Here is a 72,089-nt window from a genome sequence, read left to right on the forward strand (position 1 = left end):
TTTATGATGTTTTAACGTCGGGAGCCTTCTGACACAGGAGAGACTGCCCCTCCCCAGGCTAGCTAATTCCTAGAAATAGTAACCTACTGGACGGTAGGCATGCCTTTCTTATGCAAACCAGCCAGTACAGAACCCTAGCCCCCAATCACTTTCTTTGTGGGCTCTCACAGGGCTCTTACACTCTGGGCTACTATTCCCCTGCCCTAATCACCCCAAGGACAGATACCAAACCACTAGGGACAAGCCCTGTGCCTCAGTGCCCACTGAAAATACACAAACTAGCTAATCCTAACACTATCGAACCTGCCTTGCCTTGCCTTTCCCTTGGAAACCGCAATAAAGGTGAAAACTTCTATAACACTAAGCAAAGGGATAATAAGGAACATTATTGGTGTGGTGTTGACAACGTGAATGACATGTTTAGACATTTCTTTTGCGAGACTGGTGGTTCCCAATTCTTTGCTTTCAGCAGATTAGAAGAATGATCTAAATGACTTGTCAGATAGAGGATCATTAAAAATACTTTTGGAGGGTGTCATAAGACATTCAAGGAACAGACTGCTATTTCTACACAAATGTCCTCTATTACTATTTGTTTAGGGTCACAAACACAGACTGACACAAGGCCAGGAATTCATTTTGTTTCCTGCAGGAGGCCTGATTACTTAGGACTCATTCTGAAAGCTACTTCATTAGGAAACTAGAACTGCTACATTACTTCCCACTAAAGCAATAGTCGCGAAGATAACGAAGCTTCAGGGTGAGGAGTTCCACTTTGCTGTAAGCTGCAGAAAGCTGGAAAGAGCATCATTCCCACCCTATCAAGAAGAAAAAGCCAAATAAACTACACAATCATTAGCTTACTTGAGCCTGTCAGAGAGCTGAAGTCATTGTAGGGCAACCAAGTAGACTGAATTCCAAGGAGGGTCAAGCCTCTCCAGGGAAAGACTGGAGGCATGGACTTTTGACACAACACAGGAAGAAGGAGCACTAGCCACCTGTGCAAGTGGGTTAAAAGAAGTTACCTAACATTTTTAATGAATTGCTAAAGATCAAGTGTGGGCTAGTTTGACAGCATAAAACCCCTGAGAGTGCCAGACACAAAGGGAGTTCACAGTCATTTGCAAGCTCTTATCCACGGACCTCTACTAGGTGCCCACAGGAAAGGTTGGGAGCAGGATAGGAGATCAGAGAGAACCCCCCTGAGTGGTGCAAGCTTGCTGGAGAGGATAAGTCATTGCTGCAGAAAAATCATGAATCTTCAACCCTTGCCCATACCGTTCTTTCATATGAATCAAAAACATTAAGCAAACTTTACCACCAACAGGTCACAGCTAAACACACATTGTTGTCATGGGAAAGGCAGAAGGAAAGAACCCTCTCCCATTAGATGAGATGTAGGAAAGAGCCCAGGGCTTGTTATCCTTTGCCAATAACATTAGAAATCTCCTACCACTGAGGAGGTGGAGGAAGGAAACACGCTCCTGCGCACAATCAATCACAAATACAGGCAGAGTTTGGCTGCTACATGGAGGAGAGACAAGAATGCTGAGAAGACCCAATCCCAGAAGCCTAGGCACATAGGGACTGCTTAAGACTGAGCTTGGGACTGAGGTCAGCAAGATGGCAAAGTAGGAGACCCCAGACTCCATTCCCCCACAGAAGCAACAGTTAGACAGCTATCCATGAAATAAAATAGTTCTGGGAGAACTCAGGAGTCCACTTAAGGAGCTGCAGCAACATGGGGGAGCAAAAAACCAGAGAATAACCACACAGAAAGGGTAGGAAGAACAGTTTCATTTTGCCTGCATCATCCCATCCCCCAGACCAGTACTCCTCAGGGTCAAGAGGGAACTCCCCAGCCAGAGAGTTCCCCTCGTAGGGAAAAGAAGAGCAGGTTGAGTGACCAGCTCCCCCAGTCCTAAAAGGCGTGAAGGACCTGATTCAGTTTCACCCCACCCAGATCACTGGGAAGACTGGCAGAGTGAGATGTCTGGAGACATATAGGAATAAAGAAGGGCAGGGGCTAGTAGTATCAGCCACGTGGCAGGAGCAACCACGGAACCCAGTGGCCTGCTCTGCAGAGGACCCCAGCGGCCTTCTCCACTGAGGACCTCAACAGGCCCCCAGAGACCCTCCATAGCTTCCACCACTGAGGACCCTGAAGTGTTAGCTGTTGTTAACATTCAAAAATCAGTTGCACTTTCTATACACTAACAACAAGCTATCTGTAATAGAAAACAATCCCATTTACAATAGCACCAAAAAGAACAAAACACTTAGCAATAAAATGAACCAAGGAGGTGAAAGATCTGTACACTGAAAACTATAAAACATTGATGAAAGAAATTGAGGAAGACACAAATAGATGGAAATACATCCTATGCTCATAGATTGAAAGAATAATATTGTTTAAATGTCCATTCTACGCAAAGAAATCTACACATTCAATGCAATCCCTATCAAAATTCCAACGGCATTTTTCACAGAAATACAAAACAATGCTAAAATTTGTATGGAAGCACAAGATTCCAAATAGCTAAAGCAATCTTGAGCAAGAAGAACAAAACTGGAGGCATCAAACTTTCTGATTACAAATTATATTACAAAGCTATAGTAATCAAAACAGTATGGCACTGACATAAAAACAGACATATAGCCCAATGCAACAGAATTGAGATCCCAGAAATAAACACATGTATGCATATAAGGGCAACTAATTTTCAACAAAGGTGCCAAGAATACACAATGGAGAAAGGATAGTCTCTTCAATATATAGTGTTGTGAAAAGTGGATATCCACATGAAAAAGAATGAAATTGGACCCTTATCTTGCACACCGTACACAAAAATCAACTCAAAATGGATTAAAGACTTAAACATAAGCCCTCAAACTATAAAATTTCTAGAAGAAAATATATGGGAAAAGCTCCTTGACAGTGGTCTTGGCAATGATTTTTTGCACTTGACAGCAAAAGCACAGGCAACAAAAGCAAAAATAAACAAGTGGGACTACATCAAACTGAAAAGTTTCTGCACAGCAAAGGAAACAATGAACAAAACAGAAAGGCACCCTGAAAAATGGGAGCAAATGTTGGCAAGCCATTTATCTGATAAGAGGTTAACATTCAAAATATATAAAGAATCCACAACTCAGCAAAAAACCACAAATAACCTAATTAAAAACTGGGCAAAGGACCAAAACAGACTGTTTTTTTTAAAGAAGACATACAAATGGCCCACAAGTACATGAAAAGGTGCTCACCTCATCAGGGAAATGCAAATCAAACCCACAATGAGATATCACCTCATACCTGTTAGAATGACTTTTATCAAAATGACTAGAGACAAGTTTTGGTGAGGATGTGGAGGAAAGGGAACCCTTATACACTGTTGGTGAGAACATAAATTGGTACAGCCATTGTGGAAAACAGAATGGAGGTTTCTCAAAAAATTAAAAATAGAACTACCATAAGATCCAGCAAATCCACGTCTGGACATATATTCACATGTAATGAAATCAGTACCTTGAATATCTGCACTTCCATGTTCGTTGCAGCATTATTCACATTATCCACAGCAGCCTAACTGGAAACAACCTAAGAGTCTACTGACAGATGAATGGATAAAGAAAATGCGATAGATATGTGAATATTATAAAGCCTTAAAAAAGAAGGAAATGCTGTCATTTGTGACAATATGGATGAACTTGGAAGACATTATGCAAAAAGACAAATACTGTATGATCTCACTTATATGTGGAATCTAAAAAAAATTGAACTCATTTTTGGTAAAATCTTATATGTGGAATCTAAAAAAATAATTGAACTCATTCTACTCTGGTAACACAGAGTAGAATGGTGGTTACCACAGGCTTGGGGTTTGGGGGAAGAGGGGAGATATCAATCAAAGGGTACAAACTTTCAGTTATAAGATGAATAAGTTCTGGAGACCTAATGTACAGCATGGTGACTATAGTTATAAATAATGTGTTATATACCGTAATTTGCTAAGAGAGTAAATCTCTAGGGTTCTCACCACAAAAAAAGGTAAGTGTGAGCTGATTGATATGTAAATTAGCTTGATTTTGCTAATCATTTCACAATGTATACATATATCAAAACATCATGTTGTACACCTTAAATATATACAATTTTTATTTGTCCATCATACCTCAATACAGCTGGAAAAAAACATCTGAGCCTGGACCAAGAGAATGGAGAAAAACCCCGCCCGCTACCATCAGGCTAGCAGACACCACAGGAAAAGCAACACAAGTTTACTACTGGGGGAGGTGTGACAGTGAGGAAACAGACCCTGTCTCTGGTGCAGGCATACAGGGATGGCTGAAAGCGGAAGATGGAGGGGGAACACTGAAAAAACAACAACAACAACAAACCAACCTGTGTTACCCAACCAAGCACTGTAAGAACAAAGTAACACTAGAGGAATTTGAAGCCTGCGGTGCACCAAAGATAATCACGTCGACAACAAAAGCAAAACCCAGCTCAATTCCTGATTAGATTTGACTCTAAACTAGAATATAAATAGACAATAATGGTGTTAGGAGGCAATTCTCTACGAGTTTCTCACGTCTGCCTCTTTTCTGCACTAGGCTATATTTTCCAGGACTTTTATTTTTAGTGAACTGTCTTAGAAGGGACAGATAGTTTCCTTCCAAGGCAGATGACAGATATTTTTTTTCTGTCCAGGATAATGAAGACCATGTCTCCCTCTGGGGCAAAGGTTACGCATGATTGCTAATAGTCCCATTACAAAAGATTGGAGTTTCTTAATCTCAGGATTCCTTATCTGTGATGCAAACCCACTGTGTGCACAGTTTTCACCTGGGCTACTCAGCATCACTTGTGTGTGAATTGGGGGAGGAAAATTCAAGGGGAAACAGCACAAACATAAAGCTCATGCTGCCTGCTGTTCTGTCAGGAATAAATTCCTTCTTCTCGGACCCAGAAGTCTCGTGTCTTCTCCAGCATCTATGAAACTATGGTAGGCTAACTTCTAACTTGCAAGTAGAGCAAAATCACACACCCTTCCTAGTTCTTGAAAGTTTTGATGACAACAATAGGATGTTGACAAAGACGTGGTTTTCTGAAAGAAGAAGGGGCAAGAGCTTTTGTCCTGGGTTAGAGGATATGAGAAGGCTCCCCAGGATCTGGTACTGAATGTTCTCATCCTGAGTGGTACATGAGGGTGATTAAAGGTTCCCAACTGTCCTACCTGTTAATGAATGTATAGACACGGAGTGGCAAGAGGCAGGGTTGAAACAAACTGCAATGAGTGGTTCTTTGCTTGATGCTCACTCTCCCCCATTGGAGAGGAGGAAAGGATGTTGTCACGATAACAGGGCAGCAAGCCCCGAAGCCCCATTCAAAAGGCAACATGGCTGTCACTGCTGAATCAAGGGGCCCCAAAGGTAAATTAGATAGTGTCAATACTAAGATATAAGAGCTTTGGGTGGAACAAGAGGAGAATTTCATTTAGCTGAGCTTGGCCCACCACAGGACAGCTGAAAATAAAAATAAATGCAAAGCCTTTCTTACTGGTGGGATGCTCCTCACTCTTCCATGTCACATGTTCGTCCCTCCCCATCTACCCTAATATCAGTGACTTTAATGAAAAGTCTGCTTGCACTGAGAAACTTTGGGGGAGGGAAGGGACTCAAACTTTGTTTTAACATAGTAAAATATACATACCATAAAATTTGCAATTTTAACCATTTTTCAGTGCATAATTCAGTGGCATTAAAAACGTTCACATTGCTGTGAAACCATCACCACTATCCATTTCCAGAACTTTTTTATCATCTCAAACTGAAACTCTGTACACATTAAACAGTAACTCCCCAATCACACCTCCCTCCAGCCCCTGGGAACCACTATTTTACTTTATCTATTAATTTTACTATTCTAGGTATCTTACATAAGTGGAATCATACATTATTTTTCCTTTTGTGTCTGGCTTATTTTCCTTAGCATAATATTTTCAAGGTTCATTCACGTTGTAACATGTATCAGAATTCCATTCCTTTTTAATGCAGAATATTATTCCACTGAATGTACATGCTGCATTTTGTTTATCCATTCATCCATAGATGGAAATTTGGTTATTTTCACTTTTTGGCTATCATGAATAATGCTGCTATGAAGATTTGTGTGCAAATATCTGTTCGAGTTTCTGATTTTAATACTTTTGAATATATATCTAAATGTGGAATTACTGGATCATCTCGTGCAATGTTTTTGAATTGCCATAATTTGTTCCATAGTGGATGCACCATTTTAAATTTCCATCAGCAATGCTCAAGGGTATCAATTTTTCCACATCCTCGCCAACACTTGTCATTTTCTGTTATTGTTATTTCAGGGGGATAATGGCCATCCCAATGACTGCAAAGTGGTTCATCATTGTGGTTTTGATTTGCCTTTCCCTAATGATTACTGATGTTGAGCATCTTTTCATGTGCTTATTGGACATCTATATATCTTCTTTGAAGAAAGTCTATTCAACTCCTTTGCCCATTTTTAAATTGGGTTCTTTGGGTTTTTTTGTGGTTGAGTTGTAGGAGCACTTTAAATAGTCAGAATATTGATCCCTTGTCACATATATGATTTGCAAATATTTTCCCCCATTCTGAGGGTTGCCTTTTCACTTTGTTGATAGTGTCTTTTGATGCACAAGTTTTTAATTATATAATCAAGTCCAATTTATATAATAAAGTCCAATTCTTTTGTTGTCCGTGCTTTTGGTGACATCTTCAAGAAAACATTGCCAAATCTAATGTCATGAAACTTTCCCTCTATGTTTTCTCCTAAGAGTTTTATAATTTTAGCTCTTACATTTAGGTCTTTGTTCCATTTTGAATTACTTTTTGTATGTGGTACAAGTCCATTTTCATTTTTTGCATGTGGATATCCAGTTTTCTTAGCACCATTTTGTGGAAAAGATTAACCTATCCCTACTAAATGGTATTGGCACCCTTGTCAAAAATCATTTGATCACATATGCAAAGGTTTCTTTGTGGGCTCTCTATTCTGTTCTATTGGTCTATTTGTCTGTCCTTATACCAGTACCACACTGTTTTAATTACTGTTGCTTTGCAGAAAGATTTAAAATCAGTATTTGTGAGTCCCTCAACTTTTTTGCTCTTTTACAAGATTGTTTTGGCTACTTGGGTCCCTTGAGATTCCTGAATTTTAGGATGGGATTTTTTTTCTGAAAAAAAGTTGTGGGCATTTTGATAAGGATTGCATCAAATCTGTAGATTCCTTTAAGTAGTATTGACATCTTATAAATGTTAATTCTTCCAATTCATGAATATGGGATGCTTTTCCATTTATTTGTGTCTTCTTTAATTTCTTTCAGAAATCTTTTGAAATTTTCAGTGTAAAAGTCTTTTACTTCTTTGGTTAATTTTTTCTTAAGTATTTTATCATATTGATGCTATTGCCAATGGAATTGTTTTCTTAATTTTGTTTTTGGATTGTTCATTGTCAGTGTATAGAAACAAAACTGATTTTTGCATGCTGATTTTGCATCCTGCTTCTTTGCTGCATTTGTATACTTGTTCCAACTGTTCTTTTTTAGAATCTTTAAAGTTTTCTACATATAAGATCATCTCATCTGTGAAGAGAGATATTTTATTTCTTCCTTTCCTTCCATCTGTATGCCCTTTACTTCTTTTTCTTGCCTAATTGTTCTGCTAAAGTTTCTGATACTATTCTTTTAAAATTTTTCTTTATTTTATTATTTTTATTGAGTATATTTAAAGTATACAACTGGATGATTGGATATACTTATACATTGTGAACTAATCATCACAATCAAGTTAATTAACATATCCCTCATGTCACATACTTACCTCTTTTTTTTTCTGGTGAGAAAACTTAGGCTCCATTCTCTTATGAAATTTCAACTATACAGTGCAGTATTGTTAGTTATATATATATATATATGTATATAAAACACACTTTTTTTTTTTTTTTTTTGCTTAGCAAGATTCACCCTGGGTGAACATCTGTGCCAATCTTCCTCAATTTCGTATATGGGTCGCTGCCACAGCATGGCTGCCAACAACTGGTATAGGTCCATGCCCAGGAACCAAACCTGGGTGGCCAAAGTGGAGCACACTGAACTTAACCACTAGGCTATGGGGCCGGCCCCTATACCACACTTTCTTTATCAATTCACCTGTTGACAATTAGGTTGTTTCCATATCTCAGCTATTGAGAATACTGCAATGAACACAGCAGTGCAGGTATCTCTTTGACATCCAAATTTTAGAAAATTTGGATAAATACCCAGACATGGGATGGTTGGATCATATGGGAGTTCTATTTATTTAGTCTTAGGGGAACCTCCATACCGCTTTCCATAATGGCTGTATCAATTTACATTCCCATCAACAATCCATTAGAGTTCCAGAGTGTATACAAACACACACACACACACACACACACACACAAACACACATGCAGTGGAATATTATTCAGCCTTAAAAAGAAGGAAATGCTGTCATTTGAGACAGCATGGATGAATCTATGGGACATTATACTAAGTGAAATAAGCCAGACTCAGAAAGACAAATACTACACAATATCACTTACCTATAAGTGGAATCTAAAAAAAGTCGAATAAAGGTGAACTCATAGAAGCAGGGAGTAGAATGGTGTTTACCAGGGGCTGGGAGGTCAGAAAAATTGGGAGATGTTGTTCAAAGGATAAAGTTTCAGTTACACGGGATGAAGAAGTTCTAGAGAGCTAATGTACAGCATGGTGACTATAGTTAATAATACCCTACTGTTCTTTGAAATTTGCTAAGAGAGTAGATCTTAAGTGTCCTACCACAAAAAGAAAGGTAACTATGTGAGGTGATGGAAATGTTAATTAGCTTGAGTGTAGTAATCATTAACCATTTCACAACATGTACATATATGAAAGCATAATAACTGTTATATACTCTTGGTGAATTGACCTGTTTATCATTATGTAACGACTTCTTTGACTCTTGTGACAGTTTTTGACTGAAGGTCTATTTTGTCTGATATAAGTACAGCTACTCCTGCTTTCTTTTGGTTAGCATTTGCATGAAATATCTTTTTCCATCCCTTCACTTTCAGCCTACGTGTCCTCTAAGCTAAAGTGAGTCATTTGTAGGCAGCATATATTTTGATCTTGTTTATTTTATCCATTAGCCACTTTATGTCTTTTGATGCAGATCTAGTCCATTTACATTTAAAAGAATTATTGATAGATAAAGACTTCCTATTGCCATTTTGTTAGTTGTTTTCTGACTGTTTTGTAGTTCCTTTCTTCTTCTCTTGCTGTCTTGCGTTGTGATTTGATGATTTTCTTTGCAGTGCTATGCTTTGATTCCTTTATCTTTATCTTTTTTGTATCTACTATAGATTTTTCTTTGTTCTTACCATAATGTTTATGTAAAATACCTTATAATTACAAGTCTATTTTAAGCTGATAACAACTTTGTTCATTTACAAAACTCTACAATTTTACTTCCCCCCACCCTCTTTTGCATTACTGATGTCACAGTTTACCTCTTTTTATATTGTGAGCCCATTAAAAAATTATTGTAGTTATACTTATATTTAATAATTTTGTCTTTTAACTTTTGTACTAAAGTTAAAAGTGATTTATATACAGCCATTACAGTGTTAGAGTGTTCTGAATTTGACTATGTGCTTACCTTTACCAACAAGTTTTATGCTTTCATATGTTATGATGTTGTTTATTAGTATCTTTCTGTTATAACTTAAAGAAGTCTCTTTAGCATTTCTCATAAGGCAGGTCCAGTGGTGAATAACTCCCTAAGCTTTTGTTTGTCTGGGGATGTCTCTACTTATCATTCATTTCTGAAGAACGGCTTTTATGAACAGAGTTGTCAGTTTTTTTCTTTCAGCACTTTGAATGTTTCACCCAATCTCTCCTGGCCTGCAAAATTTCTGCTGAGAAATCTCCTGATAGCTTTACGCTGTTCCCTTGTATGCAACAAGTGACTTTTCTCCTGCTGCTTTCAAACTTCTTTCTTTGTCTTTGACTTCATATTTTGATTATAATGTGTCCTGGTGCAATCTTGTATGGGATGATTTTGTTTAGGGACCTTTGAGCTTTGTGAACTTGAATGTCCATATCCCTCCAATCATTTGGAAAGCTTTCAGCCATTACTTCTACAAATAAGCTTCTTCCCCTTTCTCTCTCTCTCTTCTCCTTCTGGGACACCCATAATGCATATATTGGTTCATTTGATGGTATCTCAAAAATGCCATAGGCTTTCTTCGCTCTTTCTCATTCTTTTTTTTCTTTTTTCTCCTCTGACTTGATAATTTCAAGTGACCTGCCTTTGAGTGCATAAATTCTTTTCTCTGTCTGATAGAGTTTGCTCTTGAAGCTCTCAATTGTATTTTTCATTTCATTCATTGTATTCTTCAGCTCCAGAATTTCTGTTTTCGTCTTTTTTATGATTTTTATTTCTTTGTTGAACTTTCCATTTTCTTCAAGTGTTGTTTTCCTGATTTCATTGAGTTGTCTATCTATATTGACTTGTAGCTGGTTGAATGTCCTTAAATAATTATTTTGAATTTTTTGTCAGGCAATTCATGGACTCCATTTCGATGGGGTTGGTTACTGGAAAATTAGCTCATTTATTCTGTGGTGTCATCTTTCCTAGACTTTTCGTGTTTCTTGAAGTCTTGTGTTGCAGTCTTTACATAAGAGGAAGCAACCACCTCCTCCAGTATTTACTGACTTTCTTCAGGAGAGAAAGACCTTCACCAGTCACCCAGGATAGGAATTCTGGGGGGTCTCTGAGGCCTTTTCTACGGATGCACCCACTCCACTTGTCTTGTTCACTCTTGTGGGGGAGGTGTTATAATTGTATGCTTCTCTCAACTATGCAAAGCCCAGCCACTTGCTGAGAGCCTCCTGTTGATTTTCGTTAGGGCAGTGCCCTGAAGTGTTCAAGGTTATATGCCTTCTCCCAATCCAGCAGAGTCCAGCCTGTTCACTTTGAGTTCTAGTGCATGATCTGCAGAGATTTGAGTGCACCGTCTGCAGGGGTGCAGTGGGGCACTGGCCCTGGGGGGAAGTGGCACATGGAGTGCTGAGGATGCTTGTTGGCTAGTTGGGGGTTCTGTAGGTGATGTGTCCTATGAGGTTTGTGATTGGGCCTCTTGGAAGAGTCTGTGAGGGGGTTAGTAGAGACTGCAGCCCGTTGTCAAATTTGGTGCCCTGTTTGCTGTGAGCCCTTGCCCCTTTTCCCTGCTCCTTGCTCTCCCCAGACTATTCAACCGTGCTCATCCTCTCTATCTTCTGGGTGGGGCAAGAAAGAAGTGGACCTCTTGGGCTGTGTCTAGCACTGCTGGGGAAGGCAAGCACTCACTACACTCTCATTTTACCCCATGGAGACATTGCAGGCCGAGGGAGTCTCTCTCGGCACTGAGCTGTGCAGCCTTGGAAGAGGATTGACGTTTGTCAAGTGAAGCTGTTCTTACCCTTCTGAATGTGTCTATCTTAGAATTTTTTCCTCCAACAGGGTGCTGGGACTTCTCTGCTGCACACTGGAGCTCCCACAAATGTACTCTCATCCATGATTGATTGGCAAAGTAAGTGTTTGTTCAGGTGTATGAGGGCTGAAAACTCCTATTCTGCCAACTTCCTGACGTTAGACTCTAGAACTATTTTTTGAATGGCAAAAAGTAGTTTGAGTGAATAACAAGAGGCAGTCCAGGAAAAAGTTGATTCTCTACTAATCATATACGAATGTGTGAACCACAATTGTTTCCTTTTAATGTTCTGAACATGGAGGGGGTCATCAAAATGTACTGGAGAGTCATATCATCACAAATGACACAGCTCATGAATAAACACCCTATATGGAATCTCTACCTTCTCACATCTCTCTGTCCTCTGCCTGGAAGGAGTTTACATTGTGGATGTAATCTTCTATTTCCATGCCATGGTAGTCCCCAAAGAATGAACCTATTACCTAGAGCTGCTGAATTTTACATTGTGATGGGGGATGGGTGGGCATATTCAGCACTTTGTCAGTGAGCACTACCTGCAACTGTTCCTCTTTTTTCCCACTGCATACCACTGACAATAAAGTTACTTCTAGATAAGTTAATGTATTCCACAAAGGAACAAAGAAAACATGTTTTGAATGCAATTTCCATAACTATACAGCCCTATCTGATGACATCTCCTGTATACAGTTGCTAGGTAAGTCAGTTTTGCTTTCTGAAAGTAAATTCACATAGGACATCTAGTTCAGTTGTACATATTTGTGTTAGAACCAAAAGCATTTGAGTATTTACATTTAAGTTAACAGCATCACAACTATTCTGTTGCTCCCCTTTCCCACTTCTCTGTGTTAGATAAAGCCACTCCTCCTAAATCCACTAGCTCTGACCTCCAAAATGTCTACCACAAAATAAAAAAGATAAAAGAAGGAAAAGTTGTTTCCATTAAATCCTGCCAAATCACAGGCAAGAGAAATGGCTTATCATCCTGTCTTACCTAAATAAGCAGAGTGCCTGATAGATGCAATGCCTAAATTAGACCCCAGACACACAGATCTTTAATCACAGAGTTTTTTCTCTGCCCGTCCTCAATGTCGAGAGTGCTGACAGAGTCCCATTGATGGAACCAAATGTTTTCTGAAAGATCCTAAGAAACTCTTGATAATCATTTCAGAGAAAGAGTGATTGATTAGATTATTGAGTCTGATAGGATGAAAATCTGACTTAAAGAAGAATTATAATTAGAACCCCAGGATTTGTCTTTTTGGTAAAAAAGTTGATCCCCATCACCGTCAGTTGAGCATAGGTGTACTAGACAAAATTCTTCTGCATCTTACACTGTGAATCTGTTCATTTGTTTGTAATGTTAAGAACCAGGTTTCCTGTGACTGTATGTAGATACTTGAAAAATCCAACTTAAAGTTTCTTAATAGGCTCTATGGTAACTAAACATGTGCCTCGATTTTTGTATCCTGAAGTTATGTGTGTCCCACAAATAACTCTCCACAATTACAGGAGACACACTGACTTGCACAAATAGTGTCTTCTCTTACTATTCTTCACTCCAAACATTTTGACTTCCTTCAGTAGACCTAGAACCACAAACACAGTCTCTTGTCTTGACTAAATTCCTCACCTTTGACCGCGGTGGAAAATTTGGTCTGTTGCATTTTCTTCAGCTTATTTACGTAGCCATGGCACATTGCAGAGACCTACCAAAATAATCCCAACACACGTATAGCGTTGTTTGCCTAAGCCATCAAACCAGAAACAGCAGATGAAATTTTTTTTGGACATATAGACGAAGCTACAGTTTCCCACATTAATCAGCAAAAGACATGTTTGTGGAATTGCAATTTAAAAAAACTACAATATATATATTTTCCTTCCCCTTTATCTGTCCTTTTCTGGGGAGGCACAGACAGAATATAAATACAGCAAAATCTGATGAATTCAGATTCCACTCATTTGTAATTGTCGTAGTGTGGGCAAGGGAACAGGTATGATGTTTAAACTTTACCATAGTTCCCTTTTCAGTGTTTACTTAAAAGGGAATGTTTTCAACTAATGTCAAGCATTTTATACACTGCTCTTATATACACATATTCCACATATTAGTGATAGGTTTATATCTATGCATAAAACCTTAATTAGAGGTCGTCAAGTAGACTCAACTTTGACTGGGTCTAATTACTGATAGTACTTGAATTTACTTAAGTGACATTTCAGAGATCTCTCATGATCTCAACTTTTCAGTAACTGGGGCTGGTTTTCCAGGTTTTCTGAATTGGTAAGGCTGAACTAATACTACTCTCTGTCAAGGAACCTGGCGGGTGACCAGAACACAGAGTTGTAGCCAGACTGCCTATAGGCAACTCTTGGTTTGCCACCTACAATATCTGTGACCTCTTAAGCAAGTGATTTAATACCTCGTACTTCTATGTCCTCATTTGTAAGTTTCTGTAACATTACTCACTCTATAGAGTTGCCTCTCTTAAATGAGTCATCCTTTTAAAGTGCTTGGCCCACAGTAATCACTATACATTTTTTTTTTCAAATTAACAACTAAAACTCATTAGACTTGCTTTAATTTCCTTTAGGCTTGCATGGAATTTAAGTCAACCATGCTTACCTGTACCCACTGCTTAGGCTCTTAAAGTAGTGTCTACAGTACGCCCACAATTATGGTTTTTGGGAGGATGTATTTCATTGTTATGTATTAAATTTCATGTGTCATTAGGGAAAAATCACATAAAACTAGCACATTAAACAGGGATGGGATTAGGTAAAGCCCAGGCTTGTGCTGTAGAGGGTCACCTGGAGGCACCAACCTCACAGAGGAGAGCAGGCACGTGGGCAATCTCAGATCTCTGGGTCTCCTGAAGATATTTTCCTGAAACATGCAGATCAGGAGAATTCTACTGTCTTGGACCCTACTATCAGGAAGCTGACTCAGCCCTCCCAAGCACATGATCATTGTGGGTTCCTAAGGCTATGGGTCACGTGGATGCTGCCATCATGTGGACAATACTTATGTGGCAGTCCCACCTTTAGCTGTCATGTCAACACCATGGGCTCTTAAACTCAAAGGTCATGCAGTCTCTTTGGCCCTGTTGTCACTATGGTCATGTGGTAGATCCAGCTCTTCAAGTCACTAGAGCATCCTGAACTCCTAAACCCTGCCTGTCACATGGATCCTTCTCTCATGTGACCCTTACTGGCCACCAACATGTGGAAGCCTAAACCGTTGATGTCACACAGATGACCTACTGCTTAGGGTCATGTGGATGCTATGGCTATGTACACCCCCCATGGTACATGTGAAACTCAACTGTCTCTGCCACGTGAAGATCGTGGGCTACTAAACTCTGCAGATCCACATATAGGCAACAATGTGGCTCCTACCACACGTGGCAGACAAAGCCCTTGCAGTCACATGAGCATTGCAGCTACCGCTAGTGGTCACGTGGATCCTGTGGTCACATGCCAGGATATGATCACGCGAGAGTCAGCTGTCTGAGTCACGTGAAGACTGAGGGCTCCTGAGCCCTGAGGGTCACGGGGATCCCGAGGTCATGCGACCCCTTGTGGTCGTGTAGCTCCGCATAGCCTTCCGAGGAGTGGCCGCCATTAGGAGTGGAAGACTTTAGAACTGCGGTGCGCCCCCTGGCTCAGGTAGAACTTTGGTTAGACTCTGGCTCGCATCCCAACCTTTCCCCCAACTTTTATATCCTGCCGCGGTGAGCAGTAGTCAGGTAGGGGGGCCTGCAGCCGGGACTAGAAGTTTAGTCAGAGAATTGGGTTTTTGCGGGCAGCCAAGTGGCCTCGGGCCAAGGCCTGGGCAAAGGGCAGAGGGCCCGACAGGGGGTTGGGTGGAGGAAGGGGGAGAACTTCTGAATGTGACCTGACTTTCGTACGTCTGGCAGAGAAAGCCTGTGGGTGTGTGCGACCAGGAGCTGTTGTCGGTAGAAAGTGAAGTGGAGGAGGAGAACGTTCTGCCTCGGAGGGTGGGGGGGCGATGGAGGGGGCGGCCGGGGTTCGTGGGCTTGTATGGAATCTCTCAGCAGCTGGGCTCTGGAAGCCCGATGGGACCCCCTTCCCTGCCCCCACACCAGAGCCTTACCCTTGCTTATCACCCTGCCATATTCACTGTCCGTGTGGTGTGATGGCCTCCTCTGACCATGTTCTGATTAAGGACACCAGAGACCTCCTAGATGCCAATTTGTATAGAGGATTTCAAACCGGATCCTAATTTCTGCCACGTATTCGATTTTGTAAAGATTCTCTTTATTCCCTTGATGTATTTTTCCCTCACAAACGTTCTACATGTGCTCAAGCAAGAAGCAAAGCAGGGCCATCCCCTGTGGCCTAGTGGTGCAAGTTCAGCACTCACCACCTGGGCGTGGCGGCTTTGTTTCCTGGTAGCAGTACCGCACCACCACCTGTCAGTTGCCATGCTGTGGCTGCGGCTCACAGAGAGGAACCAGAAGGACTCACAACTAGGATAAACAACCATGCACTGCGGCTTTGGGGAGGAAAAAAAAAAAAAAGGAAGATTGGCAATGGATATTACCACAGGGCGAATCTTCCCCTGCAAAAAAAAAAAAGAAAGAAAGAAGCAAAGCAGAGCTAGAGGGAGATAGAAAGGGGAGGAGGAGGAAGGGGAGACGGAGGGAAGGAGGGAGGATAGGAGAGAGAATTTATTTTCGAGAATTTGATATTTCAGTAAAAGTGTCAAAGTAGCCATGCTGTGAAGATTCAGACTTACTTTCTTATACTTAATTTGAAGTTCACTACTTTTACAAAGTACATCTGGGAGCTGGGCAACAATCTCTTTTGCACTTAGGATCTCTGGTTTAAAGTAGTTCAACCAGACACTATTCGTTTCTGGTTTCCCCCCTGATTTCCTAACCATTGCTTCTTAGACTCCTTCTTGAAAACTCCCTCCTTTCCTTCACTGGGAAAATAACTGAATTTATTTAAGAAAATATTCGGTCAAGTCATAGGTGATACTCACGTTTGGTACATCATGAAAGCGGTATAGAATGAATAAAGGTGAGCAAATAGCAAGATTGTGCTTACATTGATGGGGGATTTAAGTACTGCTTGACAAGTGGTTCAAGAATATTGTCATTTTTGATAGTTTATATTACATGAGGCTTAAATAACACACTTTATTTTTCTCTCATTTCAGCATTTCCAAGTTTGTTCTTCAGAACACTAGGGCCAAGAAACAGCAACAACAAAAATGTACTCTACTTTAAAGAAGTATAGGACAAACAGGACTGAAGGTAAGTGAATTTCCACACAGTAGGAATTTTTTAGAGAATTTAATATGTAATACGAATCTCAAAGGGAGGGATAGTTTCCCCAACTTATATGGGAATGGAACATTTTTCCACAGAGCATCTAGTGTCCTTCATAAAATATTTTGGGAAACCCTGTCTAAACTAAATCCTCTACCACTTTAAAACCTTGTGCCTTTGTTTATACTGAGAGCATTAGAATGTGTGTTTATGATAATTGTAATCTACTCTTCTTTTCATTAAGAAATTACTTATTGCTCTTTCATTCATTTTCTTTTATCTCATTGGCCAGTCTGTCTCCTGCTTAAATCTTTTCAGTTTTTCATTCTTCAGAGATAACCCCAATTTCTAAGCATGTTTCTGATAGCATGGTGGCAAAAATAAGTGCATAAGTGTAAATCATTGGGAACTCTTATCTGTAGCAATAAATATAGTGCCTCCATCTAGAAAGCAAGATACAACTTATCTATCAGGATCAGCAGACACAATGCCTCTCATTTTATACAAATATTCCACACTTCTTCAAAACAGTTCTGTTATTATTATTTAATAATTATAGCTGCCATGTTTTGAGCCTCTATTATATGTCAAACACTGTGATAACCTCGTCATATAAGTTAACTCAGTTAATCTTCAGAAAAATCCTGAGAAGATTTATTTTAATTTACAGATGAGACATCTGAGTCAGGAGAGGCTGGGTTATGCCATGGTAATAGACAATCCCCAAATCTCAGTGGCTTATTCCTCACACCTATTCCATGTCCACAGCAGGTGCACGTGCATCACGGGGTGGTGGATGTTGGGGATCTGAGCAATTCTTATTGGAATGACTTGGAGATCCAAACTGAAAAAGCAGCCACCATCTAGAAAACTGTCTGTCACTATACCTGAGGGGAAGAGGGCCCTGGGGGGTCTCAAAGAAGCATCCATAGGTTCTGGCCCAGAAATAACACGTCACCACCAACCCATTAACCAGCACTTGTCACATACACGGCCCTCCTCAAACAAAGGGGGTCAAGTAAAAATTGCAGTTCTGCCAGGTGCCTGGAACAGGGGAGAAATGGAAACACTTGGCAAACAGCACCACCGACCACTGCGTGATGGAACTGAAACTCAGAGAGATTGAGTGCTTGCCTAAAATCACATAGGAAGTAAGTGACAGAGCCGAGATTTGAATCCAGATAAGTATGTTTTCAAAGTTGATGCTCTTGTTATGCTCCTTTCAACATTGCATGCTATTCTCTTAAATGACATTCATATATATTTATTATAGAGATTCCATTACTTCAACACTCCAGTTCCCTCTTTAATCATCTGATGTTCCAACAGTGGAACTGAATGAACGTGAAGGCATTGGCTAAAAGCAGCATCATTGCTAGCTGCAGGTGTCTTCCAAACAAATGAATGTACTGGACATTTGAGTGTCTGTTATATTCAAGAATAAAAATTAGAAAATAAAACCTGATGGTAGATGAAAGGACTGTTCATTGATCGTTTACTTAATAAAAAATAATCTCATGTTTTTCAACTATTGTCAAGGAAATATAATAAAAATAAGATCAGAGTGAAATTGATAACAGATATGACAGCTCAACAAAAATGCTAGGTGGTAGTACTTTAGAGAGACAGGATAATAAAGAGAAATCTCTGGCAACATGAGTAAAGAAAATTAGAGATAAGGCACAGATAAGCCACTTTGGGAAAGAAAAAGCTTATAGTTACAGCAAAGATTTAAGAGGTAAGATAATATTATGAAAAAGACATGCTGATAAATTTAAAATTTAGGTTAAATAGATAATATCCAGACAAAAATATAACTTTCCATACTGAATAAATAGAAAAATCTTAATGTTATTAAAAGTATTCTTGACAAGGAATACATGAGAAGGCAAAATTATTAGCCAATCTCAATTAGTTACATAAACACAAAAAAGTATAAATAAATTAACAGCAAACTAAATCCAGCAATGGCTAAAACAGGTAATACAGCATGACAAAGTTGTGTCCAAGCATGCAATGCTGGCTTAACATTAGGAGATCCATAATGGAATTTAACACAGAGGGGAATAAAGGAAGGAGGAAAGGACGATTATCACAAAATATCCAGTAAAAAAAGTTAAACAAAAAATCAAACAACCAATCAGGATTAAACAACAACAATAATAACTCTCAGCAATTAATGAAGGAAAGATATTTCTTTAAACTGAAAACAAGTATTAAAAAAGAACAAACTACACCAAACATCACACTTAATAGTGAAACATTAAAAGCATTCCCTTTAAAATCAGAAAAGAGACAAAGATGACTCATGCGACCACTTCCCTTCAGCATCATACTGCGTCTCCTAAGCAGTACAGTAACCCAAAATACATACATACATATATACTACATCAAGAAATAAGTATATACAAGTAAAAATAAACAAAGTGTCAATACGATGGTTAGCTTCATATAAATTCAAGAGAAGCTAAAGAAAATTAAAATTAAAAATAGAGTTTAATAAGTTTCTTGAGCGTAAGACCAATACACACAAAATAATTGTAACAACTAGGAAGTACATTTTTATTCTGAACATATCATTTACGATAGAAAAATGACAACATTCTGTGAAATAAACTGTGAATCGGCTCCCTTGACAACTATTCCAACATTCGTAAACACTCTTACATGCTTTCCTGTTCTATAGAGACTAGAATGCTTAAAACATGAAAGGAAACTAGGGTGTGTGTGCGCGCACGTGTGTGTGCGCGTGTATGTGCGTGACACACACGTTAACCAGAGCCCCTTGCAGCTAGGGTCCCAAGTGGGATCTTGGTTGTATCAAGCATAGGCACCAACCTGAGACTTGGAGATGTAACTGCATGATGTGGGAGCCACGTATGGCTCCATGAGGTGGTCAGCTATGTGTGATGGGAGAGGTCTCTGGGTTGTGTGGAGCAGCCGTAGCGGACGCCTAGGATTCAGTCTCTGTCGTTCATGTCAAGTAGCGGGCAGGCAGCGGTGGTGTTTCAGCTGTAACAGTCCCACAGTGAGAGTGAGCTTCCCCTGGGTGTGCAACATCCAACCCTGCTTTTCTGGCCCTCACAGAGTTTTTGTAAGCTGTGTAATATATTTTATTAACATATCTTATTTTTCTAAAATAACTAGAATGAATTCTGGCATAGGAAAGTGGAAACCTTGATTAAACCAAAATTGGTTGCAAGCATAGGGCCCTGAAGGAAATGGGGCTCTGGGATAGTTTGTGTGACCTGTATGGATCTGAAGATACTAAGGATCCAGTTGACTTGAGAGGATGAAATATTGGTATTCCGTGGCACACAATGGTGAAAGAGTTGTGAAAGTTATCACCCGTGGTCACTTGAATTGAAGTGTCTTTGAAGTCAGTGTGTCAGTGGACCAAGCAGCTGCTGTTAGGGATTCAGAGGACAGTCCACTCCCACGGTGTTGAGACACGTATTGGTGAGGAGGGCATCTTCACCTCTGAAGTGTTGTGATATGGCTGACTTGTGTAGGCCACAGATGAGATGGGAGCTCCTGCCATTGACATGGTCACCCTCAGTTCAGTGGGGAGGTTGGGATCCTGGAGTCACAGGCCAGGTAGAAGCACTTAACCTCCTGGGTCAAGGTGAGTGCTGTTTACCTTAATAGGCAGCAAAGATGGAAGGACAGTCACATTGGTTTGACCTCCAGTAACATTTGAAGGTGGCTAACTGATCAACAGATCCCTTGGATCTTGAAATATCTGAACATTCTCTAAAGTTGCATTTAATCAATGTAAAAATAAATAAAATATAAATGAATATTTATTTATAATAAAATATATGAACATAAAATATAAATAAAACTCTAGATCTGGTGACTTGAGCCATCTTGATGGCAAACGATTGTCCCTTACTCCGTTCCCGCTCCTGACCCATAACACCGTGAATGAATGGACTACTGAAGAAAGACCTTCCAATGAAGTCACAAGTAACTACAGTCAGTCTTCTCCCTGGGCTTAGCCCAAGGGATTTCCAGCCATTTACCACAGATACTGTGCACTTGGTTTAGGACACTTGCTCTAAGCCAGAGCTCAACAAACTTTTCCTGGAAAGGGCCAGATCATAAATATTTGAGGCTTTGCAGGCCTTTTGGTCTCTGATGGAGCTATTCATATCTGCCGTTGTAGAGCAAAAGCTGCCATAGACACAGCATGGGTACGTTCCAATAAAACTTGATGTATGGACAGGGACATGTGAATTTCAAATAATTTTCAGGTGTCAAGAAATAATATTCTTGTTTTGATATTTCTCAACCATTCAAATATGTAAAAACCATTCTTAGCTCAAAGTCAGCAAAATGAGGTGGCAGCCATTCCTAGGGTCTTCTGGTAAGCATCAACCAAAAGCTGATGCTTTTTGACAGAGTGGTTTTCAAACGTGGTTGCACACTGCAATCACATGAAGAGTTTAAAAATGTGGTTGCCTGGGTCTGCCTCCAATTCTGCTCTAATTGTTCTGAATGTAGACTGGTGCTAGTGATTTCTTCAATCTCGCCAAGTGGCTCTAATGTGTAAACAAGGTTGAGAACTACCTGAACAATTTAAATGGTGAGAGTGCGAGTATTTCACAATATTTAAAATCTTATAATTGTGGTTTTAGAATAATAATATTCTAATGTAAATACATATAATATTCCAATAACAATAAATATGTAGTCATGGCTGAAAGTATGAACTAAGAATTTCCATATAAGAAATCTAGTGAGTCTGCCCACCACTGAGGAACTGTTGGTTGCCGCTGGGCAAGTGCTTGTTTACTTGTCACCCCATTTTTTCCCTACCGTAGCAGGGATGCTGTTGCCATGCACTCAGTGGCATAGCAATGATGTAGGTAGAATTCCAAAATGACACAGGAAGTAGCCGTATGAACACTCATGATGTTGTAAAGGATACTCACGACTATTTCTTCGTGGGAGGATCAGCTAGTATATGGTGGAGCCTGAGGGGGAACGCAGGCAGCCTGGGTGACAGGCACTAGCTGCTTTATAATGCTCCTGTTATCGCCTTTGATTCCGGCAGAACAACTGTGAGACAGGGATTGTGTGGAGATGCAAACGCACAGTAAGTGGATATATGTCTGTGCGTGGATGTGGGGTCTCTGGTGCCCCTGTGGCTTTTTATCACATGCCCACTCTCCTGTGAGATTCCCAAAACAAGGCCATGCCTGAGATGGCTCGTGTCTGAATCACCTTGATGAGGGAGGGCCCTGGCCCTGTCCAGGCACCCGACTTAGTTGATCAGTCTGGGGATTTCTGTAGCCGTCAGCTGGCTCACTTGGACACTCCCCCTCAGCGACAGTATTTCTGAAGTAATGTTAGTTCTGGAAAATGACTCTGACTCTTCCTATACGCCATGTGTTGACCAGGTGCCCTTTCTCCTCCCTTTAATATTTGATTTTTTACTTTCATTGATGTACTGTCAGGAAAACGAGTTGGTTGCCTGGCATTCTCCAGTGGTCACCAATAAGAGTCCTCTTTGCTGTTTAGTATCTTTTTGAAGTCATGGCTTTTTAACATGGTGATGGGCTTCAAACCATTATTATATGGCTTTGAGCAGAGGAGTGAAATGATTTGACTCATGGTCTGCTGCCGGGTTGAAAACGGATGGTGAGAGAGCAAGGATGAAAGCAGAGGGACCAGTTGGAAGGTGATATAATCCAGGACATAGATGTCTTGGCTAGGGCGGTAGTAATGGAGGTGGGGAGAAGCAGCTAGATTCTGGATATCCTTTGAGAAAGGGGCCCAGAGCATTTCCTGATCAATTGGATGTGGAGTGTGAGAGAAAGAGAACACTCCAGGCTGCCTCCAAGTTCTGGGGACTGAGCAAGTGGCATTTCTGGGTCAAATGCTCGATTCATGTCGAATTTCACTTCCAGTGCCACACAGGGAAGGTCCCAAAGTTTGTGAGCAGCAGGATTGCCCTGATAGCCGGCCACACAGTGAAAACAATCACTTTCCAGAGGAGTTCATCTGAGGTCTGGTTATAATCACTACATCATGGAGTGATCAGCCATGAACGGACTTTTACTCATAACGGTGCCCTCAGACAACATGGAGTAATTAATGTACAAAATACACAACACACAAGGCTAGAGAACCTTAAATATTATAACCCAAAAGGAAGCTGGTTTCTTTTTTTTTAAACAGTTATTTTAATTTTATTTATTTATTTATTTTTCCCCCAAAGCCCCAGTAGACAGTTGTATGTCATAGCTGCACATCCTTCTAGTTGCTGTATGTGGGACGTGGCCTCAGCATGGCTGGAGAAGCGGTGTGTTGGTGCTGGCCGGGGATCCCGAACCCGGGCCCCCAGCAGCGGAGCATGTGCACTTAACCACTAAGCCATGGGGCCGGCCCTGGAAGCTGGTTTCTAACAGCCTAATTACATGAATAATCCTCTCTCCCCCAAAAGCACTAGGATTATTATCTGCTGGTACAGTTTCACTTGAATGTGGTAAAAATAAAACACCCTTAGTAAATCCACCCATGGGAGACAGAACTGAGACTATGTTATTTCTGTAGATGCCAAAAAACTCTTCCAAATCTCTCCATATGGTGAATTACAAATGTTGGTGGGGAGAGTTTTGGGGACTGGAGGGGGCGCAGTGAACAGCAACACAAATCCTAGGAGTGAATACAGGGTGAAATACAACCAAGTCACTCTGCAAGCATACCTGTGGCTACAGTATCCAATAAAGTAGACATCAGAACAAAGACAATTAATAAGAGACAAAGAGAGGCATTACATAATGATAAAAGGATCAATCCACCAGGGAGACATAATGGTCCTAAATGTGTATGCACCAGACAACAGAGCCTCAAAGTACACGAAGCAAAATCTGATGGAGCTGAAAGGAGAAATAGCCATGTCCATACTTATAGTTGGGCCTTCAACACCCTCCTCTGAGCAAGTGATAGAATTACTAGAGACAACACCAGCAAGGATATAAGAGGTCTGAACAACACAATAAACTAAGAGGATCTACACGACATAAATACAACACTGCCCCCAACAACAGCAAAGTCCAATTTTTTTTCAAGTGTCTATGTGACATTTACCAAGATAGACCCTCTCTTGGGCCATCAAACAAATCTCAACAAATTTAAAAAGAATTGAAACCACACAGAGTATGTTCTCTGACCATAACGGAATCAAATGAGAAACCAGTAATAGAAAGAAAAAAGAAGACTCCCTGAACACTCAGATAAGGTAGTTGATACATCATTCCAATTGGTCATTCAGACCCTTGTTGTAGAAGAGCTAAAGTTAGAAAGAGTTGTCTCCTGAGCTGAAAGGCATGTCAGTCTGAGCAAAAGGAAAGCTCACTCTGGATATTTCAAACAAAGTATTGTTGAGAACAAGGCTGGAGGCTGTTACATCAGTCCCACCTGACGTTAAAGCTTGTCCTACGCTGGCAAAGGAAGGACAGCTTGCTGATTGTTAGTGGAATCAGTTTGGTGGCTGTTTGGATCTGAGAAGTGGGAGAGAGGTTCCCTCCCAGGTACTGGTGTGGTTGTTAGAGAGGCCTGAGAGAAGGCAGGATTCACATGCTTTCCAGGTGTATGGCTGGTGTCCAGTCTAACCCATGGATGCACACACCCCTGTTCTTTGTAAATCCTGCTCCATTATTTAAGAAGTTCAACACCATTTCCCTCTCCCCCTCCTCCTGCTCCTTCTCCTCTAAGATTCCTTCCCTGAGAGTGCCATCTGTCAGATAATGCTGTCCTATCTGGACAGGCAGAGGAGTTTCCTTTCTGGGGTTTGTGGGATTGGTCCCTTAGGGAAGATTGGCACTTTGCTTGCCCTCCCATGGTGTTAGCCTAAGACGTAGTACATGGTAAGTGGACCACTGATGTGTCTTCAAACGTGTATTTTTGTTCCTCTTCTCAGAATACAATGATGGTGGTAGCTCACCTCAAGGAAGAAATAAAAATTGGAGTTCTTTCCGAGGTAATTTTGGCAAAAGGAACCCTCGTTATGAACATGGTGGATATGAGCCTTGGCCTTCACACCGCCGAGAGGATGATGGAAACGTGGTGATGAGGGATGTCCAGGAGGACCCCCAAGTAAGACAGTAAGTGAGCAGGCAGCCTGGTTTGCATGTAGCAGCCCCTGGGACTATGCAGCTCTTGCACTCTCCATGGTCTTTTTCTTCTCTCACTGGAAAACTGAAGAATACTGGAAGTGGAATAATGGTTGAGCAATCCTAATTGTAGTCCTGCTGTCAAAGAGGCAAAGGTGTATAGAAGACTTTCTTAGCATTTATGGCCACCCACTTTCTTTCCACTTCCCGCCCCCTGCAGCACTCCCTATACCATTCGACGCAAAAACAGAAGAGTGAAATGGTATAATGAAGACCATATCCATACGGCTGTGTGGAGAAACAGAAAACCTCTGGAGAGAGAAGTTGGGGGGAACACAAGAGATGGAACCCCAGGAAGCTGGTTCAAGATCACAGTGAGTGTCCTAATAAAAAAATGTATGGAATGTGCAGGAGAGAAAGATCAGGGCGGGTTGTGTTGGTCTCATGTAGAGATGCCAGGTACTTTACTGGGGACAGTTTGTAATCTGTCCTTTTGTTGTTATCTATCTATCTATCTATCTATCTATCTATCTATCTATCTATCTATCTATTTATTTATTTATTTTCTTTACTGTGAAACTTTTGTTGTACCTTGTTTTTTGTCAGTCACCATATAAATGTATCCCTTCACTCCTTGTGCCCACCCCTCAGCCCCCTGGCCTCTGGTAACCACCAAACAGTTCTCTCTGTCTGTGTGTTGGTTTATCTGTTGGTTTATCTTCCACTTATGAGTGAACTCATGTGGTGTTTGTCTTTCTCTTTCTGTCTTATTTCGCTTAACATAATTTCCGGGTCCATCCACGTTGTTGCAAATGGGATGATTTTGTCCTTTTTTATGGCTGAGTAGCATTCCACTGTGTATATATACTACATCTTGTTTATCCATTCATCAGTCAAGGGACACTTGTGTTGCTTCCATGTCTTGGCTATAGTGAATAATGCTGCAATGAACATAGGGGTGCATAAGCCTCTTTGGATTATTGATTTCAGGTTCGTTGGGTAGATACCCAGTAGTAGGATAGCTGGATCATAAGGTATTTCTATTTTTAATTTTTTGAGGAATCTCCATACTGTTTTCCATAGAGGCTGTGGCAGTTTGCATTCCCACCAGCAGTGAATTATGGTTCCTGTTTCTCCACAGCCTCTCCAGCATTTGTTGTTTTTTGTCTTGGTGATTATAGCTATTCTAGCGGGTGTAAGATGATATCTTAGTGTAGTTTTGATTTGCATTTCCCTGATGATTAGCAGAGTTGAACATCTTTTCATGTGCCTATTGGCCATCTGTATATCTTCTTTGGAGAAGTGTCTTTTCGTTTCCTTTGCCCATTTTTTGATTGAGTTGTTTTTTTGTTCAGTTGTGTGAGTTCTTTATATATTATGGAGATTAAACCCTTATCGGATATATGGTTTGCAGATATTTTTTCCCAGCTGGTGGGCTGCCTATTCATTTTGATCCTGTTTTGTTTGCCTTGTAGAGCTTTTAAGTCTGATGAAGTCCCAATTGTTTATTTTTTCTTTTGTTTCCCTTGTCTGAGTAGACATGGAATTCGAGAAGATCCCTTTATGACCGATGACAAATAGTGTACTGCCTAGATTTTCTTCCAGGACTTTTATAGTTTCAGGTCTCACCTTCAGGTCTTTGATCCATTTTGAGTTAATTTTTGTGTATGGTGAAAGAAGATGGTCTACTTTCATTCTTTTGCAAGTGGCTGTAGTTGATTTTTTCTAATAGTTTTCCAATGGATTCTTTAGGGTTTTCTATATATAAGATCATGTCATCTGCAAACAGCGAGAGTTTTACTTCTTTGTTGCCTATTTGTATTCCTTTTATTCCTCTTTCTTGCCTAATTGCTCTGGCCAAAACCTCCACTATTATGTTGAATAAGAGTGGCGACCCTTGTCTTGTTCCTGTTTTCAGAGGAATGGCTTTCAGTTTTTACCTGTTGAGGATGATGTTGGCTGTGGTTTGTCATATATGGCCTTTATCATGTTGAGGTACTTTCCTTCTATACCCATTTTTTGAGAGATTTTATCATACAGGGATGTTGTATCTTGTCAAATGCCTTCTCTGCGTCTACTGAGATGATCATGTAGTTTTTATTCCTCATTCTGTTAATGTGGTGTATCACATTGATTGATTTGTGGATGTTGAACCATCCCTGTGTCCCTGGTATAAATCCCACTTGATCATGGTGTATGATCTTTCTAATATATTTCTGTATTGGGTTTGCCGATATTTTGTTGAGGATTTTTGCATCTATGTTCTTCAGAGATATTGGTCTGTAGTCTTCCTTCTTAGTATTGTCTTTGTCTGGCTTTGGTATGAGGGTGATGTTGGCCTTCTAGTATGTGGTGGGAAGTATTCCATCTTCCTCCAATTTTTGGAATAATTTGAGAAGGATAGGAATTAAATTTTCTTTGAATGTTTGGTAAAATTCTCCAGAGAAGCCATCTGGTCCTGGACTTTTATTTTTTGGGAGGTTTTGATTACTGTTTCAATCTCTTTGCTTGTGATTGGTGTATTCCAGTTCTCTATTTAATCTTGACTCAGTTTTGGGAGGGTGTATGAGTCTAAGAATTTATCCATCTCTTCTAGATTGTCCAATTTGTTGGCATATAGTTTTTCATAGTATTCTCTTATAATCCTTTGTATTTCTGTGGTATCCATTGTAATTTCTCCTTTTTCATTTCTGATTTTGTTTATTTGAGCCTTCTCTTCTTGTTGGCGAGTCTGGCTAAGGGATGTCAGTTTTGTTTATCTTTTCAGAGAACTAGCTCTTTGTTTCACTGATCATTTCTACAGTTTGTTTTTGCTTGTTTGTTTCAATTTCATTTATTTCTGCTCTGATTTTTATTATTTCACTCTTTCTACTGACTTTGGGCTTTGTTTGTTCTTCTTTTTCTAAATCTGTTAGCCATAGTTTGAGGTTGCTTATTTGGGCTTTTTCTTGTTTGTTAAGGTGTGCCTGTATTGCTATGAGTTTCCCTCTTGGGACCACTTTTGCTGCATCCCCTATGAGTGGGTATGGTATATTTTCATTTTCATTTGTCTCCAGATATGTTTTGATTTCTCCTTTAATTTAATCAATGATCCATTGGTTGTTCAGTAACATGTTGTTTAGTCTCCACATATTTGTCACTTTCCTGCTTTTTTTCTTGTAGTTGATTTCTAGCTTCATGGTGCTATTGTCGGAAAAGATGCTTGTTATGATTTCAATCTTCTTAAATTTATAGATGTATGCTTTATTTCCCAACAGATGGTCTATTCTTGAGAATGTTCCATGTGTTCTTAAGGAATGTGTAATCTGCTGTGTTTGGATGGAGAGCTCTCTATATATCTATTAAGTCCATCTCGTCAAGTTTTTCATTCAAGTCCATTATTTCCTTATTGACTTTCTGTCTGGATGATCTATCCATTTATGTAAGTGGGGTGTTAAGATCCCCTACTATTATTGTGTTGTTGTTAACATCTCCTTTTAGGTTTGTTAATAGTTGCTTTATGTACTTGGGTGCTCCTGTGTTGGGTGCATATATATTTATAAGTGATATGTCTTCTTAGTGGAGTGTCCCTTGTATCATTATATTTTGCCCCTCTTTGTCTCTCATTACCTGTTTTATCTTGAAGTTAACTTTGTCTGATATAAGCATGGCAACAACTGCTTTCTTTTGTTTGCCATTAGCTTGGAGTATTGTCTTCCATCCTTTCACTCTGAGCCTGTGTGTGTCCTTAGAGCTGAGATGTTTCCTGGAGGCAGCATATTGTTGGGTTTGTTTTTTAATCCATCCCACCACTCTGTGTCTTTTGATTGGAGATTCAGTCCACTTGCATTTAGGGTAATTATTGATATAGAGGGCTTATCGTTGCTATTTTATCGTTCATTTTCCAGTTCTTTTGTATTTCTTTTGTTGTCCCGTGTGTTTCGGACTACCAATTCAGTTTTGTAGTTCTGTATGGAGATTCTCTTAGTTTTATCTTTATTTATCGTGTGTGACTCTGTTCTGGTTATTTGGTTAGTGTCACTATCAGGTGTTTATAAAAAATATCATGGATGTGATAGTCCATTTTTTGACTTCCTCTTATTCCTTCAGACTAAGTTGATTCGATCCCTTTCCACTTCCCCTTCTAAGTTATTGTTGTCACAACTTATTCCATCTTGTCTTGTGAGTTTGTGTTTAAAGTGATGAGATTATATTTATTTTTGGTGTTTTCCTTCCCTTGATCTTTGGTTTTATAATTAAGTGTTTGCTAATCTGTTCTTATAGAGAGCTGCAATTTTTCTGGTTTTGTCAACCTATTTTCTTCCTTGTTCAAAACTTTGTATCCCTTTTCTCTTTTTTTTCTCAGGCATGAGGGCCTTCTTGAGCACTTCTTGTAGTGGGTGTCTTGTAGCAATGAACTCCCTTAGCCTTTGTTTATCTGGAATAGTTATTATTTCTCCATCATATTTGAAGGATATTTTTGCTGGATAGAGTATTCTTGGTGAAGTTTTTGTCTTTCAGAATTTTGAATTTGTCATTCCACTCTCTCTTAACCTGTAAAGTTTCTGCCGAGAAATCAGTTGAGAGCCTGATAGGAATTCCTTTGTATGTTTTTTTTTTTTTGTCTAGCTGCCCTTAATATTGTTTCTTTGTCATTAGCTTTTGCAAGCTTTAGTACTATATGCCTTTGAGTGGGTCTTTTTGTGTTGATCTATTTAGGAGATCTGTTGATTTCATTCACTGGTATTTCCAGCTCCTTCCCCAGGTTTGGGAAGTTCTCAGCTATTATTTCTTTGAACAAGTTCTGTGCTCCTTTTTCCCTCTCTTCTCCCTCTGGAATACCTATAATCCTTATGCGGGATTTCCTAATTGAGTCGGATATTTCTTGGAGAGTTTCTTCATTTTTTTTTTTTTAGTCTTAGTTCTCTTTCTTCCTCCATCTGGAGCATATCTGCATTACTGTCGTCAATGTTGCTAATTCTTTCCTCCATATTGTCAGCTCTGATGCTTAAGGCTTCCAGATTTGTCTTTACCTCCTCTATTTTGTTTTTCATCTCTAAGTTTTCTAATTGGTTTTTCTTTATGGTTTTAATGTCTCTTGTGAAGAAATTCCTGATTTCATTGAATTGTCTATCTGTGTTTTCTTGTATTTCGTTGAGCTTTTTTATCATAGCTATTTTGAATTCTCTGTCATTAAGGTTATACATTTCTGTGCTTTCGGGGGTAATTTCTGGGTGCTTGTCATTTTCCTTTTGGTCTGGAGATTTAATGTATCTTTGCATAGCACCTGTTGGTGTTGGCTTATTTTTCCTCATAGTGAAAATATCTAGTCCAAGTTCCTCTTGCCACCGCTGGGTGGGGGTCAAGAGCTGTGTATTCTGTGCCCACCTCGATCCGCAGGTGCTCTGATCAGCCTGCAGCTGAGCTGAGGCGTGGCTGAGCTGAAGCCCACCTCAAGTGAAGCACAGCTGAGCGGAGGCTGCTGAGGCTGGAGTACAGGAACAGCTGGGGCTGGAGTATGGGAACAGTTGGAGCAGGAGCACGGGAAGAGCTGGGAGTGCAGTGTGACTAGGCCAAAGCAGCTGGGGCTCAGGTGTCGGTGGGCCGAGGAAGCCAGAGCTGAAGCACAGCTGAGCTTCAGCATAGCTGAGCAGAAGCAGCTGGAGCTGGAGCACGGGAACAGCTGGGGCTGGGGCGCAGCTGGGTGGACACAGCTGGAGCTGGAGTGCGGTTGGGTTGAAGCAGCTGTAGCTGAAGCATGGGTGGGCCAAAGAAGGAGGAGCTGTAGCTGGAGTGCCACTGGACTGAAGAAGCTGGAACTGGAGCACAGCTGGGCTGAAGTAGCTGGCGCCAAGTCAGCTGAGGCCTGAGTGCAGCTGAGCTGAAGCAACTAGGGCCAGGGGGCGGTCGAGCCGATGGCGCTGGGGGAGGACCACAGTCAAGTCAATGCAGCTGTGGGCCATGGCACGGTCGAGCCGATGCAGCTGGGGCTGTGGCACAGTCAATCAGGGGGCAGCTGGGGCCATGGCACAGTCAAGCTGGGGCAGCTGGGGCTTGGGCACGGTCGGACCTGGGCCACTAGTGCCGGGGTGCAGGTGTGCCACTGCCACTGTTGCAGGCACTCTGAGGGGGGCCACTGCCTCTGGTGGGGCCGGGGCTCTGGGTGTCGCTGCCGCTGGAGCTGGGCCATGGGTGCACTGCTGCTGCTGGTGGCAGGGCTCCAGGGGGCTGCTGCTGCTGGGGATAGGGCTCTGGGGAGCTGCCACCTGGTACCAGCATGTGGGCATGCCACCACTGCTGGTGGGGCCGAGGTGTTGGGGGGGCACTGCTGCTGGCACCTAGCATGGGTGCGCCCTGGCTGCTGATGCTCGGGCTCCAGGGAGCCACTACTGGGGGCAGGACGTGGGTGCACTTCCGACACTGGCACTGGGTCTGGGGCTGACCTGCAGTGCTGCTGAGCTAATGCTGTAGGGCCACTGTGCAGAAGCGCCTGGTTGGCACATGTAGGCAGGGGTGCTTACTTTCACCTCCCTGATCCCAGAGGTTTCTCGCTTCCCTGTTGTTCTCTGCTCTCCTGAAGGGCTAGTTTGTTGAAAGTACCCTCACAACAGTTCTGTTCCCTCCGGAGGGAGCCTCCCCATCAGCTGAGAGAGGTCTTGGAGAGCGCTGGTTTTCCCATGGAGGGCTGCCCCTCCCCCCGTTTCTGAGAGCCGCTTGGTCTCAATCTCAGCGTCATAGACCTTGGAGAAGGAAGGGAGCTCCTCTTAACTCCTTACACTTTCTCTGGTGATTCCAGCACCTCAGCCCTCAGGTATATGGCTGCATGGGTGCCTCAGACGTCCCTTGTGTTGTGTGAATAACTTCTGTTGGAATATGAATGTCCTTTCTGTTGTGTCTTAGAGGGGGAAAGTTCAATGGGGGAAGCTCACTCTGCCATGATGCTGATGTCACTCCCCTGTAACCTGTCCTTTTTCGTACAAGGAGTTAACATTCTTGTTCATCTAAGGGAAAATTCAGAGAAGCCATATAAAGGAAACAGGCTGACTGTAGGGCGAACAGAGGAGACTGCTTACAAGCAAAGACGGAAACTACGGCCAAGAAGATGGAGCAGCTCCACAATGGATGTCTCAGTTTGGCTCAAGCTGAGTGTGGAGGATGAGGTGTTGAGTCTCTGGATACCTTGCCTGAGGTGTAAGCAGGGTCTGCACTAGGTAGAATCTCCTGGAACTTTATAAAAGGAAGATCATGCCACCACCTTAAGTTGATTAGTTGGAGGAGAGCTTTGGATGGGGAGAAAAGGAATTTAGGAACCCATATTTGGCACAAAGATAAGAAATGATGTCAGTAGTCCCTTCTTTTCAAATACTTTAAAGCTCAATGGAAGGTTGGAAAAGAACACTGCTGGGTCTGTTCTCCAAGCTTAATTCCATGTTGTCTCTCTTCTCTCCCATCCCTTCTTTTCACCCTTAGATTCCCTATGGGAGAAAGTATGACAAGACATGGCTAATGGATTCAGTCCAGAGTCGTTGCAGTGTCCCTTTCACTCCAGTGGATGTAAGAGAAGATGGTGAAGGCAGAGAGTGGGCACAGGGTAGGGGGAGAGACCTGGCTCAGCAGGGGCCATTGGCCTCTGACACTGTTGCTATTGCTTTTAATCCCCTTAGTTCCACTACGTGGAAAATTGGGCTCGGTTCTTTGTCCAGGATGCTGGCGCTGCCTCTGCACTGATGGATATCAGCTACAAAATTTGTGATAACGAGAACCGAAAGGTGTCTATTGAGGGCATTACCTGTACCCAGTCTCAAGGGAGGAGGACAGTCCAGGGGCCGGTTGTCATCTTTGGAATTAGAGTTCCTGGTGCTTAATCCATCTCTCCTTCCTGCAGATATCTATCTTGGTCAGTCCCTCTGCTGAGCCCTACTCTGTGCGGTATAAGTTGGAGCCTGAAGAAATGGAGCAGCTAAAGGTAATGCAGACTGAAGGTACACTGTGTGCCCACAACTAGACCCACTTCTTCACCCAGCCCCCGATTTCCCTATCACCACTACAGCCTCAGAGTGGCTCTCTCCATCTCTCTCTGCAGCTGACCATGAGCAAACGATATGATGTCTCCCAGCAAGCTCTTGATCTCCAGAGGATTCGCTTTGACCCAGGTATTGCTGACAGCAGTAATTCTAGGGCAGGTGAGGGCAGAGAGATCTGCGTGGGAGGGAGATTTAGGGCTGGTAACGTGGGGAGGAGTTGGTGCTGGCAATGGACCCCACTCAGCCTTCTGATTCTCTCTTCTTGGCTTTCTGAAGACTTGGTGGACCGTGATATTGATATAATCCTGAATCGGAGAAACTGCATGGCTGCCACTCTGCAGATCATCGAGAAGAATTTCCCCAAGGTGAGGCCTTAGGCTTAGTGCTAATATTATGTAAGGGAGTGGAACGGATGGGCTGGAGGGCAGATTTGTCTCCCAGGCCCTAGATAGTAACCATCACTCTAACTCTTCATCCTCACAAGCTGTTGTCTTTGAACTTGTGCGACAACAAAGTGTACCGGCTGGATGGCCTGTCTGACATTATACAGAAGGCCCCCACGGTCAAGATCCTGAACCTCTCCAAAAATGAGGTGGGAAGAGGGAGCCAATCAAAGTTGGTTGAGAGTGGGTGGTGGTGCTCATCAGAGTGATGACAGGAGGCAGGTGAAGATACTTGTGGGGAGAGTCAGGGCTGGAGGTGCAGGGGCCTGGGTGTCTCTCTTTCCCTGAGACTCCTTTTCTCATTTCCTCCCCATATTTCTCAGCTGAAGTCAGCCAGGGAGTTGGACAAGATGAAAGGGCTGAAACTCGAAGAGCTGTGGCTGGAAGGGAACCCCTTGTGTGACACTTTTCAAGACCAGTCCACCTACATAAGGTCAGTGTGGACCCCTGTCATGCTTCCTGGGGACTTTCACCCATAGGAGCCTGAACGACCCCCGACAATGCCCCTCCTCAGGAGGAGGCAGCATTGGTCCTCTGGGAGGACCACAGGCCATCCCTTCTCTTTTCTGTGTCCCTCATCTGTGCTAGGAGGGCTACTTTCCTTCCTCTGACCAGCTCACCTCTTCAGGTGCTCTGGGGACTGTTTCTCGACTTTGCACCTAGCTTTCTCTAGCATGCTCTCCCAAGAGCGTGCTCCAGGCAGCAGGGCTCCCTCTACTCACGAGGACCAGGAGTGACCAGCCTTGAGCCAGATGCTGGTGCCCTAGACTGAGAAGGGTCCTCCAGACCAAGGTCTCATGCTGACACAGGCCTTCCTGCCTCTGAACCAGTATGGAATTTGCTTCCCCTGCCCTGAGAGGGGTCCTCTTTCCCTTGCTCCAAAGGGTCTCCCCTCCAATCCCAGGCTGCCATGGGGGTTTCACTGCCCCATGCCGAGGTCCAAGGCCCCAGCTGGCTTCTGTCGTGACGTCCGTTCCTCTGGCGCAATGCCAGGAGCTGCGTACTCCTTGGGAGAAACCTGAGTTCCCTGAGTCAAGGGGCCAGAAGTGGGCCACCGCGAGTGAGAGGGCTCCCTGATGCAGGAGTGGAGGGCAGAAGGCAGAGGTGGTTGAGGAGACAGAAGGACAGGCCTCTCAGGGGCAATGCTTCTCCCTCCATCCACACATCACATCATCCTGCCTGGTCCTTCAGAAGAGCCCTGGGTCACCCAAGATGGGTGTGATTCCTCAGACAAAGAATCGACTAAGACAGGCACAGGTGCACAGGGGCCATCAGGAGAGAAGGCAGTGATCATAAGAGGGGCCACAGACCTGCAACCCCATGCTGAGCTGGGGCCTGACCCTTGCCTCCTTCTGGGGAAGGTCTCCTACCCCTGGGGCTGCTCCCTTTCCCATTCCCAGCTCAGACTGAGTTCACACAAGTGACAAAGTGTTAACCAGTATCCAGTGGGCCCCCAGCCCAACAAGTGCATGTTTTCCATTTCTATCTTGAGTCCAGGGCCAGGCAGGGCAAATGAAAGAAAGGGCTGCAGCAGGGGAGACATTACCCCTTTCTTCTTTCTTCTTCCTTGACCTCAGCCACCATGGCAGAGCTTCTTTCCCTCTCCTTTACTTTCTCCCTCTCCTTATCTCTACTCCCCTGTGTCTTTCTCATCTCTCTCCTCCTACCTTCATTCCCTCTCTGTCCACATCCCCTCCTTTTCCTTCCCTGCCTCCTGAGCCCAGCCTCACTCACCTCCCTGCCCCAACATGTGGGGCCACTTATGGGTGCTGTCTTGGTCCTGGCAGAATGCTGTACCCTCAGTGAGGTAGTAGAGCCCAGGGCTCCCACCCCATTCCCACTTCTCTCTGGAGACTTCAGTGGGGACTTGGAGGAAAGAAGGGAGGCAAGGAGGAGAAAGAATCCCTGGAGCCTGGGCTCCAAATGCTATGTCATGCATGGGAAAGGAATCAGAGCACTCTAGGTGAGAGCTACGAAGGAGGAAGGAGAGGGATGCAGGGAGGGAGGGACAAAGGGGAGGGAGGAAGGGATTATGAATGTGAAGCTGTGGAGAGAGGTGAAGAGACTATACCTTTCAGGCAGTCCATATGGCAGATGCTCCTTGCTCAGCAGGGAAGTGGACCCAAAACCCTTAAAATCAGAGACTGAGGTGGGAAAAGGGGGCTTCTGGATGGGCAGAAGACACTGGGCTCTGTTTATGGTATCTGTGTTTTAACTCAAAGTAAGCATTGCAACCCCAAACTGTCAACCACTTCTTTCTATTTTTGGTTTTGGACAGTGCCATCAAGGAATATTTCCCTGACTTGTTACGCCTGGTAAGTGCCTGCATTCATCGTTGTCTCTTACTCACATTGATGACCTCCACACCTGCCCTAAAGCCCTTTAGGTCTCGCCTAGATTATACGTTTGCATCAGACCCTTATCCACTTTAGGGGACATGGACTCCTGAAAAAGACGTGAATATGCCCTCTGGAAAAATGTCCATACAAACAGACACACGTTGCATATAACAGTAGAAACTTCCAGGACCTCATGATGAAGACGCCCACTGTAGTCTTGCCCATGGAATTTCCAGGGCCCGTTCACACGTGACCTCTGACCCTCACCCTCTCCTGGGCCCATCCTTTTGCCTGATCACCCAGGGCCACCTCGCTGGTCTGCACTGCTGACTTCCTCTTCCCTTCTCCAGGATGGCCAGGAGTTATTCCAACCAATTGTGGTTGACATTGACACCCCCTACTTAATAAAGCCCTGCAAGGTGAGGAAGAAGGATCAAACAACATGTGAGGTATTACAAGGGAGGCTTTATCAGCCACATGGTCTCAAATGTCTTTTGATTCCAGGAAAGCTATAAAGGATGCGAGACCCTGAAGAATCTAGTCCTGCAATTCTTGCAGGAGTAAGTACTCCTGGGACCACGAGGAATGGGGAAGGCTGGGACAGGCTGGGCCACCCAAGCACAGGTCTGCTTGTGGGAATGTTCAAGTCTCATCTGAGGTCCAGACCACAGAGATAGACTGTCTTCATTGCTCCCCCACAGGTATTATTTGATCTATGACTCTGGAGACAGACAGGGTCTTGTCGGTGCTTACCACGACGAGGCCTGCTTCTCCCTGACCATTCCCTTCAACCCCGAGGATGCAGCCCCGTGAGTATCACAGCTCAGACTCTGCTCCTGGGCTCTCTGGCTCCCCAGCAGACACAGGCCAGCTCCTGGAAATACCCACACTGGACAGACCACTACCTCCTGTTCCCCTTTCTCTCCTAGAAGCAGCTTGTGCGAGTACTTCAAGGATAACAGGAATATAAAGAAGCTCAAGGACCCCTGTGAGTGTGTGATGGGGAAGACTGGCCAGGGAAAGGGGGCGTGGAGGGGTCAATCATAGGACACAGGGTGTGGCATCCCCTAACCTTCACTCTCCTCCCCCCACAGATCTGCGGGTTCAGCTGCTGAAACACACAAAAGATGACATCGTGCGCTCCCTCTGTGTGTTGCCCAAAACTCAGCATGACTTCAGCTCCTTCTCGGTGGAAACTTGGTTCCAGACGGTGAGCACCTGCTTCCTGCCTCAGGCAGGCCCAGAAAGCCGCAGGTGGGCAGGGGTTTAACTGGTGACTGAGCACCTGGGCTCTTCCCTTTCAGGAAAGGATGCTCTGCTTCTCTGTCAATGGGGTGTTCAAGGAAGGTGAGTGTGTGTGGAGTCCCCACCCCAGATGCCCCACTTCTCCCTCCCCCTGGCTGGGCTCCCTCTCAGAACTCTCCCAGCTTCCCTGATCTCTTCCCCTCTCTTCCTATTCCCTCTGTGTTCTTCAGTCCCCACTCTGCCTCCAAACCATCCTGGTCTGACCTGTGTCCATGCCTGTCTGCGCCTCACAGCTCAGGCATCAGGGACACAGGCTGTGGAGTTTGATGGCTCTCATCCCAGACCCTTGCTCTCAGAACTTAGGCCAATTACTTAACCTCTCATTTTCCTCATTTGCAAAATGGGGCTAATAATACCCACCACTTGGGTAGCTGTAAAAAATGAATCCAGTGAACTTGTAAAGTGGTTGTCACAGAGCCTGGCACGTAGTAGGGTCCCTGTCACTGGGAGCAGATTGTTTCTATTGTTGCCCTCCCCATTACCAACACCCTGATTCCCAGTGAACAACTGTCCAATTCAGCATGAGTGTCAAGTCAGACCCTGACTGGGCAACACTGTGTGAGCATGTAAAGCATGTGCGACTCTAAGGAGGTATTGTTGTTTGTTGTTTGGTTTTGATGTGGTAGGAGAGTCTCCGAGTTCTGTCCATGCCTTCACACGGACCTTCATCGCTATCCCTGCCAGCAATTCCAAGTGAGTACTGTGTTATGAGTGGGAACACCCATCCCAGCCTGGGCTCAGGGGTGTGGGAATGTGGTGGTGTAAACCTCAGGGTTTTCTCAAAACTGTGGAAAGCCAACAGGTAGATCAAAGGAGCAGTCTAGCCTAGTAGGTAAGATCATGGGGTCTGGAGTCAGAACACTGGGTTCTCTTCCTGGCCCCAGCACTCACTAGCTGTGTGACCTTGGTCAAGTCACATGACCTCTCTGTGACTCATTGTCTTCCTCTGAACATGGAGATTAGACTGTCCACTCCTTGGGCTGTTGTACAGGGTAAATACGAGTGTAAAATTGTCCCTGGGTTGCAGGTAAAGTACAAATCCAGTGAAGCTGGTAGACAATCTCTCCAAAGATGGGCTCTGTGAGAGGGGAAGAGGTACCAGCCAAGGAATCTGGGGGGCAGACACAGTATAGGGTTCTGGAAGGAATCTGGTTGCTGAGTGGCAGTGGGAGCAGGATCGTCGTTGGGGGTGTTGGGTTGTCCATCTGCAATATCTGGGGGCCCATTTTTCCTCCAGTCTATGCATCGTGAATGACCAGCTGTTTGTGAGGAACGCCACCCTCAACGAGCGTCAGAGTGGAGTCTTCATCCCAGTTCCCACACCCACCTCCAGCTCCGTGCCCTGCCTCTCCCAGGAGCATCAAGAAATGGTGAAGGCTTTCTCCACCCAGTCTGGGATGAACCTACAGTGGTCTCAGAAGTGAGTTCTGGGTGTGCATGGGGATAGGGGCGATTTGGGATAGCTGGGGAGTGAATCAGGGTAACTCGCAGGCAATTTGGAAAAATAGCTTTTTTGGATATTTTGCTTCCAAAAAAAATTGGGCCCATGAAATGATATCATACTATTATATATGTAAGGGATTCTAAAAATAGTACAATGCTCAATGACATTACTTTTATATGGAAAATCTGAAAGAATCCACCAAAAAACTGCTAGAACATTTAATAAGCAATTCAGCAAGGTTGCAGGATACAAGATCAACATACAAAACTCATTTGTATTTCTATGTACTTGCAATGAACGATCCAAAAGTTAAATTAAGAAAACAAGTCCATTTACAATAGCATCAAAATAACAAAGTACATAGAAACAAATGCAACAAAAGAAGCACAAATATTATACTCTGAAATCTGTAAAACACTGTTGGAAAAAATTAAAGAAGTCATAAATAAATGGAAACACTCCATTTTCATGGGTTAGAAGACTTAATATTGTTAAGACATCAGTACTACCCAAAGCAATCTACAGAATCATGCAATCCCTATCAAAATCCTTCCATGCACGAATTGACAAGGCTATCCTAAATGTCATATGGAAGTGCACCAAAACAATCTTGGGAGAGAAGAAGAAAGTTAGGGGACTCACACTTCCCGATTTCAAAACTTGCTACAAAGCTACAGTAATCAAGACTGTGTGGTATTGGCATATGGACAGTATATGCATCAATGGAATGGAATTGAGAGTTTGCAAATAAACCCTCACATTTATGGTCGATTGATTATCAACCAGAATGCTGAAAAACTCTGATGGAGAAAAAAGTAGCCTTTTCAATAAATGGTGCTGGGACAACTGGATATCTATATGCAAAACAATGAATTTTGACCCCTCACTCACACCCTATGCAAACATAGACTGAAAATGGATCAAAGATTTAAAGTAAGAGCTAAAACTATCAAATTCTTGGAAGAAAACATAGGTGTAAATCTTCATGAATTAGGCAACCATTTCTTATATATGACACCAAAAGCACGAGCAACCAAGGAAAAAAAAAGATAAATTGGACTTCATCAAAATTAAAACTTTTGTGCATCAATGGACACTATCAGAAAAGAAAATCCCATGAACAGAATGGGAGGAAATATTTGCAAATCACATATCTGGCTATATATGAAGAACCCGTGCAACTCAACAATAAAAAGACAAACAACCCAATTTAAAAAAATGGAGAAAGGATCTGAATAGACATTTCTCCAAAAAGATATACAAATGGCCAATGAGCACATGAAAAACTTCTTAACATCATTAGTCATTAAGGAAATAGAAATTAAAACCACAATGATTTACCACTTCACGCCCACTGGGATGGCTTTAATCGATAAAACGAATGAGAACAAGCGTTGGTGAGGATGTGGAGAAATTGGAATTCTCACGTATCACTGGTGGGAATATAAAATAGAGCAGTGGTTGGGGAAAACATTTTGGCAGTCCCTCAAAATGTTAAACACGGAGTTACCATAAATGACCTAGTAATCCCACACCTAAGTATCTACCAGGAGAAATTAATACATGTGTTCACTCTAAAACTTGTACAGGAATGTTCATAGCAGCATTATTTATAATGGCCACAAAGTGGTAACAACCCAAATGTCCTTTAGCTGATGAACAGATAAATAAATCTGGTACGGCCATATAGTAGAATACTATTCAGTCATAAAAAAGAATACAGTTCTGATATATGCCATGGCATGGATGAACCTTTAAATCATGCTGAGTGAAAGGAGTCAGTCACAAAAGGTCGCATATTGTATGATTCCATTTATATGAAATTTCCAAAATAGGCAAATCCACAGAGACCAAAGCAGATGAGTGGTTACCAGGTTCTGGGGTAAGGAGAAGAATAGTGAATGATCTCTAATGGTAAAGGAGTTTCTTTTTGAGGTGATAAAATTATTTTGGAATTAGATAATTGTGATGGTTGCACAATCTTGTGAATATACTAAAAAGCACTGAATTGTACACTTTAAAATGGTATGTGCATTATATCTCAATAAACAATGATTGGAAGCTTGTGTTTTTAAAATTTTCATTTGTCAATTTCTTGAGCATCTTTCTTTATCAATATATATTAAGCTCCCTTGTTCTTCTGAACAGCTCTATTATTCGGTTTTGCATTCGGGTGGGCATGAATGCTAGTGATAGACATTTTGGTTTTCACTAGGTCTTTCTTCGTCATTACACATAGTGTTCATTCTGGTACATGTGTCCCAGCAAATATGTGGCATAGATTTAATGGCGGCATTGCATGGTCAGCGTGTCTGTACTGTGGTACTAATGGAGATCACCTGTTCTCCCACTTCAGGTGCCTTCAGGACAATGAGTGGAACTACACCAGAGCTGGTCAGGTCTTCACTATGCTCAAGGTGAGGTCTGGGAATCAAGTGGATTCAAGAAGGCCATTTCTGGGCCTTCAGGAAGGCCGGGAAGGTGGAGGCAGGTGGCCTGGGAATGAAACTCAGGGAGCCAGCTCTTCTGACATCCTGATTCCTTCCCTCCAGACCGAGGGCAAGATCCCAGAGGAGGCCTTCAAAGAAATCCCCTAAAAGGAGCCGTTGGATGTCGTCTTTGTCTTCATCCCCATCATCTTTGTTTCTCTTTTCACCAGTCTAAGGCCATGCCCACGACTGGGGGTGGAGGCCTGGCTGACCAAGAACCCAAAGTTAACTCGTAGGCCAGGTAACATAAGGGTCAGTTGTTCTGTGTATTTTCCCCATTCATGATGGCTGTTTATTTTCGTAATAAAGAGTGACGTTGCACGTTGTATGTTGTGTGTCCTGGATCGCTCTTCCCCTGCCCCAACCATGAGCCAATGGGTCCAGGACTGAAAGGCCCTGGCCTCTCCTCCCGCCCTCCATTCACCCTGGCAGTCCCTAGCAGATACATCAGGCTTGGCTCTATAGGTAGTTTGTCAGTAAATCCTATGAGAAGGGATACGTGCTGCTTCCAGGGATTGGCCTCTGGAGACAGTGTGACTCAGCCTGATGCTCTACCTGGAGGCCCCCAGAAGCAGGCGTGTGACCTGGCACAAAGGGGCTTTGCAAGGGATGCCTACTGGCTGGTGAGGGCTGTGGAAGGAAGGAAGGTGAGGACTCACATATTTCACTTCTTATTCCCAGTCATTTGAATGTTTTCAAAGACCACACCGTGAACAATTTTATGATTTGCACAGCTCTCACCGTGCTTCCATCTGTCTTATCCATCCACTGTGCTGCCGCCTCCTCCTTTCTGAAGGTGCCTTGTGGGAGGGATCTCGCTTTAGTGCCTGAGAGGGAGGGTGAGCCAGCCTGTCTGCCCAGTGCCTTTCTCAGAGAGCTGACACCGGGTGCTCCATGTCCATGTGCTTTATTTTCACTTCCACACAAACCACAGTGGCACCTGATCTCACATTCTGGTTAGTCCTGTGGGACCTTTCTCATCGACTGTCAATTATTAGTTCAGAATTGCAGGCAAGAGTCAAAACGGACACCTGCATAATTTATTTTCCACACCTCTTTGATGTTTGCACTTCCGGTGACAAGCAGGCATGATTTTTGAAATTAAAACAATAGTAGTAGCAAATTTCAACTTACAATCCTATAAATGATGACATAGGTGAAGTACCACCTGCTTACAAATTATGTCTCTATCTTTGGGTCTCGTATATGTTATTTTCTACCACTTGCCACTTTTCCTTTCTTTATGTATATTTACATGAGGGATCCATATATTGGCATGTGCATGTCTTAAAAATATGAACTAAGGGATAATTGTCATAACGTAAGGAATAATCCCATGTTATTCCACGTAGTGTCTCAATGATCAAACACTTAGTCTCAGCCTTCTGCCTAGAGAACAGAGAGCACAGTGCACACCTCTCAGCTGCATTGTGAGGAATAAAGGCAGTCTCACATGTTAGCATACAGTCTCAGAGTCTGGCTCAACTCAGGCTCTCTGAGCTGTCTGAGTTCCCTCGTGGGCAGGGACCATGGAATCCATCACATGGCCCCTCTACTTCCTCTCTGTACATCATCAGGTTTCCACATCCTTGGACTCCTTCCCTAGCCAGCTCAGATGCCATGGTCTTCCAGTCCCTCATTCTCCTGCCATTTCCTCAATTCCCTTGGTCCCATGACCTGGGCAAATGCTAACCCTGCTGTCTTCCTCCTCATACACAGGTCTCTGTGCAAACTGTCCTGCAGGACAAGTTTTTGGAACTATAAATGCTGAGGCAAAATGTGTGCTTTGCAAGATTACTTCTGAAGTTGGGGGGCAACAGTTACTCTTATACACTGTATCTGACCATGTAAATTGGCATAGCCATTCTTTAGAATGATAGGCATAAATGCACACACACATACATGTACATGCATTTTTATATCAAGAGAATTATAATGCTGATAGCATTTTATATGCGTTCCATTTTAGCTGTCCAATTTATTGACATGAATTTGTTTATAATATTGTCCTTTAAGATTTTGTGGGATTTATAGTGGTGTGTTTTTTTTAAATTGAGGTGAAATTCACATACCGTAAAATTAACTATTTTGTGTGTGTGAGGAAGATTAGCCGTGAGCTCACATTCATTGCCAATCCTCCTCTTTTTGTTGAGGAAGATTGGCCCTGGGCTAACATCCATGCCAATCTTCCTCTACTTTATATGGGACACCGCCACAGCATGGCTTGACAAGCAGTGGGTCGGTCCGCGCCTGGGATCCAAACCTGTGAACCCCAGGCCGCCAAAGCGTAGCGTGCGAACTTAATCGCTATGGCACCGGCCGGCCCCCAAATTAACGATTTTATAGTGAGCAATATATTGGTGTTTGGTACATTTAAAATGTTGTGGAACGACCACCTCTATCCAGCTCCAAAACATTTTCATCACCTCAAAATAAAACCCCATACACTTTAAGCGGTTACTGCCATTTCCCCCTCTCCTGCCTCCCCTGGCAAACAATCTGCTTTCTCTGTCTATGTATTTGTCTCTTCTGGAAATTTCACATAAATGGAATCATACAGTATGTGAGATTTTGTGTCTGGCTTCTTTCCCTTAGCATAATGTTTTTGAAGTTCATCCACACTGAAGCATATATCAGTACTTCATTCCCTTTTCTGGATGAATCATATTCCAATGTATGTATGTACCACAATTTGTTTATCCATTCATCCCTTGATGACAACTCATGGACCTATGAGTTGTTTCAACCTTTAAAATATTGTGAATAATGCTGCTGTATTTGTGTACAAGAATGTGTTTGAGCACCTCTTTTCAATTCTTTTGAGTATACACCTAGTAGTGGAGTAGCTGGGTCATATGGTACTTCTGTCTTTAATTTTGTGAGGAACCACCAAACCATTCTCTGCAGCAGCAGAACCATTTTACATTCCCACCAGCAATGTACTGGAGTTCCAATTTCTCTACATCCTCACCAACACTTCTTATGTTCCTTTTAAAAAATTATAGCCATTGTAGTTGATGTGACGTGGCATCTCATTGTGGTTTTGATTTGCATTTACCTAACAATTAATGAATTTTCCTCCAAGCACAGCTTTTGCTGCATCCCACAAGTTTTGGTATTCTGTGTTTCTGTTTTCAATTGTCTAAAGGTATTTTAAATTTCCCTCATGATTTATTCTTTGACCAATAGGTTGTTTAACTGTGTGTTGTTCAGTTTTCACATATTCGTGCATTTTCTAGTTTTCCGTCTGTTATGAATTTCTAGCTTCATTCCATTGTGGTCAGAGAAGATACTTTGTATGATTTCAATCTTTTGAAATTTATTGAGAATGACTTTTGTGGCCTAACATATGGTTTTCATGGAGAATGTTCCATGTACCCTTGAGAAAAATGTGTATTCCAGTGTTGTTGGGTGAAGTGTTCTATACATGTCTATTGGTTACAGTAGATTTATAGTGTTGTTCAAATACTGTATTTCCCTATTGATCTGTCTAGATGTTTTATCCATTATTGAAAGTGGGATATTGAATTCATCAACTATCTTGTGAAACATCTATTTGTCCCTTCAACTCTGTCAGTGTGTGCTCCATATATATTGGGTCTCTGTTGTTTGGTGCATATATGTTTATAATTATTATATCTTCTTGATTAATTTATGCTTTTATCAATATCTAATGATCTTCTCTGTCTCTTGTAAAAATTTTTTACCTAGAGTCTATTTTGTCTGATTTTGGTACAGCCACCTCAGCTCTCTTGTTCTTACTATTTGGATGGAATACCTTTTTCCCTTCTTTCAATTTCAACCTATTTCTTTTTTGGGGGGGGATCTAAAGACAGTCACTTGTAGACAGCATATAGCAGTATAATTTTTTGAAATCCATTCTGCCAGTTTCTGTCTTTTAATTGGTAAGTTAACACCACTATGTTTAAAGTGATTACTGATAATGAAGGAATATTCTGCCCTTTTGCTATTCTTTTTTTATATTCCTTGTATCTTTTTTGTTCCTCAATTCCTACTAAAGTGGTTTATTTGTGGTTGATTGATTTTTTCTAGCCTATCATTTTGATTGACTTGTCACGTATGTGTGTGTGTGTGTGTAATTTACTTAGTGGTTACCATGGGTATTACATTAAACTTCCTAAATTTTAAACAATCTCTTTTGAATTGACACCAACTTAACTTCAATGGCATACCAAAGTCTGTTTCTGTATAGACACATGCCCCCCCCCCCTTATGTTGTTATTCCCACAGATTACTTCTTGATACTTTGTGTAACTCTTAACATAGATTTATAATTGTTGATTTATGGAATTCCTTTTCAATCATATAGGAAACAAAGCAGGGGTTACAAAGCCGAAATTCAATAATACTTGATTTTCTATTTACCTATGTAGTTACCTTTACTAAAGTTCTTTGTTTCTTCATATGGCTTCAAGTTACTGTCTAATGTCCTTTCATTTCAGTGTTAAGGACTCCCTTTAGTGTTACTTGTAGGATTGGGATACAAACAACAAACTCCATCAGCTTTTATTTATCTGGGAATGTCTTAATTTCTCCTTCATTTTTGAAGGATAGTGTGAAAATCAATAAAGGGAAACCTCATTTAAAATGGAGTTGGGAGGGGGCCAGCCTGGTGGCACAAGTGGTTAAGTGAGTGTGCTCTGCTGCGGCAGCCTGGGATTCACTGGTTCAGATCCTGGGCGCACACTGACGCACTGTTTGTCGAGCCATGCTGTGGCAGCATCCCATATAAAGTAGAGGAAGATGGGCACATATGTTAGCTCAGGGCCAATCTTCCTCAGCAAAAAGAGGAGGATTGGCCTCAGACATTAGCTCAGGGCTGATCTTCCTCACACACAAAAAAATAAAATAAAAAAAATAAAATGGAGTTGGGAAACCCTATAAGGGGAGCTCTCACACCCACACCTTCCACCAAAGCTTACTTTACAATTTTGGGCAGGAAGTGCAACTACTTTAGCAGTCCAGCAGGAAGAAGGAAGGTTTTCTCTTTGCCCAGCAACAGCCCAGCCAATGAGAAGTGCCTCACCTCAGCCAGTCAGAAGCCATTGCCACCTTGAACTCTTACTTTCCTCCAATGAATTTTCATTTAGAACAGGCCCTCCCAACTTCCCCCTTTTTTCTATAAAAGCAAGCTCGCCTCCTTTGCTTTCTGGGTTTGCCTATGGTCTGCTATAGCTTGCATTTACTGAATTGCAATTCCTCTAGCTATTCCCAAATACACTTATTTTGTTGGTAAGGTAAATGGCTATTTTATTTTAAAGTTGACATTAAATGGTGTCAGAAAGTGAGATCCAAGGAAGGTGACCCCCAAGTGATGGTGACTCCTGGAATCAAGCGAGGTACCCACATTGAGCCTCTTGTGCTCCTCACTTCCATGAGTCGCTGCCTACTTTTGGTTTGCTAAGTCTCCTCTCAGATTCCAAGCTCTGCTATCCTTGCGTTTTGAGCTCTCTGACTTTTTTCGGGATCATTAAAGGCTTTGTCCTTTCTGGTTCAAGGCTTTGTCTTTGGTATCAAAACTTCATCCTTGGTGAGTACTCAGTTATTTTCCTTTTAGAAGTGCACTGAAACTTTGGTAAGGTTCCTTTTGGAATGAAGCTAGCTAGGAATTTTCTTGTTCTTGGAAAAAATTGAGAAATGGGATCCCAGTAATCTAAATGCTATAAGGGCAGCCCTCCTTCAGGGATCCTGGTGGCTTTATGTTTAAAAACTATGGTCCCTCCTCATGAGCATTTTTTAACTAAATGGACCAACTTAGCCAAAAATGATTTAGAACACCAATGGCCATTTTGGAGGATTTTTGATCTCCCCAAACTTGCTTTTCTCAGAACTAAATTAGAAAACTGTGATGCTAAAATTCAACAGATTGAATGGGATGCCTATTTTAATTGGTACCTTGAGGCCTCCAAACATATTCAGGACTCTAAAATCGCCTCTCTGCAAAACACCATATCTAAATTCACTGAGACAACCAAACAACTAAAAGAGAACAAAATGGCTTATGAAGACTTGTGTTCTCCTCCTCTGGCTTCTTTGTCTCAGGCTCCACCTCTGATGCCATCTTCGTCTTTTCCTTCTGCACCGCCCTCACCTCTGCTTCCCCATTTTAATTCTCTTGCCAAACTTCCCTTCTTCTCTGAACCTCTCCCTACTCCCTCCTCCTCTGAACCTATCAGTACCTGCCCCTTTAAAGTTAAGTCTTCTGAGGATCCAAATAAACTCTAAATTTCTTATGTTCCCTGGACTAAAGCTGAATTGCAAGCCATAGTTAAAGGGTTTCCCAAAGTAACTGAGGACACCCATAGGTTTGCTGAAAAATTTAACATAGTCATTCAAACTTATCAACACAGCTTCTCAGATTTATATCAGTTAGTCCACAAGCCTCTTGGTGAAGGTCAGGCCCAACATTGGATGAAATTTGCCCAACAGAAAAACCCTGAAAGGGATTTAGAAAAACAGACCCCTAACTTTTAGCAAGATACTCAAACACTCGCTGGAGAGCTTCACTGAACAATTACAGCAGCTTTTCCTAAGCCTGTTGATTGAAACAAAATGCAAGCTTGCACACAAAACCTGATGAACCTCTTCATAACTATTATAATTGGCTTCGGATTGCTTTAAAAAAAAATTCTGGCCTTCCAATGGATGTTAAGTCCACTCTGGTAGCCTTTAGTTCTATGTTTATTAATGGACTGAACCAGGACGTTTCCCTTCTAGTCAAAAGGACTAGGATGAAATGGGAGACTATGTCCACTCCAGATTTGGTCAATCCAGCAAATCAGCTCACTCACACCCTAGATGATTCATCTAAAAGGAGGACCACAAAAATCCTTAGTTTTCAATTTCAACAAATAGAGGCCCCTAGACAGAACCAGAAATTTTCCAGTCTCTTCTATTATTGTAAAAAGCCAGAGCATTTGAAGAGAGATTGCCTCAAGCATAAGCCCTCCATGGTTTTTCAGCCCTCTAACCACCCTTTCCAATGCCTTCTTAATCCCCAATGATGAGGCTCTGAGGAACCACAGGGCGTTTCCCAATCCTTCCCCTTAATCAACTTGGGGAAACCACTCTCCAGATTGGGAATGAATATTTCCCTCTACTTATTGACACTGGAGCCATACTCTTGGTACTGAACCCCACTGTTATTAAACTGCCCCTGCCTCAGAGTAGTAAAACAGTTCAGATAGTAGGAGTCTCAAACAAATCTCAAAAGGTCTCTGTCTCTAAACCCATTCCTTTGTATTTAGGGAGATACCCACCCTTTTCTCCTTAATTCCCCTGCTCCTGTTCATTTATTGAGCTGAGATTTCTTAGAAGAATGCCATGCTGGAATTTCTTTCTCCTAAAAGGAGGAAATAATTCTAGAATTTGACGGCAACAACCAAAATTCAACTAGGTGAATTAAATGGCCCTTCAACCTCTTTTACTTGCTCCATCTCTGATGACACTAAAGCTAATTCCAAAGACATTAGTCATTTGTCCCTATTAGATCAGCTACCACCCTCTTTATGGGCACAATCCACAACCAATATTGGCAGAATCCACAGAGCACCTCCTGTTAAGATCCAAATAGATCCCTCAAAGCCTCTTCACAGAATTAATCACTATAAATAGAGGTCCTCCAGGGCATTAAGCCGATAAAAAGAGGACTATAAGGCCCAAGGCCTTACTGTCCCCTGCACTAATCCCTGTAATATTCTTATTTTGCGTGTGAGAAAACCTAATGGCCAAGGATGGAGGTTTGCCCAGGACCTCCGAGCAATAAATAACACTGTCACCCCTTGGCACCCGCTTGCTCCTAACCCTAATATGCTGCTGACATCCATCCTAACTGATGGCGAATTCTTTACTGTAATTGATTTATGCAGCACATTATTTAGTATACTAGTTGATGAAGCTAACCAATACCTCTTTTTTGTTCTTTGGTGAGGAAGATTGGCCCTGAGCTAACATCTGTTGCCAATCTTCCCCTTTTTACTTGAGGAAGATTGTTGCTGAGCTAACATCTGTGCCAATCTCCCTCTATTTTGTATGTGGGATGCCTCCATGGCATGGCTTGATAAGCAGTGTGTAGGTCCGCACCCAGGATCCGAACCCGTGAACCCTGGGCCCCCGAAGCAGAGTGCATGAACTTAACCACTATGCCACCAGGTCAGCCCCGAGCCAATACCTTTTTGCCTTCACTTGGGAAGAAAAACAATTCACCTGGACAGCAATACCTCAGGGCTTTACTGAAAGTCCTTCTTATTCTCACAAATCCTGAAGGCTGATCTGGATATTTTAAAGTTTCCTAGAGGCTCTACTTTGTTGCAATATGTAGACAATTTGCTTCTTTGCTGTCACTTTCAAGCCTCTTCACAGGAAGACAGCACCCACTTGGTAAAGCTTTTAGCCTTAAAGGGATGCAAGGTCAACAAGGAAAAATTGCAGTTTGTCCAAACCCAGGTTTGGTATTTAGGGCATTTGATATCAAAACAAGTGCTACACCTAGATCCAGACATGCTTCATGGTGTCCTGAGTTTCCCAGAACCCAAAACTAAATGCTAACTGTGAGGTTTTCTCAGGCTAGTTGGTTATTGTTGACATTGGCTTCCAAATTTCTCCCTTTGTGCCAACTTTCTGAATGTTTTACTAGAGAACAACAATGCCAATCCAATTTTATGAGAAGAACAGGATGACGCAGCCTTTAAAGCCTTAAAGGACAGCTTAATGAACCCCTCTGCCCTTGGGATCCCAATTATCAGCTTCCCTTTCTCCTTTTTGTATACAAAGAGGAAGGGAAGGCCCCTGGGGCGCTCACCCAAAAACACAAGTTCTGCCATCGAAGCATAGGGTATCATAGCCAGCAACTGGACCCTGTGGCATGAGGATACACCCCTTGCCTTAGAGCCATTCTTGCCACTGCGCTTTTGGTTAAGGCCACTGAGCAAATAGTTGTGGAATCCCCTTTAACCATCCTTGTACCCAATGCAGTGGAAGCCCTCCTAAATTCTCACCATGCTCAACATCTTTCAGACAGCTGTCTTATCTCTTACGAGATCCTCTTACTAACTGCTCTTCATATAACTCTTTCTTGCTGCAATAACCTTAACCCTGCTACCCTTCTCCCCTCCATTACAAATGAGGTCCCTCTTGACTGGTTAACACTGACAGATCACCTCCAGACCCTTCATGATGATTTGCAGGAAACTCCTTTGAGTAATGCAGACTTCTCATGGTTCACTGATGATTCTTAATTAAAGGTGACAATGGCAAATACTGAGCTGGGTATGCAATGTTGACATCTTTTGATGTAATCGAATTAGTACTTTTGCCTTTGGCTACTATGGCCCAACAAGCTGAATTATACATACTCACACGGGCCTGCACCCTAGCCAAGGGCAAAATTGCCAGCATTTATACTGACAGTAGATACACTTTCAGAGTAGCTCACGATTTTGGAATTTGCAGAAGCAATGTGGTTTCCTTACTTCCAGCAGAAATAAAAGTAAAAATGGCCATTATGTTTGAGAATTATTGGACGCTATACCTTTACCAACTGCTTTAGCTATTATTAAGATCCTGGGAGAGTCGAAGCTTGATGCTCTTGAAGCTAAAAGAAATCACCTTGCTGACACTGCTGCAAGGAATGCTGCTCTTAAAAGAATCAACAGCAGCCAAATCTCTATGATGGTCCAATAGATATTTCCCCAAATGATAGCTTAGAAAAACTGGCTAGAGAAGCCCCAAAATTGGGCTTAGAAAAGTAAAAAGAAGATCTTCAGAAAAAGAACTAAACAAAACAGAGATCGATAATCTACCTGATAAGGAGTGCAAACTAATAGTCATAAGGATGCTCACTGATCTTGGGAGAAGAATAGATGAACACAGTGAGAACTTCAATAAAAAACTAGAAAATATAAAAAAGAAACAATCATAACTGAGGAATACAATGATGGAAATAAAAAATTCACTAGAGGGAATCAATAGCAGAGTAGATGACACAGAAGAATGAATCAGTGATCTGGATGAAAGAGTAGAGGAAATCACCCAAGATGAACAGAAACAAGAAAAAGGAGTTAAAAAGAATAAAGACAGTCTAAGGGATATCTGGGACAACATCAAGCACACTAACATCTTATTATAGGTGTCCCAGAAGGAGAAGAGAGAGACAAAGGGGCAGAGAATCTATTTGAAGAAATAATAGCTGAAAAATTCCCTAACCTGAGGAAGGAAGCAGACATCAGGGTACAGGAAGCACAGAGAGCACCAAACGAAATAAACCCAAAGAGGCCCACACCAAGACACATCATAATTAAAATGTCCAGAATTAAAGATAGAGAATCCTAAACCCTGCAAGAGAAAAGCAACAAGTTACATACAAAGGAAACCCCACAAGGCTATCAGCTGACTTCTCAGCAGAAACCTCACAGGCTAGAAGAGTGTGGCATGATATATTCAAAGTGCTGAAAGGAAAAAACCTATAGCCAAGAATACTCTACCCAGGCAGGTTATCATTCAGATGGAAGGAGAGAAAAAGAGCTTCCCAGACAAGCAAAAACTACAGGAGTTTGTCAACACTAAACAGGCCTTATAAGAAATGTTAAAGGTACTTATTTAAGTAGAAAAGAAAAGACCACAAATAGGAATAAGAACATTACCAAAGAAAAAATATCAATGGTAAAGGCAAATATACAGTAAAGGTAATGGATCAAGTACCTATAAAGCTAGTGTGAGGGTCAAAAGACAAAATTACTAAAATTATCTATTTCCACAGTAAGAGGTTAAGGGATACCAAAAACAGAGGTAAAATATGATATCTAAAACATAAAATGTGTGTGTGGGGGGAATAAAAGTGTAGGGCTTTTGTAAGTGGTCAAACTTAAGAGACTATCAACTTAATATAGATTGCTATTTACATAGGTTATTATATATGAACCTCATGGTAATCATGGTAATCACATGGTAACCAAAAACTTATAGTAAACACACAAAAAATAAAGAGAAAGGAACCCAAACATAATACTAAAGAAAGCCATCAAATCACAAGGCAAGAGAGCAAGAGAAGAAAAAGAGAAAAACTACAAAAACACCTAGAGAAAAAGTAACAAAATGGCAATAAGTACATACTTATCAATAGCTACTTTAAATGCAAAGGGACTAAATACTCCAATCAAAAGACATAGGGTGGCTGATTGGATAAAAAAAACAAGACCCATATATATGCTGCATACAAGAGACACACTTCAGACCTAAAGGCACTCACAAACTGAAAGTAAAGGGATGAGAAAAGATATTCCACACAAATGGAAATGAAAAGAAATCTGAGGTAGCAATACTTATATAAGACAAAATAGGCTTTAAACCAAAACTGTAACAAGAGACAAAGAAGGGCATTACATAATGATAAAGGGAACAATCCAACAAGAGGATATAACACTTGTTAATATCTATGCGCCCAACATAGAAGCACCTAAATTCATAAAGCAGATATTAACAGACATAAAAGGAGAAATTGACGGTAACACAATAGCAGAGGACTTTAACACTCAACTTACATTAATGGATAGATCATCCAAACAGAAGATCAATTAGGTTACATTGGCCTTAATTGACACATTAGAATACATGGACTTAGTAGATATATATATAGAACATTCCATCCCAAAACTGCAGAATACACATTCTTTTTGAATGCACATGGAACATTCTCCAGCATACATCTCATATTAGGCCATAAAACAAGTGGCAATAAATTTAAGAAGATTGAAATAATACCAAGTATCTTTTCTGACCACAATGGTATGAAACTAGAAATCAATTACAAGAAGAAAACTGGAAAAGCCACAAATATGTGGAGATTAAACAAAAAGCTACTGAACAACTGTTGGGTCAAAGAAGAAATCAAATGAGATATCAAAAAATACCTGGAGACAAATTAAAATGAAAAAACATCATATCAAAATTTATGGGATACAGTAAAAGTGGTACTAAGAGGAAAGTTTATAGCAATACAGGGCTACCTCAAGTAACAAGAAAAATCACATATAAACAACCTAACAATATGCCTAAATAAATTAGAAAAAGAACAGATGAAGTCCAAAATCAATAGAAGGAAGGAAATAACAAACATAAGAGTGGAAATAAATGAAATAGACACTAAAAAAAAAAAAAACTAGACAAAAATCAATGAAACTAAGAGCTGGCTCTTTGAAAATATAAACAAAATTGACAAACCTTTAGCTAGACTCACCAAGAAATGAGAGAAGGCTCAAATAAATAAAATAAGAAACAAAAGAGGAGAAATTACCACAGACACCACAGAAATACAAAGGATTATAAGAGAATAGTATGAAAAGCTATATGCCAAAAAATTGGGTTACCTAGAAGAAATGGACAAAGTCTCAGAATCATACAACTTCCCAAGACTGAATCAAGAAGAAATAGAGAATCTGAATAAACCAATCACTAGTGAGGAGATTGAATCAGTAATAGAAATCCTTCCTAAAAACAAAAGTCGAAGACCTCCTTGGTGAAGTCTACCAAACATTCAAAGAAGACTTAATACCTATCCTTCTCAAACTCTTTCAAAAAATTGAAGAGGAGAGGATGCTTCCTAACTCATTCTATGAGGCCAACATTACCCTGATACTAAAACCAGATAAGGACAACACAAAAAAAGAAAATTACAGGCCATTATCACTGATGAACATAGATGCAAAAATTCTCAACAAAATACCAACAAATCAAATACAACAATACATTCAAAAGATCATAGACCATGATCAAGTGGGATTTATTCCAGGGATGCAAGGATGGTTCAACATCTGCAAATCAATCAACATGATACACCACATTAACAAAATGAAGAATAAAAATCACATGATCATCTCAATAGATGCAAGGAAAGCATTCAACAAGATACAGCATCCATTTATGATAATAATTCTGAATAAAATGGGTTTAGAAGGAAAGTACCACAAAATAATTAAGGCCATATATGACAAACCCACAGACAACATTATAGTCAATGGTGAAAAACTGAAAGCTATCCCTTTAAGAACAGGAACAAGACAATGATGCCAACTTTTGCAGTTCTTATTTCACATAGTATTGGAAGTCCTAGCCAGAGCAATCAGGCAAGAAAAAGAAATAAAAGGGATCCAAATTGGAAAGGAAGAAGTAAAACTGTCACTATTTGCAGATAACTTGATTTTACATATATAAAACCCTAAAGAATCCATCAAAAAACTATTTAGAAATAATAACCAAATACAGCAAAGTTGCAGGGTACAAAATCAACATATGAAAATCAGTTATATTTCTATACACCAACAAATGAAATAGCAGAAAAAGAAATTAAGAATACAATCTCATTCACAATTGAAACAAAAAGAATAAAATACCTAGGAATAAACTTAACCAAAGAGATTGAAAGACCTGTACACTGGAAACTATAAAGCATTCTTGAAAGAAGTTGAAGACACAAAGAAACTGAAAGATATTCCATGCTCATGGATTGGAAAAATTAGCACAGTTAAAATGTCCATACTTTTTCCTAAAGCAGTCTACAAATTCAATGCAATCCCTATCAAAGCCCCAGTGACATTTTTCATGGAGATAGAACAAAGAATCCTAAAATTTATATGGAACAACAAAAGACCCTCAGTACCCAAAGGAATCCTGAGAAAAAAGAACAAAGAAGTATCACACTCCCTGATTTCAAAATATACTACAAAGCTATAGTAATCAAAACAGCAAGGTACCAGCACAAGAACAGACACACAGATCAACGGAACACACAGAAATAAACCCACACATCTATGGACAGCTAATTTTTGACAAGGGAGCCAGGAACTTACAATGGAGAAAAAAAGTCTGTTCAATAAATGGTGTTGGGAAAATGGGACAGCCACACACAAAAGAATGACAGGAGACCATTATCTTATACCATACATGACAACTAACTCGAAGTGGATTATAGACTTGAATGTAAGACCTGAAACCATGAAACTCCTAAAAGAAAACATAGGCAGTACGCTCTTTGACATTGGTCTTAGCCGTATCTTTTTGAATACCATATCTCACCAAGCAAGGGAAACAAAAGACAAAATAAACAAATAGGACTAAATCAAACTAAAAAGCTTCTGCACAGCAAAGGAAACCATCAACAAAACAAAAAGGCAACCTAACAATTGAGAGAAGATATTTGCAAATCATTTATCTGATAAGGGGTTAATATTCAAAATATACACAGAACTTATACAATTCAACAACAAAAAAACAGACAACCCAATCAAAAAATGGGCAGAGGATATAAACAGACATTTTTCCCAAGAAGATATACAGATGACCAACAGGCACATTGAAAGATGTTCAGCATCACTAATTATTAGGGAAATGCAAATCAAAACTACAATGATATCACCTCACACCCGTCAGAATAGCTATAATTAACAAGACAAGAAATAACAAGTGTGGAGAGGATGTGGAGAAAAGGGAACCCTCCTACACTGCTGGTGCAAACGTAAACTGGTGAAGACACTATGAAAAACAATATGGAGAGTCCTCAAAAATTAAGAATAGAACTACCATATGATCCAGCCGTTCCACTTCTGGGTATTTATCCAAAGAACATGAAAACTCTAATTCAAAAAGTTATTTGCACTGCTATAATCATTGCAGCATTATTCACAATAGTGAAGACTTGGAAACAACCTAAGTGTCCATCAGTGGATAAATGGATAAAGAAGATTGGGTATATATACACAATGGAATACTACTCAGCAAATTCATGAATATGGGATGGCTTTCCATTTATTTATATCTTCTTTAATTTCTTTCAGAAATGTTTTGAAATTTTCAGCGTAAAAGTCTTTTACTTCTTTGGTTAATTTTTTCTTAAGTATTTTATCATATTCATGCTATTGCCAATGGAATTGTTCTCCTAATTTTCTTTTGGATTGTTCATTGTCAATGTGTAGAAACACAACTGATTTTTGCATGTTGATTTTTGCATCCTGCTTCTTTGCTACATTTTTATATTTGTTCCAATTGTTCTTTTTTAGAATCTTTAGAGTTTTCTACATATCAGATCATGTCATCTGTGAAGAGAGATATTTTACTTCTTCCTTTCCTTCCATCCATATGATTTTTATTTCTTTTTCTTGCCTAATTGTTCAGCTAAAGTTTCTACTTCTTTTACATTTTTTCTTTATTTTGTTATTTTTATTGAGTATATTTAAAGTGTGCAACTGGATGATTTGATATACATTGTGAACTAATCATCACAATCAAGTTAATTAAAATATCCATCATGTCACACATTTACCTCTTTTTTTTCTTGTGAGAAAACTTAGACTCTATCTTCTTAAGAAATTTCAACTATACAGTACAGTATTGTTAGTAATATATATAGATACCACTTTTTTTTTTTTTTTGCTGAGGAAGATTCACTCTGAGCTAACATCTGTTGCGAATCTTCCTCTTTTTGCCTGAGGAAGATTCGCCCTGAGCTAACATCTGTGTCAGTCTTCCTCTATTTTGTTTGTGGGTCACAGCCACAGCATGGCCACCGACAAGGAGTGTATGTCTGCACTTGCGAACCAAACCTAGGTGGCCAAAGCGGAGCACGCCAAACTTAACCACTAGGCCACGGGGCCAGACCCTATACTACACTTTCTTTATCAATTCATCTGTTGACAGACAATTAGGCTGTTTCCATACCTTGGCTATTGAGAATACTGCAATGAACATAGGAGTGCAGGTATCTCTTTGACATCCCAATTTCAGAAAATTTGGATAAATACCCAGACGTGGGATTGCTGGATCATACAGTAGTTCTATTTATTTATTTTTAGGGGAAACTCCATACCGTTTTCCATAATGGCTGTACCAATTTACATTCACATCAATAGTGCATTAGAGTTCCAGAGTGTATACAAACACACACACACACACACACACACACAAACACACATGCAGTGGAATATTATTCAGCCTTAAAAAGAAGGAAATGTTGTCATTTGAGACAACATGGATGAAGCTATAGGACATTACACTAAGTGAAATAAGCCAGACTCAGAAAGACAAATACTACACAATATCACTTACCTATAAGTGGAATCTAAAAAAAGTCGAATAAAGGTGAACTCATAGAAGCAGGGAGTAGAATGGTGTTTACCAGGGGCTGGGAGGTCAGAAAAATTGGGAGATGTTGTTCAAAGGATAAAGTTTCAGTTACACAGGGTGAAGAAGTTCTAGAGATCTAATGTACAGCATGGTGACTATAGTTAATAATACCCTACTGTTCTTTGAAATTTGCTGAGAGAGTAGATCTTAAGTGTCCTACCACAAAAAGAAAGGTAACTATGTGAGGTGATGGAAATGTTAATTAGCTTGAGTGTAGTAATCATTAACCATTTCACAACATGTACATATATGAAAGCATAATAACTGTTATATACTCTTGGTGAATTGACCTGTTTATCATTATGTAATGACTTCTTTGACTCTTGTGACAGTTTTTGACTGAAGGTCTATTTTGTCTGATATAAGTCCAGCCACTCCTGCTTTCTTTTGGTTAGCATTTGCATGAAATATCTTTTTCCATCCCTTCACTTTCAGCCTACGTGTCCTCTAAGCTAAAGTGAGTCATTTGTAGGCAGCATATATTTTGATCTTGTTTATTTTATCCATTAGCCACTTTAGGTATTTTGATGGAGGTCTAGCCCATTTATATTTAAAAGAATTATTGATAGATAAGGAATTCCTATTGCCATTTTGTTAATTGTTTTCTGACTGTTTTGTAGTTCCTTTCTTCTTCTCTTGCTGTCTTTCTTTGTGATTTGATGATTTTTTTTGTAGTGCTATGCTTTGGTTCCTTTCTCTTTATGTTTTGTGTATCTACTATAGATTTTTGCTTTGTTCTTACCATAAGGCTTATGTAAAACATCTTGTAGTATAAGTCTATTTTAAGCTAACAACTTAAATTGTTTACAAACCTCTCTACACTTTTACTTCCCCCCCCCCTTTTGCGATATTGATGTCACAGTTTACATCTTTTTGCATTGCAGGTCCATTAAAAAATTATTGTAGCTAAACTTATATTTAATACTTTTGCCTTTTAACTTTTATACTAAAGTTAAAAGTGATTTATATACAACCATTACAGTGTTAGAGTGTTCTGAATTTGACTATGTGCTTACCTTTACCAATGAGTTTTATACTTTCATATGTTTTCATGTTGTTAATTAGTGTCCTTCTGCTATAACTTAAAGAACTCCCTTTAGCATTTCTTGTAAGGCAGGTATAGTGGTGAATATCTCCCCCAGCTTTTGTTTGTCTGAGAACGTCTTTATCTATCTTTCATTTCTAAAGGACGGCTTTTATGAACAGACTTGTCTGTTTTTTCCTTCAGCGCTTAGAATGTTTCACCCCACTCTCTCCTGGCCTGCAAAATTTCTTCTGAGAAATATCCTGATAGCTTTATGCTGTTCCCTTGCATGCGAAAAGTGATTTTCTCTTGCTGCTTTCAAATTTCTCTCTTTGTCTTTGACTTCATATTTTGATTATAATGTGTTCTGGTGCAATCTTGTATGGGATGATTTTGTTTAGGGACCTTTGAGCTTTGTGAACTTGGATGTCCATATCCCTCCAACTATTTGGGAAGTTTTCAGCCATTACTTCTATGGATAAGCTTCTGCCCCTTTCTCTCTCTTTCTTCTCCTTCTGGGATACCCATAATGCATATATTGGTTCATTTGATGGTTTCCCAAAAATGTGATAGGCTTTATTCACTCATTCTCATTCTTTTTTTTTCTTTTTTTCTCCTCTGACTTGATAATTTCAAGTGACTTATCTTTGAGTTCACAGATTCTTTTTTCTGCATGATGGAGTCTGCTCTTGAAACTCTCGATTGTATTTTTCATTTCATTCATTGTATTCTTCAGCTCCAGAATTTCTGTTTTGGTCTTTTTTTATGATTTTTATTTCTTTGTTGAACTTTCCATTTTCTTCAGGTATTGTTTTCTTGATTTCATTGAGTTGTCTATCTCTGTTGACTTGCAGCTGGCTGAATGTCCTTAAACAATTATTTTGAATTTTTTGTCAGGCAATTCATGAACTCCATTTCTATGGGGTTGGTTACTGGAAAATTTGCTCATTTATTCTGTGGTGTCGTGTTTCCTAGACTTTTCGTGTTTCTTGAAGTCCTTGTTGCAGTCTTTACATATGAGTAAGCAATCACCTCCTCCAGTATTTACTGGCTTTCTTCAGGAGAGAAAGACCTTCGTCAGTCAGCCAGGCTAGGAATTCTGGGGGTGTCTGAGGCCTTTTCTATGGATCCACCCACTCTACTTGTCTTGTTCATTCTTGTGGGGGAGGTGTTAAACTTGTGTGTGTTCTCTCAATTATGCAAAGCCCAGCCACTCGCTAAAAGCCTCCTGTTGATATTCGTTAGGGCAGTGCCCTGAAGTATTCAAGGTTATGTGCCTTATCCCAATCCAGCAGAGTCCAGCCAGTTTACTTTGTGTTCTTGTGCATGATCTGCAGAGATTTGAGTGCACCGTCTGCAAGGGTGCACGTGGGGCACTGGCTCTGGGCGGGGAGTGGCACATGGAGGGCTGGCGATGCTTTTAGGCTAGTTGGGGGTTCTGTAGGTGATGTGTCTTGAGGTTTGTGAGCGGGCCTCTTGGTAGAGTCCATGAGGGGATTAGTAGAAACTGCAGCCCTTGGTCAAATTTGGTGCCCTGTTTGCTGTGAGCCTTTGCCGCTTTTCCCTGCTCCTTGCTCTCCCCAGACTATTCAGCCGTGCTCATCCTCTCTGTGTTCTGGGTGAGGCAAGAAAGAAGTGGGCCTCTTGGACAGTGTCTAGCACAGCTGGGGAACTCAAGCACTCGCAACACTCTCATTCTCCCTCATGGGAGACATTGCAGGCCGAGGGGGTCTCTCTCGGCATTGAGCTGTGCAGCCTTGGAAGAGGATTGAGGTTTGTCAAGTGAAGCTGTTCTCACCCTCATGAATGTGTCTGTTCTTAGATATTTTTCCTCCAACAGAGTGCTGGACTTCTCCAATGGACACCAGAGCTTCCACAAAGGTACTCTTGTCCATGATTGATTGGCAAAGTAAGTGTTTGTTTGGGTGTATGAGGGCTGAAAACTCCTATTCTGCCAACTTCCTGACGTCATGCTCTAGAACTATTTTTTGAATGGCAAAATATAGTTTGAGTGAACAAGAGGCAATCCAGAAAAAAGTTCATTCTCTACTAATAATATATGAATGTGTGAAACACAATTGTTTCTTTTTAATGTTCTGCACATGGAGGGGTCATCAAAATGTACTGGAGAGTCATATCATCACAAATGACACAGCTCATGAATAAAACACTCTATACAGAATCCCTATCTTCTCAAATCTCTCTGTCCTCTGCCTGGAAGGAGTTTACACTGTGGATGTAATCTTCTATTTCCATGCCATGGTAGTCCCCAAAGAACGAGCCTATTACTCAGAGCTGTTGAATTGTACATTGTGATGGGGGATGGGTGGGCATACTCAGCACTTTGTCAGGGAGCATTACCTGCAACTCTTTCTCTTCTTTCCCACTGCTTAACACTGACAATAAAGTTACGTCTAGATAAGGTAATGAATTCTACAAAGGAACAAAGAAAAACATTTTTTGAATGCAATTTCCATAACGATACAGCCCCATCTGATGCCATCTCGTGTATACAATTGCTAGGTAAGTCAATTTTGCTTTCTGAAAGTAAATTCACATAGGACATCTAGTTCAGTTGTACATATTTGTGTTAGAACCAAAAGCATTTGAGTATTTATATTTAAGTTAACAGCATCACAACTATTCTGTTGCTCCCCTTTCCCACTTCTCTGTTAGATAAAGCCACTCCTCCTAAAGCCACTCGCTCTGACCTCCAAAACGTCCACCACAAAACAAATAAGAATAAAGAAGAAAACGTTGTTTCCATTAAATCCTGCCAAATCACATGCAAGAGAAATGGCTTATCGTCCTGCCTTACCTAAATAAGCAGAGTGCCTGATAAATGCAATGCCTAAATTGGACACATAGATCTTCAATCATAGAGTTTTTTCCCTGCCCCTCCTCAATGTGGAGAGTGCTGACAGAGTCCCACTGATGGAATCAAATGTTTTCTGAAAGATCCTAAGAAACTCTTGATAGTCTTCTCAGAGAAAGAATGATTGATTAGATTATCGAGTCTGATAGGATCAAAATCTGACTTAAGGAAGAGTTATAACTAGAACCCCAGGATTTGTCTTTTGGTGAAAAATGTTGATCCCAATCACCATCAGTTGAGCATAGGTGGAGTAGACAAAATTCTTCTGCATCTTACACTGTCAATCTGTTCATTTGTTCCTAATGTTAAGAACTAGGTTTGGGACAGATATCAGGTATTGATGTCAGATTCCATCCTGTGACTGTATATAGATGCTTGCGAAATCCAACTTAAAGTTTCTTAATAGGCTCTATTGTAACTAAACATGTGCCTCCATTTTTGTATCCTGAATTTATGTGTGTCCCACAAATAATTCTCCACAATTACAGGAGACACACTGACTTGCACAAATACTGTGTTCTCTTACTATTCTTCACTCCAAACATTTTGACTTCCTTCAGTAGGCCTAGAACCACAAACACAGTCTCTTGTCTTGACTAAATTCCTCACTTTTAACCGCAGTGGAGAATTTAGTCCGTTGCATTTTCTTCAGCTTATTTATGCAGCCATGTGTTATGAGAGGTTCGGGGATTCGATCAGAGATGTAAAAGACACTTTCCACTCCAAACAAATGGACTGAAGGTATATTTTATTATACAGAGGATAGTAAAGGCGACAGTCTGCAAACTGATCCAAATAGGTCAAATATTAAGAGGGAAAAAACATCAGCCCGACTGGAAAGGGAAAACACCCACATCGACTGAAGAGAAATGACACAAATCAACTGGAGAGAGAAACACCAGGTTGACCGAAAAGAGAACACATCAAATCACTTACTACACATCAAATCAATTACTTCACATCAAATCAGTTACTCATAACATCCACGCCCCACTGCCAGGAGAGTCCTGTCAATAGACGCGGCTGGGCAAGGATCACACGTCCTGGGCAAGGTGTCCCTTCCACAGGTGGAACTCTCTCCAGGTCTCAGTTTCCAGCAGTTTTTATACCATCAGTAATTTTCAGAGTAAGCAATTACAGAGTTTGCAGAGCAAGCATTTTGTGTTCCCATGCACAAAATGGTTATCAGTGGCGTACGTGCACTGAGCCCCCTGGCTAACGTCCCAGCCCAGTAGTTGTGTACGTGCATTGTTCTCTTTGGTTATCGTCCCAGCCCAGCACAGATGGCCAGTCCATCCCGTGCTACGATGCTCCAAGAGCCTTGAAATGTTACAACTTGCAACTCCCTCCGTGAGAGAAGGGCCAGTTCCCACCATGCAGAAAGCAGCTTTTATATTTCTTTTTGTGCTGGTGGCTGTAGGTCAATGGAGCGGCCAAACATGGCTGTACTCATGTCAAGACATATTCGGCCGTGGCCATCTCCATTAACCATAAGACACCATACGCACAGACAATGAACTTCGTACACAAGTACATAAGGCACATCCAAGAATCCAAAATCCAATGACTACAATAATTATAAAACTATCTCGCAATAAAGGACCCAAACCCCAAGGTAACCAATCAAATAACCCCTTAGAATATGAAATGTTATTAACTTGATCTTGCAAATCATGTACAGCATCAAAGATAACATTAGATAAGGTGACACTTAGGCATAACAAACCAGCTTGTAGAAGTCCAGATCAGCCCCGATCACGGAGGGTAACAGAAGGCAGGGTAATAGAGAAATTATAACTAGTTTTGCGTGACTGATCAGATATGGGCTTGTACCGAGAGATTGCTTGATGTTTCTGAGATCAAATTTCTTGGCCATTCATAGTCCAGGTTATAGGTCCCACTGGTGTAGAACAGTTGGTCCAGCAGTGCAGGGTCAAAGGTTGTCCTACAGAGACATTAGTTGGCATGTAGGTCTGCAGCAGACATGGAAGTGCAGCACAGCATAGCAAACACAGCAGGAATATCTATTCACGCAAAGAAACAGAATTTTTAGGAACATGATATAATTGTTCATTTCCTGGATACATAACTATGAGCGTTGCAGTGGGCCCTTGGGCCACTACTTCTGCGGCACGCGGAGCCGCATTGGGTGGATGTGTCACCCACATCTTTGCTCCAGGTTTCCATCCATCGGTAGACCCAAATCCTTGCATTCCTCTTTTAGTTAATTCACTTGGAGGTTGTCCTTGTGACACATTTGGGGTCAGGAGGGGAAGCACCAATAATTGTCCCACTCGTTCCCCAGACTCTACAGTTAGTACTGTGTCACTACCATTATATAATATAAATTTTATTTCTCCTTGGTAATCTGGATCAATAACTCCTCCTAGTACATCAATACCTTTTGCTGCCCGTCCAGAGCGTCCTTTTAACAAACCAAAGGTATTTTTGGGAAATTGTACCCCTATCCCAGTAGGGACTATAGACTGCTTCTTAGGGGGCAATTGAATAGAATGAACAGTAGATAAATCCAATCCAGCCGCTTCGGCCGTGGCACGAAAAGGCGGTTTAGCAGACTGAGTCAGGGGCCGATAGGTTAAGGTCATAAGCTCATGGGTGGCGGCTGCCACTTCTGTAATCTTTGTTGGTAACAACCTTGACAGAGGAGTCTCATTAGGGCCTAGTGGCCTATTATTTAACACATTTAGAGCAGTACTTAGATGGTTGTGCCACCCCTTTAATGAGCCATGACCAAGTTTCCTCAATTGTTGTTTAAGCAATCCATTCATTCGTTCTATGAGGCCTGCAGCTTGGGGGTAATAAGGTATATGATAAATCCATTCTATATAATTTTCCTTGGTATAGGTTTGAATCAACTTACCTGTAAAGTGGGAACCGTTGTCACTCTGAATTTGCCTTGGTGTTCCATAATATAACTTGATTATATCTAATAATTTTATGGCACTCTGTTGGGTGGCCACTTTAGCTGGTATAGCCAATAAATAACCAGAATATGTATCAACAGCAGTGCAGGCATAAGTATATCCACAAGAATTAGGCAATGGTCCAATAAAATCTATTTGCCAGGTATGGGCGGGAAATAATCCCTTTTGGATATGACCTTGGTAGGGGTGTGGAACTCCCCGTTTATTTAACTGTTGGCATAACTGACATTGTTGTACTGCAGTGGCAATATCATCATGGGTGACAAGGATTCCCCTTTGTTGTGCCCACCTGTATGAAGCTTGTTCTCCCAAGTGTCCACTCTTTTCGTGGACCCATTGTGCTAAGCCTGGGTTGTGCGTTGCACGAATCTGCACCAGCTGATTAGCATGAGAATTATGCTTTCGTTCTGCAGAAATTAAAGAACTGTGAGCATCAACATGAAATACAGTAACAATCGTGTTTTGACACCGTAACCATATGTCTTCCCATAATTTCTTTCCCCATATTTCTTTATCATTAATTTTCCAATCATGTTTTTTCCATTGTGGCATCCACGTTGCCAAACCTTGTGCCACTGCCCACGAATCAGTATATATATGACATTGTTGCCCCTGTTCTTGTTGAAGTGCCTGATACACCGCATAGAGTTCAGCATATTGGCTACTCATATTATCTCCAGTGGTGACAATTGTTTGTTGGGTGGATGGGTTATAGGCAACTGCTTTCCATTTCTGTGAGCCTGATATCATTTTGGCAGAACCATCCGTAAACCAGGTATGTTTTTGTTGTTCTTCAGTCAATTGATCATATGAGACACCCCATTTAACAGGAGATTCTGTTATATCAGTCTTGGGTGACACAGTTGGCTCACTGCTATATTGAGACACTTGTTCATGTAATAGAGACAACCCCTTTGGGCCAGGTTTGGCCCGGTCTTGAATATACCATTTCCATTTGATGATATTAAATTCTTGTGCATGTCCAATTTTATGAGTAACAGGCGTGCTATGAATCCATTGCATGATGGGTATTTGAGGTCGCATAATTACCTCATGTCCCAGGGTAAGGCTTTCTGAGTCTATTAGAGCCCAATAGCAGGCTAACAACTGTTTTTCAAAAGGACTATATCTTTCACTGGAACAGGGAAGCTTGCGACTCCAAAATCCCAGAGGATAACGTCGGGCACCTTGTTTTTTGCCATAAACTCCAGCTGGCATACTGATCAATGACATCTACCTGTAACTCAATGGGTCCCGGTTTAATTGGCCATAGATCTAAAGCAGTCTGAATAGCATGCTTGGCTGCTTCAAAAGCTTCTTTTTGTTCCATTCCTCATTCAAATTCATATTTTTTTCTGGTAACTTTATATAAAGGTGCAAGGAGCCAACTTAAATGTGGAATATGTGCCCTCCAAAATCCAAATAATCCAATAAATTTTTGTGCTTCCTTTTTGTTACGGGGTGGTGCAAAATCTAATATCTTTTGTCTAGCTTTAGGTAAAATTTCTTGTTTTCCATTATTCCAAAGTACTCCCAAAAATTTAACATTTGAACTCGGGCCCTGAATTTTAGCTGGATTAGTTTTCCATCCATCCTCCTCAAGTGTGTCCATTACTTTTTCTAACTGTTGTTGTACTCTTTCTTCTTCATTTCCTTGGATCATAATATCATCTATATAATGTACTATTTGGACATCATCAGAAGCAGGTACCTTTGCCAAGGTTTCAGCAACCTGTCGATGGCAGATAGTGGGACTATGCACATATCCCTGAGGAAGTCTAGTAAAGGTATATTGTTGTCCCAGCCACGTGAAAGCAAACTGTTCTTGGACACTTTTAGGTATAGGTATGGTGAAAAAGGCATTAGCCAAGTCTATGACTGCATACCAAGTGCCTGGATAACATTGCACTTTTTCTATAAGAGTAATCAAATCAGGGACGGCCGCTTGAATAGCCGGAGTCACTTTGTTTAGCTCTCTGTAATCTACAGTCATTCTCCATGTCCCATCACCTTTTTTAACAGGCCAGATAGGATTATTCCAGGCTGTAGTTACTCTGCGAAGGACTTTTACAGCCAAATAATCTTCTATGGTCTCAGATATTTCTTGTTGTCCTCCAGGGATGCGATACTGTCTTTGATTGATCACTTGTGTGGCAGGTGGAATTTCTACTTCATGATGCAAACATCCCACAATTACAGCATTAATATGAAAAGACAAAGCTCTAATAGCAAATTGGTATTGTCCATCAGCCAAATTTAATGTCAATCCTTTTAGAATATCAATCCCAATTATATATTCTGGTATTGGCACAATCATAACTAGATATGTGCGCCGGGGTAGTTGCCCAATTTGCATAGAAAGATTAGTGGTAACTGCCTGGATTTCTTTTCCTCCCAATCCAGTTATCAGAATTGATGTACCTTGAAACTTAGTTGGATTCCCATAGATAAGGGTGGTCTCTGCCCCTGTATCTACAAGTGCCTTCACACTAGTTGTAGATCCATTCTTCCAAAATATTTTAATTGGTACATGTGGTCTAATATCTTTTCTTATAGTGGCACTAATCGATACAGAGGTTTGGCCTTCCCCTCAATCACATAAGTCAGCAAGAAGAGGATCCAAGGGAGGAGGTGGTGCACTAGGTGCAGTAGGCACTGAGTTGGAAGCATTCTCTATACTGTCCCTTCTATTCACTTGTTTTACATTCAGCCCTTTTTCTTTATATAGTTTCCATAATTCTCTAGTGTCAACTCCATCAATCTGGTCTTTAGGTACTCCTGCCTGGAGTAGGGCCAAAAACATATCACCTCGAGTCATTTTATCCTTTTTAAAGAATGTTTCTCTTTTTTGCCTTCTTGGAGAGTTTTCAGTTGTCTGCCAGTCTCCCAAGTCTGCTAGCTGCATAATCTTATCTGCAAGTGTTGATATAGGGCTTTCAGTTTCATTCATGAGAAGGGTTGTAATTATTTGTTTGTATGCCGGAAGTGCAGTTTTTATCAACTTGTTTCGCACCTGGACACTTAAAGTCATTTCATTTAAAGCTTCACCACACCCCAGAAACACAGCCCGTTTCATGGTTTCTTCTCTCATCTTTTGGACACAATCTTTTAAAGTATACCATGGTCTATTAGTGTCTGGCCACATATCATCCGTGGGGTATTTATCTTGAGCTCCTTTTACTGCAAGAGCCAATAAAGTTGTACCATCAGTGTCTTGTCCACGATCATTTGGGGGGTGAGCATTCATGCTCCAATCTCTGAAAGCTCCCCGTATTACTGGATCATTGGACAAAATTACAAATTTAAAAGCATCTCCTGCATCCAGATTAATTCCCGTAGCGCCCATATCATATAGGTGAACAAGCCAGGTTATAATGGCTTCTTCAGGCTTTTGTGTAGCCCGGGCTAAAATATCAGAAATTTCTTGTTGGTTAAAATCCTCAATCACATCTTTCCTTACAGGAAGATTACCATCCATTTCCATCCGCCGACGGCGAAGAGGACGTGCCTCTGTGCGTTTGGGCGGTTTTTCCTCTTCCTCATAATCAGTTTCAGAATCATCATCCCAGATATCACCATCCCATGTGTCCGGGTCCGACTTAGGACCGGCCGATGCTATGGCCATATGAACTTTTTGTTCGTTTACCTTTCCTCTTCTCTTTCTATATTTATATTTGGCAACTCTTACAGCAGCCTTTTCTGCTATAGCTTGGTAGTTACGAGCCTGATCTCCCAGTGCAAGATATTGACATTGAATCATAGCCAAGCGAGACTGCAAATCTAAATTTTCTTTTTCCGAGAGTGCCTTCTCTGTCTGTATCTTATCCCTATCTTCTATAGCCCGGCGATAAGCAGTCAACAAACACCAACCTCGCCGTGCCAAAAAAGAAACATTATCTTTCGCTTTCCTTTCCACCGTCTGCAAAGCTTTGGTCATATCCAACGGTTCAAATCGTCGCAGACGAGCATCCCAAGCTTCACATAGCCCTGACCTACGAGCCCACTCCCCAGCCAGAGTGCAAAAGGGAGGGTCCTCCCATCCTGGAATTTCTTCCACCTTGGCTTCAGTTACCTTTCGTTTGAATAGGAAAGGCATCTCCTTAATCGAATCCTGCTCACAGCGCTAATTATGTTATGAGAGGTTCGGGGATTCGATCGGAGACGTAAAAGACACTTTCCACTCCAAACAAATGGACTGAAGGTACATTTTATTATATAGAGGATAGTAAAGGCGACAGTCTGCAAACTGATCCAAATAGGTCAAATATTAAGAGGGAAAAAACATCAGCCCGACTGGAAAGGGAAAACACCCACATTGGCTGAAGAGAAATGACACAAATCAACTGGAGAGAGAAACACCAGGTTGACCGAAAAGAGAACACATCAAATCACTTACTACACATCAAATCAATTACTTCACATCAAATCAGTTACTCACAACATCCACGCCCCACTGCCGGGAGAGTCCTGTCAATAGACGCGGCTGGGCAAGGATCACACGTCCTGGGCAAGGTGTCCCTTCCACAGGTGGAACTCTCTCCAGGTCTCAGTTTCCAGCAGTTTTTATACCATCAGTAATTTTCAGAGTAAGCAATTACAGAGTTTGCAGAGCAGGCATTTTGTGTTCCCATGCACAAAATGGTTATCAGTGGCGTACGTGCACTGAGCCCCCTGGCTAACGTCCCAGCCCAGGAGTTGTGTACGTGCATTGTTCTCTTTGGTTATCGTCCCAGCCCGGCACAGATGGCCAGTCCATCCCATGCTACGACGCTCCAAGAGCCTTGAAATGTTACAACTTGCAACTCCCTCCGTGAGAGAAGGGCCAGTTCCCACCACGCAGAAAGCAGCTTTTATATTTCTTTTTGTGCTGGTGGCTGTAGGTCAATGGAGCGGCCAAACATGGCTGTACTCATGTCAAGACACCATGGCACATTGCAGGGAGCTAGCAAAATAATCCCAACACATGTATAGCATTGTTTGCCTAAGCCAGAAAACCAGAAACAGCAGATGAAAAATTTTTTTTGGACATATAGTCAAAGCTGCAGTTTCCCACACTAATCAGCAAAAGACGTGTTTGTGGAATTGCAATTTAAAAAAACTACAAAGTGGGGCCGGCCTGGTGGCGCAAGTGGTTAGGTGCGCACGTTCCACTGCGGCGGCCCGGGGTTCGCCGGTTCGGATCCCGGGTGCGCACCGACGCACCGCTTGTTAAGCCATGCTGTGGTGGCATCCCATATAAAGTAGAAGAAGATGGGCATGGATGTTAGCCCAGGGCCAGTCTTCCTCAGCAAAAAAGAGGAGGATTGGCATTGGATGTTAGCTCAGGGCTGGTCCTCCTCACAAAAAAAAAAACAAAAAAAAAAAACTACAAAGTATATTTTCCTTCTCCTTTATCTGTCCTTTTCTCGGGAGGCACAGACAATATAAATACAGTAAAATCTAATGAATTCAGATTCCACTCACTTGTAATTGTCGTAGTGCAGGCAAAGGAACAGGTGTGATGTTTAAACTTTACGATAGTTCCCTTTTCAGTGCTTATTTAAAAGGAAATGTTTTCAACTAACATGAACCATTTTATACACCATTCTTATATATATACATATTCCACATATTAGTGATAGGTTTATATCTATACATAAACCTTAATTAGAGGTCATTAAGTAGACAACTTTGACTGGGTGTAATTACCGATAGTACTTGAAATTACTTAAGTGACATTTCAGAGATCTCCCATGATCTCAACTTTTCAGTAACTGGGGCTAGTTTTCCAGGTTTGCTGAACTGGTAAGGCTGAACTAATACTACTCTCTGTCAAGGAACCTGGCGGGTGACCAGAACACAGAGTTGGAGCCAGACTGCCAATAGGCAACTCTTGGTTTGCCACCTACAATATCTGTGACCTCTTAGGCAAGTGATTTAATACCTGTGTACATCTATATCCTCATTTGTAAGTTTCTGTAACATTACTCACTCTATAGAGTTACCTCTCTTGTATGAGTTATCATTTTAAAGTGCTTGGCCCACAGTAATCACTGTACATTTTTTTTTCAAATTAACAACTAAAACTCATCAGATTTGCTTTAATGTCCTTTAGACTTGCATGGAATTTAAGTCAACCACGCTTACCTGTACCCACTGCTTAGGCTCTTAAAGTAGTTTCTACAGTATGCCCACGATCATGGTTTTGTTGAAGATGTATTTCATTGTTATGTATTAAATTTCATGTGTCATTAGGGAAAAATCACATAAAATTAACACATTAAATAGGGATGGGAGTAGGTAAAGCCCAAGTTTGTGTGTTGTGGAAGGTCACCTGGAGGCACCAACATCACAGAGGAGACCAGGCACGTGGGCAATCTCAGATCTCCGGTTCTCCTGAAGCTATTTTCCTGAAACATGCAGATCAGGAGAATCCTACTGTCTTGGACCCTACTATCAGGAAGCTGACTCAGCCCTCCCAAGCACATGATCATTGTGGGTTCCTAAGGCTATGGGTCACGTGGATGCTTCCATCATGTGGACAATACTTATGTGGCAGTCCCAGCCCCACCTGTCGTGTCAGCACCCTGGGCTCTTAAACCCAAAGGTCATGCAGTCTCTTTGGCCCTGTTGCCGCTATGGTCATGGGGTCAATCCAGCTCTTCAAGTCACTAGAGCATCCTGGACTCCTAAACCCTGCCTGTCACATAGATCCTTCTCTCATGTGACCCTTACTGGCTACAAGCATGTGGAAGCCTAAGCCGTTGATGTCATACAGGTGACCTACTGCTTAGGGTCATGTGGATGCTATGGCTATGTACCACCACCTCCCCCCATGGTACATGTGAAACTCAACCGTCTCTGTCACGTGAAGATAGTGGGCTACTGAACTCTGCAGATCCACATATAGGCAGCATTGTGGCTCCTACCACAGGTGGCAGAAAAAGCCCTTGCAGTCACGTGGATCCTGTGGTCATGCGAGAGTCAGCCGTCTGAGTCACGTGAAGACTGAAGACTCCTGAACCCTGAGGGTCACGGGGATCCCGAGGTCATGCGACCCCTTGTGGTCGTGTAGCTCGGCTTGGCCTTCTGAGGAGTGGCCGCCATTAGGAGTGGAAGACTTTAGAACTGCGGTGTGCCCCCTGGCTCAGGTAGAACTTTGGTGAGGCTCTGGCTCAGATCCCAACCTTTCCACCAACTTTTATATCCTGCCGCGGTGATCAGTGGTCGGGTAGCGGGGCCTGCAGCCGGGACTAGAAGTTTAGTCAGAGAATTGGGTTTTTGTGGGTGGCCAAGTGGCCTCAGGCCAAGGCCTGGGCAAAGGGCAGAGGGCCCGAGAGGGGGTTGGGTGGAGGTAGGGGGAGAACTTGTGAATGTGGCCTCACTTTCGTACGTCTGGCAGAGAAAGCCTGTGTGTGACCTGATCCTGGACTCACGGGAGCTGTTGTCGGTAGAGAGTGAAGTGGAGGAGGAGAACGTCCTGCCTCGGAGGGTGGGGCGGCGGTGGAGGGGGCGGCCGGGGTTCATGGGCTTGTATGGAATCTCTCAGCAGCTGGGCTCTGGAAGCCCGATGGGACCCCTTTCCCTGCCCCCACACCAAAGCCTTACCCTTGCTTATCACCCCGCCATGTTCACTGTCCGTGTGGTGTGGTGGCCTCCTCTGACCATGTTCTGATTAAGGACACCAGAGACCTCCTAGATGCCAATTTGTATAGAGGATTCCAAACCTGATCCTAATTTCTGCCACGTATTCGATTTTGTAAAGATTCTCTTTATTCCCTTGATGTATTTTTCCCTCAAAAACATTCTAACCATGTGCTCAAGAAAGAAGCAAAGCAGAGGCAGCTGGTGGCCTAGTGGGTAAAGTTCGGTGCTCACCACTTGGGCAGCCTGGCTTCGTTTCCCGGTAGCAGAACCGCACCACCTCCTGTCAGTTGCCAGGGGATTTGGGGAGGAAAAAAAGATAAAGGAAGATTGGCAACAGACGTTACCACAGGGCGAATCTTCCCCTGCAAAAAAAGAAAGAAAGAAGCAAAGCAGAGCTAGAGGGAGATAGAAAGGGGAGGAGGAGG

General features: G+C 41.6%; 2 protein-coding genes across 2 annotated transcripts; one reads left to right on the plus strand and one right to left on the minus strand.

Annotated features, from left to right (window-relative positions):
- The first annotated feature begins 11,569 nt into the window (after window positions 1–11,569).
- Window positions 11,570–41,204, plus strand: LOC131401276 (nuclear RNA export factor 2-like). The gene is made up of 22 exons (XM_058536416.1): window positions 11,570–11,635; window positions 16,746–16,842; window positions 24,788–24,971; window positions 25,201–25,354; window positions 32,430–32,513; window positions 32,624–32,728; window positions 32,845–32,925; window positions 33,043–33,112; window positions 33,260–33,348; window positions 33,468–33,575; window positions 33,750–33,859; window positions 35,705–35,741; window positions 36,116–36,184; window positions 36,270–36,325; window positions 36,467–36,574; window positions 36,695–36,753; window positions 36,860–36,975; window positions 37,070–37,112; window positions 37,697–37,763; window positions 38,308–38,490; window positions 40,871–40,931; window positions 41,067–41,204. Exons 2-22 carry the CDS (start codon window positions 16,800–16,802, stop codon window positions 41,109–41,111), a joined length of 1,872 nt encoding a protein of 623 aa, XP_058392399.1. The 5' UTR covers window positions 11,570–11,635; window positions 16,746–16,799; the 3' UTR covers window positions 41,112–41,204.
- A 21,781-nt stretch (window positions 41,205–62,985) lies between these two features.
- Window positions 62,986–68,131, minus strand: LOC131401275 (deoxyuridine 5'-triphosphate nucleotidohydrolase-like). The gene is made up of 2 exons (XM_058536415.1): window positions 68,111–68,131; window positions 62,986–64,445 (listed from the first exon to the last, which is right to left on the minus strand). The coding sequence occupies exon 2, from the start codon at window positions 63,880–63,882 to the stop codon at window positions 63,118–63,120; it is 765 nt and encodes a 254-aa protein (XP_058392398.1). The 5' UTR covers window positions 63,883–64,445; window positions 68,111–68,131; the 3' UTR covers window positions 62,986–63,117.
- Between the last annotated feature and the right edge of the window lie 3,958 nt (window positions 68,132–72,089).

This window comes from Diceros bicornis, chromosome X (assembly GCF_020826845.1).
Source record: "Diceros bicornis minor isolate mBicDic1 chromosome X, mDicBic1.mat.cur, whole genome shotgun sequence".
Classification (NCBI taxonomy): Eukaryota; Metazoa; Chordata; class Mammalia; order Perissodactyla; family Rhinocerotidae; genus Diceros; species Diceros bicornis.

What these genes read in the sequence shown, in the direction of transcription:
- LOC131401276 (XM_058536416.1), top strand. Translation starts at nt 16,800, where the DNA reads ATGTACTCTACTTTAAAGAAGTATAGGACAAACAGGACTGAAG. An exon ending in TGAACCTCTCCAAAAATGAG is followed by an intron (nt 33,576 to 33,749) that starts GTGGGAAGAGGG and finishes CATATTTCTCAG; the next exon opens with CTGAAGTCAGCCAGGGAGTT. An exon ending in ACTTAATAAAGCCCTGCAAG is followed by an intron (nt 36,185 to 36,269) that starts GTGAGGAAGAAG and finishes TTTTGATTCCAG; the next exon opens with GAAAGCTATAAAGGATGCGA.
- LOC131401275 (XM_058536415.1), bottom strand. Translation starts at nt 63,882, where the DNA reads ATGAATGGATTGCTTAAACAACAATTGAGGAAACTTGGTCATGGCTCA.